Source organism: Polypterus senegalus, chromosome 16, assembly GCF_016835505.1.
Source record: "Polypterus senegalus isolate Bchr_013 chromosome 16, ASM1683550v1, whole genome shotgun sequence".
Taxonomy (NCBI): Eukaryota; Metazoa; Chordata; class Cladistia; order Polypteriformes; family Polypteridae; genus Polypterus; species Polypterus senegalus.
In genome coordinates, this window is record NC_053169.1 from 70,765,145 (window position 1) to 70,837,233 (window position 72,089).

The window sequence follows — 72,089 nt, forward strand, 5'->3', positions numbered from 1 at the left end:
AGCTTCATGATTCTTAATTGGTAAAATGGAAAATGAACTTTAAGAGAAGCTTCACAAAACTGTTTGCAAAATAAAGACTGTTTTTTCACTTATCACTAATTGGTGTCAAAGATAAGGCATAAATTGCATGCTGATTTAGTAAAACTAACATTTAAATCAACCAAGTTCAAAAGTTACAGGACATTGTTTGCCTAATAATAACATCTTTTTTTTTCTGTGTCCAAGGACAGTCACTCTTTTAAGTCACTAGCACCGTTCATTAAGAACTCTATAGGAGAAATGTCTTGTGGTATGAAAGAAAGGCATAGCTAAGCATCATCTGCATACATGAAAATAAATGTTATGGGAACTATGTATTGTGAAAGCAGTAACATTAAATAACTTAACCTAAATTTTATTTAATGTTTTAATTCTTAATTATATACACCAAAAACTTAAAATCCTCATTTTATTTCTTATTTTTCACTACTTTTTTAATTGTATCTTTTTTGACATTTATTTTTATTATTGACAGTATTTTTTTCATATTTATTATATCATTCAATAGGCGTCACAATTTTAGTCTGTTGTCAATTTCCACTCTAGTGGCACTACAACAACAACAACATCATTTATTTCTATAGCACATTTTCATATAAACAATGTAGCTCAAAGTGCTTTACATGATGAAGAAAGAGAAAAAGACAAAATAAATAAGAATTCAAATTAGGATCACTAATTAACATAGAATAAAAGTAAGGTTCGATGGCTAGGGAGGACAGAAAAAACAGAACAAAAAACTCCAGATGGCTGGTGGAAAAAAAAAAAAATCTGCAGGGGTTCCAGACCATGAGACCGCCAAGCCCCCTCTAGGCATTCTACCTAAAATAAATTACTTCAATCAGTCCTCATAGTATTAAGGGTTCTTATGGAAGAATTCGATGATGATGGTCATGTGGATTTCTGACCTTTAATCCATCAATGTAGGGACATCACGGTGCTTTGATTAGGTGGTGGTGGCGCAGATTGCAACCAAAGAAAACCAGAAAAAGAACAGAAGAGAAAGTAGTAGTTAGCATTGATTTTGGAGCCATATGGATTGTGCATGTGTCAAATGATTATGCATCAAACTCAAATTGTAATTTTTTTTAAGTTATAGATTGCCATGCTGTACTTCAGTTCTCATTAAAGATTATGTAATCTGTTGTACCCAATGACAAGCCACACTTGTCTAAGTGCATATAGAGAAATCTGTTCTATAAAGTCTAGCCCTAATATACCTGTCAACAGTGTGCTTTTATAGCTCATATGTTTATTTTGGCATTATTTACTATAGATTGGTTTTTGGATTCAAAAAGCTTAAATTTCCATGTGGAAAGGGTTAATCTGCAATTTCTATAGATACTGGACATTTGCCTGTGTGCTGGGTCGCAGATCAGGGGATTTTTATTAAAGTTACTGTCCCTGTTTTTCTGGAAGTTTGTTTTTTATTAGTTTTACCCAGCACAGATTGATTTGATATATAAATATGATTTAAATTTGTGTAAAAGGAGACATTCTGAGGTTTTGAATGAAATACAACACCTGCATATGCATTCTGGATACTTCCTGCAGCAACAGCATATTGTTGGTGAGGCTCTCACCAACATGGCTTTTTAATCTTATCTTTTTCTGGTACTCAGTTAATAGAATACTTTTGTCTGGATGCCTGAAAAATAAAGTACAACATTGAGGCAATGCCAAGGTCTTCCAAGCCAGGATGGTGCTGTTCCATGTTTTGCCTATATCCTTTTTCTGGGTGATTTAGTGGTAGCAATTTTGTTGTTTTTTGACACAAAATTACTGCAGGAAAACCTTCATAACCACAAACTGCTTTAAGAAAGCATCTTATTTATGGGCATTGTTTCCTTGGCAATTGTGGGCTAAAATCTAAGATGCAGAAGACACATAAATTCCTTGTATGTAAGCTTATCTGTCTTTATACAGTTACTTGCCTACTTTTTGTAGTTTTCATGTACTTTTCCTTTTATTTCTATGTGTGAAAAATATGTACAGCTATGCTTTGGTATTGTGTTCTGCCTAGTCAGTCATCATCTTTTGTTGTGCCCTCAGGTAAATGGAAGTGATGCCTGGTATGATGTAGAATAATGTTAGACATGAATATGGTATGTTGCTTAAAGCACTTTTGTTTATGTCAATCTACAGTAAGGGACAGGAAGTGGGCATATACTGCATACACTAGTAAATAAGTGCAGCATAGACTCACAGTAACTTTTTCAGTTCTAAATGGGCTTTGTTTTTAATTTAAAAAAAAAAAAATTTTTATCATGAGAAACTATCTTGTACACATGAGAAAGTGTAAAATGTCATGAGCACATTAAAGTTTTCCCTGCACACAGAAAACTCTTGTGAACAAACAAAACATTCTCATGCACACTGAAGCTGAAAGTATCATGCACTTGATAGTGTAATCAATCAATGCTTTACTCTCAAATTAAAGGATATGTTCTTGGGGCAAAAAATAGTAAAAACACCAAAGGGAAGGGAGGTACAAAAGTAAATGAGTGGCAAGAAATGAAACTTAAAAAAGAAATAAGCATTTACTCCAATACTTTTGTACTTTCAGGGCATATGCATATCTTTGTGTGATAACCCACTGTACACGTTGAAAACATGCATACTTCACACAGGTCACTCTGTTTGGGATTCAAATTAGTACTAGCCAGTGTCATTTTCAGTTTTCATTATGTTTGCTATTGTTATATATTATTGAAATAAATGGACCATGCAATGTAGTCAGTTCTTCCTTAACTTTATTCACACTTCCTTTCTCCACCCTTCCTTTCTTCTTCCACCCCTTTTCTCACAGCGACCTCTACCTCCTGACTGATTACATCAATATCCCACATATACCCCCTTTTGAAGAAAAAACAAAAACAAAAAAAAAACAATTATTAATAATGTTAAAACACTATAAGAGAAAACTGTAATCTCTAATTTTCATCATTATACTAACCAACCAATTAAACTATCCCATTCCTTTATAACTGTTAAGGTAACACGTGTAGCTTCCAAATGCTATAAATCTTTATCTGACATAGTCCTTTGTCCACACCGGAGCCTGTCGCACTCTACTTCTCCGTATATTTGTAAAAGACTGCCCAGGTGTACCAGTAGAAATAGCAGCCGACTGAATTGGATGGGTTGGAACGTATGAATCCTCTGGTTGTGTGTCTGAAGTCAGACAGGATTGTACAGCTGTAGCTGGAGCGAGGTGAACTGCATTTCAGATCTTGCCATCTGACAACAGGTATGTGGCCGGGCCTTTCTGAGCAATTATCTGGTAAGGGCGACTGAATTTGAAGTGATCCTTTTGGACTATGCCTGGCTTCCTAATACACACAAAACTCCCACAAGTGAAAGAAAGTGATTTTGCTCTGTGACGCATATCTGTATATTTTTTCATTTGTTCTTGTTTCTGTTGTACATGCTGCGCCACAGTAGTATGTTGCTTCAAAGGCAAAGTTGGAAGCAGGTCTCTAATGTTTAATTAGTTATCATTGGGCGACCATGTAAGAGATCAGCAGGTGACTTTTGTGTTACTGCATGTGCAGTAGCACGATATGTCAGTAAAAATTCAGTGACAAATGACTTCCAAGGCTTTCCTTCAATATTTGCTGTTTGCAAACAGTCCTTTAATACCCTGTTAAAACGCTCTATCTCACCATTTGCTTGTGGATAGTAAACAGAACTGCGAGTGTGTATGATGTCCCTATCACTAAGAAATACTTCAAAGTCAGAAGACGTAAACTGAGATCCATTGTCAGTAACAATTTCCAGTGGATTTCCTTCCCTACTGAAAATAGTGCACAAAAAATGTATAATGGTTTCCGAAGTCACAGCAAATGCAAAAGCAACCTCTGGCCACTTACTGAAGTAGTCAATAAGTGTAATGGCATAGCGATAGCCATATGGTGCAGTTTGAAATGGCCCCACAATATCAATGGCAAGTTTGTTCCAAGCTGAATTTGGGATAGGCACTGGTTGTAATGGAGCTGTATTTGTGTTAGCAGTTTTATCATGCTGTATGCAAGTTGTACATAATTTGATAGCATCTTCCACTTGGGAGTCCATGCCAGGCCACCAATATAAATCCCTGAGTCTCTGTTTCGTTCGTACAATCCCTTGATGGGTAGAATGTGCCAGCTGAATCATCTTAAACTGTAATTCTGATGGAACAATGACCCGATGAGTGCCACGAATAATAAGTTCATTTTGTACCGCCAACTCTGTCTGAATTCTAAAATATGGAATAACATCAGGTTCAAGTCCTTTTGAAGTACAAGGCCATCCTTTAGTAATATAAGTCTTGACCTTTTGTAGAATAGGGCACGATGCACAAGCACTTTGAAACTGCTCTGCAGTCACTGCAGCAAAGTCAACAGACACCAGTGCAACAAATTCCAAGTCAGGGTCTTGTTCTGATACTGTCTCAGACAGTGGCAAGCGTGATAAACAGTCAGCAGTGATATTTTCATGCCCAGGTTTATACTCAATACTGTAGTTGAATGACATAAGTTGCGCTGACCACCTTGCAATTCTCATGCCTGCTCGTCCAAGCCCCTTGCTAGTAAGTAGTGTGGTTAATGGACAGTGGTCAGTGCGTAAGGTAAAATGACGCCCCACAAGTAGGTACGCCATTTCTCTGTGGCCCACACGCAAGCAAGAGCCTCTTTTTCAATAGTAGAGTACTGTCTTTCACATCCTGACAATGTACGAGATGCAAAGGCAACAGTTTTCTCAAATCCACCATGATTCTGCGTAAGAACAGCACCAATACCATAATCCGAAGCATCTGTAGTTACAATTGCAGGCAATGAAGGGTCAAAAATTGCAAGCACTGGACTGGTAGCAATAAGTTTCTTAATACAAGCATAGCTTTCTTGTGCCACATTTGTCCAAAGAAAATTCTCCAGAATTCCTAAGCAGTTCACGAAGGGGTTCTACCACAGTGGCATAATTTAGAATGAACTTAGAATACCAAGCAGTCAATCCAAGAAATGAGCGTAAAGAAGATATATCATGAGGTGGTGGAGCTTCAGTTATTGCTCTTATGTGTTCAACATTGGGCTGAAGGCCAGCAGAAGAAATTCTATGGCCTAAAAATGTCAGTTCAGTTTTTCTGAATTGACATTTCTCCATATTAAGCTGCAACCCACTGTCATGCAGACAATGAAGTACTGCTTGTAACCTGTGTTCATGAACTGATGGTGAGTCCCCATATACTATAATGTCATCTAAGTAACACTGCACCCCATCCTGCACTGCTAGTATCAAGGACATCATTCTCTGAAATGCACTTGGAGCTGATGCCAGACCATAAGGTACTCTTTTAAAACGAAAAAGTCCATCATGTGTTATAAATGCAGTAATATCTCTGCTATCCTCATGTAAAGGTACCTGATGGTAAGCATTTCGAAGATCAATGGTGGAGAACATTTTAGCTCCTCGAAGCTGTGTGAACAGTTCTTCAATGTGTGGTAAAGGGTGGCTATCTATCACCACAGCTTTCTTTGGCTCACGAAGGTCTACACATAGTCGTATTGCACCTGATTTTTTTTTAATTACTACTAATGGTGACACCCAAGGAGACGAATCAGTTTTCTCTATAATGTCTTCCTGTTCAAGTCTCTTTAGTTCTTTAGAGACAGCCTCACGGACAGAAAATGGTAGACGACGAAGTTTCTGTTGAACAGGTATTACCTCATGTCGTAGTTTAACCTTATGTATAAATCTATCAGTCACACCTAATATATGAGTATTCTTAATATTCATTACTGTCATCTTGTATACAGGGTCATTGGGCATTTTCTTGGATGCAATTTTTCCATTTCTAATTTCTAAGTTAAGTGCCATAAAAAGGTCCATGCCTAACAAAGCTGCTCCCAATGGCACAACGTAAAATGTAGCTTGTGTATGGTTTGTATCCCTTGTAATGAAAAGAGTAATACATCCCAGTACTGGAATTGGTTTCTGCATATAAGTCTTTAGTTGCACTTTTGACTGAACAAGTGGTACATTACTAAAATGTTGACGATAGAATATTTCTGGTAGAATTGAAACTGCTGAGCCAGTGTCCACAAGTAAGTTTGCTTTAACTGGTTGAGTGCAGGCAGCTTGAAGGGACACTGTGCACCAGAGACCCTTCCTCCGTTGTGCAACTGTAGTGTCATCAATGCTAAGAACAGTAAGGTCAGGCACAGTAACTTCTTGCACAGTAACTTCTTGCACAGCACAAGTGGATGTGGCACCACGACATACTTTAGCAAAATGACCAAATTTACTGCAATGTCTGCATCTTACTGCTTTTGCTGGACAATTGGGGTTATTAGCCAGGTGCATTCGAGATCCACATTGATAACATGTTTTCTGTTGCACCGCAATTGAAACCTGAGCTGTTGCTGCTGTTTGTTTTGCAGATGCACGCGCATTAAAAACAGGTTCCTTCCTCGCTCGTCCCGTACCTTGGGAATTTGTGTGTACAGCATTAACAGACGATTCATTATTAGTAACCATAGCCTTAGCTTCAGTCACTGCACATTCAATTTGCCCAGCAATAGCAATCGCTTTTTGTAATGTAAGGTCCGTCTCTAGCAATAATCGTTCTCGAATGCGAGGCATATTTGTTTTCTCTATGATTTGATCTCTAAGCATGTCATCCGCAAGAACGCCGAAATCACAATTAGCAATGAGCTTGCACAGTGCGGCAACATATTGCAAAGTAGATTCACCAGGCTTCTGCGCTCTTTGGCGAAATTTACTTCTTTCAGCCACAACGTTCAATTTTGGAAGAAAAAACTCTTTTAGTGCAGCAAGAGCAGCAGCGAATGTATCATCAGCAATAGCAAAAGTATAGAAAATACGCTGAGCTTCAGTCCCTAGGCAATGAATCAATAGGGCACGTTTACGTTTATCCGATAGTGGCATGTCAGTAAGAGCTAGCACATAGTTCTCAAACATCCTTAGCCAAGAATTAAACAGTATTGCAGGCTCACCCGGAGTTTCGAGAAACACAGGAGGGGGCGAGAGTCCAAAAGTTGCCATCCTCGTCGCCAATATGTTATATATTATTGAAATAAATGGACCATGCAATGTAGTCAGTCCTTTCTTAACTTTATTCACACTTCCTTTCTTCTTCCACCCCTTTTTTCACAGTGACCTCTACCTCCTGACTGATTACATCAATATCCCACAGCTATGTAACTGATTTACAAGTGAGAACAAAGGTAAACTTTGTCCAGCCTTTGAAGTACCAGGGTTAAATTACACTATATCTATACTAATAAAAGGCAAAGCCCTCACTCACTCACTGACTCACTCACTGACTCACTCACTGACTCATCACTAATTCTCCAACTTCCTGTGTAGGTAGAAGGCTGAAATTTGGCAGGCTTATTCCTTACAGCTTACTTACAAAAGTTGGGCAGGTTTCATTTCGAAATTCTACGCGTAAGGGTCATAACTGGAAGCTATTTTTCCCCATATAATGTAATGGAGTCTTGAGTTGGAGATGGCCGCGGGGGGTGGAGTTTCGTGTGAAATCATCACGCCTCCTACGTAAGTACGTAGAGCACAAGGAAGAACTCCAAACAGCGATCAGCACAAAACGCCATTTCACAATTGAGAAGGCAGAAAAACATTATGAAGCAAATGATGCATACAAGCATATTCATAAGTACAGCTACTGCGGAAACAAAGCACGGCGTGAACCGTAAGTTTATATTAAATTAAGTTCATAGGCTACCACTAGCGTTTGTAATTTAGTGCCTGCCCATATAAGGCCGTCCATCAGCGGCAATCCAATACAAACACTGCCGGTAAATATTCACGTGTGAAGGACTGTGCTTATGCAGAGGAAGATGAGATGGTCAGGGTGGTGTTTGGCACAAACTCATTGAAACTGCGAGAGAAAGTTTTAAGTGCCGGGTCTTAGCTGACATTACACGAGATGGCACCAGTACAGCTGGGAACCTTCGATGCAAGAACACCAAGCGGCTCACGTGAACTGGACGCAGTGCACAGACAAAAGCAACAGTTCCAAAGAGTGCTGAACAAAACCGAATTACACAATTGAGAAGGCAGCAAAAAATATGAAGCGTCTTATACATAGAATCATATTCATAAGTGCAGCTACTGCGAAACAAAGCACACGGTGGAAAAAGTGAATGTCCTGCTAAAGGAAGACAGTGTAAAAAAACCCGTGCATGCAGTTTGTCACATCACAGATAAAAGGAAGACGAGCTGTTTATTGATGCAGTAAGGAACTAATCGATGAATGAAACCTCTTATCTTTACAACGATTGACAAACACGGAATGTAACTTGAACACATCCTACAAATACGAGCCTGATTGAAAGAAATAATGATAATCAAATCCTTGATGACAGCAACATTCAATAACACTCACAAAACAATTACTGTATATTGACAATCATGTTACGTTATTTTTAAAATGTTCCCTTTTCTTTTTCATAACTTCTACTTCTCCACTGCGATACACGGGTATATATATAAATGTATATATATACCCGATCTACAATACATACTTTAGCATAGACAAGCCACACGCTGTGGCAATTGTAGAGTCTTAAGCCTCTAACGCCGACATTCGAGGTTCGATTACCGAGAGGGTGTACTGACTATGTACACGCGCTACCTGATTCATTTTACCTTCGCATCTCCTTGGTTTGGGACGTATGAAAAATATTAGGTTAACGCAGAATCATGTTACGTTATTTTAAAATTTTCCCTTTCTTAGCACAAGCACAGCTGAGAAGCTTCGATGCATGTACTCCATAACTCGTTAAAAATAACATTTAATCACACTTTCAATTCCAAGCAAACGGAACTTTTGTCAATGCATGATTTCCTGGTACATCCATTACACTGATGCACACATCACAGCTACAAAAATGTTAGAGTCGGAATAAAGCGCGTTCCTACGACTGATCATTTCGACTTCCGAGCGAAGCCTTGATAAAAGCATGGTTTTGTGCACACTGAAAAGCAAGCAAAATTAGATGCATTACAGAAAGCGGACTTTGTGGCTCTTACTGGGGATCATTGGACTTCCGTGACCGTTAGTAATTCTAAATACATCTAATTACAAAATGTTCAATGATCACACTGTTTTAGCCTAATGTACAAAATAATTTTGGCTAATGTTACTCAGAGTTTAAAGAGTAAGCTGGTCAAATTACCTTTTATGTTTCTGACTTATTTTTTTAAGAAGAAAAACTGCACTTTATGGTGAAATTTTGGTTATTATTATTTAAAGACAATACTATTCTGCAAATGTACTTAAAGTACTTAAACTACCACTTTATTTTTAAGTCTGCCCAATTTTAACCAGGGATGATATTTTTGTTTCTGTTTTGAATTCAAATGCAGTTTAAAGGCTTTTTTCAGAAATTAAAACAGCTTCAGTTTACAATATTCATGTCCATGTCTATTATTTGATTCTGTAAGCCCACTAAAACCGTTTTAAATAAAAAAAAAAAACATTTGCGATTTGGGGCAAATTTACGATGCGATTACATACGATTAATCAAGATTAATTCTTACACAGCCTCTAATTAATTGGATTAATTTTTTAATCGAGTCCCACCCCTAATATATATATATATGTAGATATATATATGTAGATTTGTATATATATGTGTATATACAGTATATATGTAGATATGTATATGTTGTATATACAGTATGTATATATATATGTGTGTGTATATATACAGTATGTGTATATATATGTATATGTATATATATGTATGTGTGTATATGTGTATATATATATAACTGTATATATATATGTGTATAGATGTGTATATATATATATATATTTATATATATATAGCAACACTCATATCAATGACAAAACAATTACATTAACAATCATCTTACGTTATTTTTAAAATGTTTGCTTTTCTTTTTCATAACTTCTTTAACACACTACTTCTCCGCTGCGAAGCGCGGGTATTCTGCTAGTATACTTATAAGAACAAACAAATGTCAAAATATTTCCAAAACAACCACTTATAATATATGATGGGTGTCCAATAATAAATTTACCTCAGTAGAAGTTTTCAAAAATGTTTTGTTTTATTTTTCAATATAGTCCCCTGATAGTTCCTTACACTCCACCCACTTTTCCTGCAATAACTTTAACCCCTTTGAACAGAAATCTCCTGTTTGACCTTCAAACCAGGATGTCACAACTGCCTTGATGTCTTCATCACCTGAAAACTGCTGTCCAGAGACAGATTTCTTCAAAGCTCGGAACAGGAAATATTCTTAGGGAGCCAGGTCTGGACTGTAGGGTGGACGGTTCAGCTGATGGAACCCACATTCTTGGATGGCAGCCTGTGATTGACATGACATTGCCGTGAAGAAGAAGCACTTCCGCTGTGAGTTTTCCTCATTTTTTCTCCTTGATTGACTCCCGCAAAGCAATCATTTTGTTTGTGTAACTCTCCTCAGTTATGGTTGTCTTGTGGGGCATGAACTCCAATATCCCAGAAGACAGTTGCAATGACTTTGCCTGCAAAGGTTTCTGTCAGGAACTTTTTTGGGGTGGGGGATGATTTGTGCTTCCACTGCATTAACTCCATATTGGACTCAGGATCTCTGTGATAGACCTAAGTCTCATCTCCAGTTACCAAACGATGAAAAAAATGTACCTGGTCTTCATTGGGCGTCTCCAACCTCTCCTGACAGCACTGAAGCCTTCTGACATGGCATCAGCATTCTCGGAACTCATCCTGCACTGACCTTTGACATGCCCATTTTTTCATGAATTATTTTCCAAACTGTACCTCCCAAGATCCCCATTTCTTCAGTTATTCGGGAAACCTAAATTTGTCTTTCTGACAAAATTAAATTCTCAACTTTCTTGCATATTTCTGTAGAAGGACTTCATGTCAAAATTTTGTCATTAGTACTATAACATGAAAAACATTTCTGTTTTAGATAGGTGTTCAGCATTTCTTGCCTACATTTCCTGTCATCCTACATTTACATAGATCATTGTAGACACAGAACACACATGAAATGCATATGTTCCAAATAACGATATATTATTTACCCTATAAAACGCCAGACACCTCACACCCAGATAAACAGACTAGAGCTGGGAGAAATATTTGCCGGAGTTGAGCAGTGGGGGGATGGCATAGCAGGCTGTTTGTTGCTTGTGCTGTTCGACACATTTACAAAACAAAAGACACTACTTGGAGAAATACTAAGGAATTTTAGGTGGCTTGGGGAAATATGAGTTTTTTCATAGGCATCAGAGATTCTAGTGTTGAAATGCTTGCCCCAAAATTTTACTTTGTAGGATGATGTGGCAGACTCACCATAAACTGCAATCATATATTCATGGCTCTCCCTTGGCTTTTTCCCATCTTTTGGGAGAAATTTTGTCACAGAATCTAAATCTAGCATTTTCTTACATGCATGAAGACTTCTCCTGACATCCTGTCTCCTGAAATGTTAGACTTACACTGAGCCACAACTGTGCATGAGTAACCTTGAGACATGTCACAACATGCCCAGACTTTTTTCATCATGCATTCTGCTTTTTTTCATACTCAGGCAAATATATTATTGAACACCCCACTGCTTAGGTAGAAGATATTATATTAATATTATAACCAAGCATGACTAATCAATTCTTTTTTTCCCAGTAATGGCTGGCGATGTTCTTACTACTGTATAGTATATATTAGAAAAGGATAAAATATTACACACTAATATTTTTTAAAGCACAAAATATAAACTTACTTCGGTGGGCTGGCGCCCTGCCTGTGGTTTGTTTCCTGCCTTGTGCCCTGTGTTGGCTGGGATTGGCTCCGGCAGACCCCCGTGACCCTGTAGTTAGGATATAGCGGGTTGGATAATGGATGGATGGAATATAAACTTAATATCATATCAATCATGTTAAAACTATTGCCTAACATTCTATCATCAAGTTAAACCATCTGATGCATAAAATATTTCATAAAATAATAGAATTCAGTTGTGTACATTTTTACTGAATATTTATATATGTGCTTTTCATGGTTTAATCTTGTAATGTGTAATATGAAAGGCTGAAATTAAATAAAGTGTTTTATAATTCCTGTTTTTATTTTCTCTCTATTATAAAAAAAAAGCTTGGAAGGCTTGGAAGGAGATGATACGTGAACTTCTCAGAAGACAATTTGAAGTCCTGCAAGAGACACTTTAACGTCACGCGAGACACGACAGGGAGACGAAAGGATAGCTGCTGTACAGGCTTTTAAATGATCAAAGCGCATTGCGACAAGCAGAACACTCATCTCGGCAGCAGCACCAGAAAGACAGCAGCTGATCAGACTGCATCTCCTTAGTGTGTGTTCAGCCCTCTACCCCCCCTTCACAACGAAAGCGGCAGAGACTTGAAGTGGCTGGAGCTTAGCGCGTCCATTTACTGGGGAGGGTAGTGAGTGAGCAAAACGAGCAGGGGGCAAATGTACAAAAAAATGTACTTTATATTTTTTTCTATTTGGAAGTTTGCCTGAAAAAACTCATCATGTTTACATGCTACAGAATAATAACAGTTTTAAGACAATAAATATCTATATGATCAGGGCTTAAGTGTACATCTTTACTGGAAGCATGCCATGTAAATTTTTTGCTGCTTCACCCATTGGTTTCACAAGCAAATGAAATCACATTACTGAAAATTTCAAATGTGTACAAATGTGTACAGTGTGCTGTAGGCAGCATAATGCAAACTAATGCAGTACTCCTAACCAGAGGTGGGTAGTAACGAGTTACATTTACTCCATTACATTTACTTGAGTAACTTTTTAAAAAAATTGTACTTCTAAGAGTAGTTTTTCTGCACCATACTTTTTACTTTTACTTGAGTACATTTGTGAAGAAGAAATGCTACTCTTACTCCGATACATTGGGCAACACTCGACTCGTTACTTTTTTCCACTTATACATTACACTATATTTATTCCAGAGAAAAGATGTAGTGGATGTACTGCATGACTGTTTCACCAATCAGACGTAGCAACAATAATCACATGACTCCGTTTCACCAATCAGACGTAGCCATGCAGTCACATGACCACACACAAACTTCTTGTGTCTGCATGTGCAGGTGCGACTCGCTCCAACTACCTCATTAACTCCCCATGGTCATGTAATTGCGACTATGGAGAGTGACACGGCTTTATGGATTTGAAACAGGCCTTTTTTTTTGAAGCCACGGACCCGCTACACCACAAAATGAATATACAGTATTATACTGTCAGTGTACACTATATCTTTTCACCGTAAGTAGTTTGCACTATTCAGGCATACATGCTACCTATGGTATTGGCTTCAAAAGCTTTGTTATGAAAAACTGAGATTTGGAACTTTGTGTTATTTGTGCATCTTTATTTTGTAAAGATGTTAATTATTTTTACTCATTTTTTTATTGTATTATTTGGAAATAGCAGAATTCGCACATTATGTTATATTTTTGTCTGTCTTATAACAACATTTCTAAAAAATAAATATTTTATTATGTTCAAACAGTTACACAGTGCTTGAGTAGTCTTTTCACCAAATACTTTTTTACTCTTACTTGAGTAATTTTTTTGGATGACTACTTTTTACTTTTTACCCACATCTGCTCCTAACTCATTTTTTATTGCTGCATCTACATACCAGAGGAAGGAAAAAAGTTCATTACATCCGTGAAGAATGGAGTGAGGAAAGGCAAACAAGCTTTAATTAAGACATTTGTGAAGAAGACATCTAGATGAATATCGATCAGCCAAGATACTAAACTACTGGAGAGAAACTGGGAAAATATTATGTGATAACAGAGTTATTATTCATCCAGGATGAAAATGAAGTACAGTAACTTAGATATTGGTGAATAGCGTCAATTTTAAATTTGAAAAAAATTAAAACAAAACAGCAGACATCTGAAGAAATAACAAAAAGGTTACAGTGAGACTACAAAAGCTTAATAAATGTTGAGAATTTTTTTTTTAAGATTTCCCTGACCAGTACTGTATTTTCACTAAGCTGTGAAACAATAAACTGATCTGGCAGCTGATAATGCTTCCTTGAATTGAAATTGATCAGCATATGCTTGAGAATGTTCTATCAGTCCAACTCCTTTGGATATGCATTCAAAGTGATTCCCTGTAGCTTTCATGAGGCAGACCTCTGAGATGTACAAAAAGTACTGTGATTAGATTAAACTGTATAAGTTTTAACAAGATCAAATGTCTTGAAACAATATGCTAAATATGTATTAATAATATGCAATTTATACACTATATGAAAAATGAAGGTCAAGAAAAGAATTCATTCTAATAATGAAATTTAAAACAGAATAGTTGAAGATTTTTTAAATTATGAACCTAAGAACTTTATGATCAAAAGCACAGAACCTTAAGTGCAATAAAATTAAAAGGCCCTGAACTAGAGGTTTTGAGGTGCCATGCACTACAACAATAATCAGTTTTTGCATGTCTAATAACTGAATCACAAGATTCTTTTTTAATTATTTGGCTGACACGTTTATCCAAGGCGACTTACAATGTTTGTGATACAACTGGCTACGTTTCTTTTGGTTTTTCAAATAGGACCACAAGCAGGTGAAGTGACTTGTCAGTAGTGGGATTTGAATCCACAACCTCAGGGTTTGCAGTCCAAACCCTTAAGACACTACACATAAAAAACTATGTTAAATTTTAAAATCTGTTCTGTGAATTAGAGCAATACCACCACCACATACCGAATCAGGGGACTTACAAACAGATGAAAATCCAGGAAAGGTCATGTTATTCAGATAAAAGTACTTATTAACCTTTTGTCTTTTTATTTATTTTGTGAATGCGTAAGGTTTTCAGACAGGTCATTCAGCCCAACAAAGCTCGCCAGTCCTATCCACTTAATTCTTATAAAAAAACATCAGGTCTAGTTTTGAAAGTCCCTATAGTCTTACTGCTTGGTAACTTATTCCAAGTGTCTATGGTTCTTTGTGCAAAAAAATCTTCCTAATGTTTGTAGGAAATTTACCATTAACAAGTTTTTAACTGTGTCCACATGTTCTTGATGAACTCGTTCTAAAATAACAATCTGGATCCACTGTATTTATGCCCTTCATGATTTAAAACACTTCAATCATGTCACCTCTTAACTTTCTTTTGCTTAAACAGAAAAGGCTCAGCTCTTTTAATCTTTCTTCATAATTCCCCTCTGTAGTTCTGGAATGAGCCTAGTCACTCTTCCTTGGACCTTTTCTAATGCTGCTATATCCTTTTTGTAGCCTGGAGACCAACACTGCACACAATACTCCAGATGAGGCCTCACCAGTGCATTATAAAGCTTGAGCATAACCTCATTGGACTTGTACTCCACACATCATGCTATATAACCTAACATTCTGTTTTCCTTTTTAATGGCTTCTGAACACTGTCTGGAAATTGATAGCACAGAATCTACTACTACTCCTAAATCCTTCTCATTAAGGTGTACTCTCAATTTTCAGACCTTCCATTGTGTATTCAGTTCTAACATTTTTACTTCCTATGTGTAATATCTTACATTTACTGACAATAAATTTAATCTGCCACATACTGTACCTGCCCAAGCCTGTATGCTGTCCAAGTAATGATTTAACAGAGATTATTTGCCAATCCGCCTGTCTTGATATCATCTGCAAACTTAACCAGTGTATTACTTATACAAAATTCCTATCCAAATCATTTATGTATATTAAAAATAGCAGCGTCCCTAGTACTGATACCTGTGGAACACCACTCTTAACATCATCCAATTTTGATAAGATTTCTCGCACCATGACTCTCTGTTTCCTGTGTCTGAGCCAATTTTGGACCCATTTACAAACATCACACTGAACTCCCACTTCTTTCAGTTTGATGCCCAACCTCTCATGTGGCACCTTATCAAATGTTTTCTGAAAGTCAAGATAAATAATATCTTATGCTCCACTTTGGTCATATGCTTTTGTTGCTTCCCCTCAGTATTCCAGCATGTTAGTAAAATATGACCTCCTTTTTCTGAACCCATGCTGACTGTTCAGAACAACTCATGTACTTTCCATGTGCTGCTCAATCTTATTCTTGATAATCCCTTCTATTAATTTTCCTGTGATGCACATTAAGTTTACTGGCCTATACTTGCTTGGATATACCCGGTCACCCTTTTTATGGGATAATATTTGCCATTTTCCAGTCTTTCAGAATCTCTCCAGTGCATGGTGACTTCCTATAAATATGTGTCAGGGGTTTATACATGTATTCGCTAGCCTCCTTAAGAACACAGAGGGTAAATATTCTCTGGTCTGGTGATTTGTTTGATTGCAGCATTTAATCTGAGCAGTACTTCTCCAACTACAATTTGTAAATCACCCAGAATCCCCTTAGTAGACCCATTTACTGCTCTGAGGTTATCCACTTCCTCACTTGTGAAGCCCTCAGAAAAATGCAAGTTTAGCAGGTCTGCTATTTCATTTTCTGTATGTTTTAATTCCCCTTTACTATTCCTGATGCACTTCACCTCCTCCTCCTTGACAGTTATTTTACTACTAAAATACTGAAAAGAATCACTTTGGGTCATCTTTTGCATTATCTGCTATATCGGTATTCCTCTGCAACTGTCTTCTAGCCTCCTAATATCCTTCTTAATGGTTTCCCCTCATGTTCTCATATGCCCTACGATTCACTGTGGAGTATTTACTCTTATACACTTTATACAGCTGTTTTTTACTTTGCAGCTTCTTTTTAAACTCTTTATTAACCCACTGTGGAGATTTTTTTATTTCCTTTTAATTCCAAATTTAGATACAGTATGTACTTATCCTGCATTACATGTAAAACATTTTTAAACCTGTTCCACTGCTCTTCAACTGTATCCACACTTAAAAGTGTATCCCAGTCTATCCTCCTTAAACTTTTCACCTCTGCTCAAAATTTGCCCTACCAAAGTTAAACTTAAAAATTTTAGTCTTTGCATCCACACTTGTATAAAACACTGAGAATTCTATTTTATTATGGTCACTTGACCCTAGTGGTTCAGTCACCTCTACACCATCAATTCTATCCTAATTATTACAATACCATTAACGGTGCACTGCACAATCTCTCTGCTCTTTCGTCAGCATCTTTTCGCGGTAAATCTGATTAAGTCAGTGTTTGTGTTACAATTACTTAGTACGTTTTCTTTACTTTTCACTTAAGCTGGTACTTAAGTCTTCAATCTGCCTCAAGAAGGATTTAAAATATGAAGAGGTAGGGAAAGTGATGTCAAAGGTGGTAGGAATGAGAACGGCGCCCATACTCATGCACCACATGGCCGCCCTGCTGGCCACTGCCGAGAGTTGATTCTAATAAAACAAAAAGAGGAATAACCTTGATGGTCAATCACCCCGATAGTAGACATCATATAGTATGTGTGTACCAAATTTCAGATCAATAAGTCAAATGGTTTGCAAGCGACAGGTGATTTAAAATCCTGGACAGACAAACGAACATCAACTGTAGCGTATTATATATAAAGATACTAAATGCATACAGGCTTGACCCCATGTTGGTGCTTTAACATACTGTGTTAAAAACAGTCACTAATTACTTCTAAAAGCTCCTGCTGTTGTGCTCCGTCATTTGCAAGGTTATCCCACTTAATATTTAAATAAAGTCCCCTAGACTGCAATATCCCACTGTAAACTTGCCTTTTTAATATTACTAAAAAGATGTGTGTTGAAATTACTGTCTGCATTGGGTGGTCTATAACATACTCTTAAAATAAGGCCTCTTTCGTAATGCTTTCCAGGCAAATTCACATGTCCTCACTAAGATGGGCCTCATCGTCCAGCTGAAGAGGACTTGAGTTTAAATTCTGTTTGACATACACAGCATCTCCACTTCCTTTTCTGTTCTGTCTATCCTTCCTAAAAAAACATGTATCCCTGTATGTTCTACTCGTATCATATTTGTTATTTAGCGGGGTTTCCTTTATTGCTATAATGTCACAATTATGATCTGCTAAATACAATTTCAACTCACTTGCCTTATTTTTAATACTTCCGGCATTAAGGCAAGCTATTTTAATGTGTTACTTCTTTTACATTCAAACATTAGGTTACAAATTAGATTACTATACATTTTTACTTTCACACTAATGTTTGTTCCTCCATGTATAATTCTAAATCTGCCCTGCCCCACCATTCCCTAGTTTAAGCAATCCTCAACTAACCTACTCATACTCCTCCCTAATACATTGGTGCCCCTCCAGTTCAGATGTAACCTGTCGCAGCAGAACAGGTTCCATCTATTCCAAAAGGACTATCCTGTCCATTTTTCTCCTCAGTCTCTCTTTGAATTAGGATTGCATAACTGACAGACTACCCTCATGTATATTGTTTGTTCCAACATGGACAATAACAACTGGATCCACCCCCACTCTGGTTAAGAGCCTATCCACCCTTCCAGGGAGGTCTCCCACCTGTGTACCCGGAAGGCAAAACACCATGCAAGACTCTTCGTTTCTGGAGCAAAACTGTGCTTCATTCCTTGTAATGATTGAGTCCCCATCCGTCTCTACCTCTGTCTTTCTGGGACCTGGTTTTGAGATGGCTCGTTGTGGCTCCTCATTCCTGCTTAACACTTCAGAATAATCAGAGACACCGTCCAGCTCTGCAAGGACCTGAAAATGACTTGACACTTCCAATTCTGGGGTTGATGCTCCCGGACAGTGTGCAGCCTTTACCTTGTGCCTTGTGACTGTGACCCACCTATCTCTACCTGTCTGTTCTGGAATCTCCTCCCATACCACTCCACAGCTGCCTAAAGCAGGGGTCGCCAACTCCAGTCCTGGAGGGCCACTGTGGCTGCAGGTTTTCATTCAAACCCTTCTCTCAATGAGTGACCTGTTTTTCCTGCTAATTAACTTCTTTTGAACTAATTTGAATTGACTTGCTCTTGAAGACTCAGACCTCTTAATTGTTTCTTTTTCCTTAATTAGCAGCCAAACAATAATGAGATACAAAATGAGTCAAAACAACTGCTGTCCATCATACAATATCTGAAAATAAAGAACGATGAAGGTCTCAGGTATGTTGGTCTGCTCAGGTCCCTAAAACATTTTAACAGTGTGCTCTTTGAAAAGAGAAACTCAACAATTTCAGAAATGTCTGCTAATGCACCACAAGAGCAGCAACAAGCCACAGAATTAAAGAACGGGTTTAATTAACAACTAGAATTGGCACCTCATCAAACAGCTGGTTGGAGTGAAACTGGTTGGAGTTTAAGGCCATGACTTAGTTGACCTTCTGTTGGCTCCCTCACTTCATGTTTCATTTCTGTTTGGGTGCCATTTAAGGAAAGAAATGAAGCAATTCAGAGGAACGATGAAGAAGTTCAGGGGAACAAATCTTAAAAAAGCAATCATCCAAAAATGCTCAAAAACCGACGAGATTATAAGGCTTAATGTGTGGCTAAAATCTTGGTGTAGGATAGAAGGGTATAGATAATGGGGCATTGGGACTCCTTTTGGAATAGATGGGACCTATTCTGCTGTGATGGGTGACATCTGAACCGGAGGGGCACCAATGTGTTGGAGAGGCGCATGAGTAGGTTATTTGAGGATTGCATAAATGAGGCAATTGTGGGGGCAGGGAGTTTAGGACAGACCAGGTTTAGAATTATACACCGAGGAATAAGCAATAGTGTAAAAGTAGAAATCCACAGTAATGTACATTCTAACCCAACATGTAAATGTAAAAGTAAAAGGAGTAACACCTTAAAGATAGCTTGTTTTAATGCTTCAAAAATAAAACAAGTGAGTTGGAGTTGTATGTAGAGGAGCATAATTATGATTTATAGCAATAACGGAAACCTGGCTAAATAACAATGATGGGGATGAGTATAACATAGAGGGATACACATTTTTAGGAAGGATAGACAGGCCAGGAAAAGAATTTAAGTGCAAGTCCTCTTCAGTTGGACGGTGAGGCCCATCCTAATGAGGTTATGTTGCTTCACCTGGAAAGCATTAGGGAAAGCGGCATTATTTTAGGAGTGTATTAAAGACCACCTAATGCAGACAGTAATTTCAACACATATCTTTTTAGTAATATTATATTAAAAGGCAAGTTTACAGGGAGATATTATAGTTATGGGTGACTTTAACTATCCCAATATTAACTGGGATAACCTTGTAAAAAGCAGAACACAAGAGTTTTTAGAAGTAATTAGTTACTGTTTTTAAGCACAGTATGTTAAAGCACTAACACAGGGTGAAGCCTGTCTAGATTTAGTATTTTGTAATAATCAGGATAGAATTGAGGGTGTACAGCTGATTAAACCACTAGGGTCAAGTGACTATAATATAATAGAATTCTCAATGTTTTGTAAGAGTGTAGATGCAAAGACTAAAACTGTTTAACTTTGGTAGGGCAAATTTTGAGCAACTGTGGCAATGTCTAAGAAGGATAGAACAGGATAAGCTTTTATGTGTGGAGACAGTTGATGAGCAGTGGAACAGGTTTAAAAATATTTTACATTTAATGCACAACTGGTTCATACTTAAATTTGGAATTAATATGACATAAAAAAACTCCCCAGTGGGTTAATAAAGAGTTAAAAAAGAAGTTGAAAAGGATAAAAACAGCTGTATAAGACGTGCAAGATAGGAAGGATATTAGGGAGGCTAAAAGACAGTTGGAGAAGAATATAACATAAAAGGCATGTGAGTAATTAGATAACCTCCCAGTGGTAAATAGGACTACTAAAGAGGTACTGATTGATTTGGAAATTGTAGAGGGGGAAGTACTGCTCAGATTAAATAGGCTGAAATCAAACAAATATCCAGGACCAGATAATATTTACCCCCAAGTTCTTAAGAAGGTTAGCGAGTACACATATTTTAGGAAGTCACTTCACACATTGGGAAATTCCAAAGGAAATGGAAAATATTATCTTGTTTTATAAAAAGGGTGACTGGGCAGATCCAAGCAACTATAGGTCAGTAAGCTTAACGTGCATCACAGGAAAATTGGCAAATATAGGGGTTTTTCAGAACATTTAGTATGAGTTCAGAAGAGGGAGGTTATGTTTTACTAACATGCTGGAATTCTATAAGGAAGCAACAAAAGGGTATGATAAAAGTGTTAGCATATGATATTATTTTTCCAGGCTTTCAGAAAGTATTTGATAAGGTGACACATGAGAGGTTGGGTACTAAGCTAAAAGAAGTGGGAGCTCAGTGTGATGTATTTAAATGGATACCTAATTGGCTCAATCATATGAAGCAGAGTGTGATGGCGCAAGGAACTTTCTCAGAACTGGCTGATGTTAAGAGTGGTGTTCTACAGGGCTCAGTGCTAAGGCTGCTGCTGTTTTTAATAAAAATAATTTGGATAGGAATATAAGTAACAAGCTGGTTTAGTTTGCAAATAATATCAATATAAAGCGGATTGGCAGATAATCTGGAATCCGTTAAATCATTACAGAGGGACATAGACAGCATGCAAGATTGGGCAGATTTGTGGCAGATGAAGTTTAATGTCAGTAAAAGTAAAGTATTACACATAGGAAATAAAAATGTTAGGTTTGAATACACAATGGATTGCCTGAAAATCTAAAGCTCAAGCTTTATAATGTCAATGTCAATTTATTTATAGAGAACATTTAAAACAACATCAGTAATGTTATAGCCAAAGCCATTAAACAGACAATGAACATAAATAAACAGAAATATAGTACAATAAAACAAAATACAGCCATCAGTGAGTTAAAGAAAAAGAAAGAAAATGACTAATAATAGGGACACCATCACTATCAGTGAAGGTCACTGAAAGGTAGAGAATAGAAATGAATCTTCAATCTAGTTTTAAGCAGTTCTTTTGAAGGTGACTCCTTAATGTAATGAGGTTAAGTGTTCCACAGATGAGGTGCAGCAGCTGCAAAAGCCCTGTCCCTCTTAGTTTTACACTTAGTGTGAGGAACCATAAGAGACAACTGATCAGTAGATCTAAGTTTTCTAGATGGCTGGTGTACAACACACAATTCAGATAAATAGGCAGGAGCATCCCCATATAATGATTTAAAAACTAGTAAGAAAATTTTAAAGTCAATACTGAAACTACCAGGAAGCTAGTGCACATAAGCTAATATTGGAGAAACAGAATCTTGCCCAAACCAAAAAACAAGCAGCAGCATTCTGAGCCAACTGCTATCTACGTATCAGGGATTTACTGATCCCAGAGTTCAAAGAGCTGCAGTAATCATGCCGAGAAATGATTCCTAGGAGATAAAAAAGGCTTGACCTTAGCTAAAATACAAAGCTGGAAAAAGCAACTCTTGACTACAGAGTTAATTTGTTTCTCAAAAGAGAGGTTACTTATAAAAATGATACCAAGATTACAGACTAGAAGTCACCGAAAGAGCTGAGAAGTTCAAGACCAATTTCAGCTTTGGCTGAAGTGCCAGCTATCAGCTCTTCAATTTTATTTTGATTGAGATAAAGAAAATTGTCAGCCATCCGCAATCTTAGTTCAAAAAGTTATTTGTTTAGCCATTAATTGCAGAATTACACACAGGAATAGAGACCTGTGTATCATCACCATAACAGTGAAAAGAGACATTAAATTTCCTGAAAATAGTTCCTATAGGATGAAGATATATAGAAAATAGAATAGGACCCAAAGTGGACCCTTGAAAAACATCACATTTAAAATAAGCAAGAATTGAAAGACACTGAAAGGCCCAACCAGATATTCAAGCTGCAACAGCAAGATCTCATGATTAATAGTGTCAAAAGCTGCAGAAAGGTGGACACCACCTGAGTCAATAAAGAGACAGATGTCCTTAAATACTTTCAGAAGGGTTGTCTCAACACCATGAAAACTCTGAAAGCCAAATTCAGTAGGTCTTCAATAAATGATTGGAGTTAAGATGATCAACCAATAAATACCAATAAATAATTCTAATATTTTAGCCAGAAATGAGAATTGTGAAATTGGGCAAAAATTAGCTAACACTCCAGGATCTAAATCTGCTTTTTTTAGACAAGGTCACACAACCGCATGCTTAGAAAATGAGGGCACAACCCCCTCACTAATTTATAATTTTTTTTAGAAAAATTTATAATAACTAACAAAAATGGACCCATAATATCAAAAGCTTCAACTAAGAAGCGTGATGGAATAGCATCAAGAGGACTGAAAGTAAGTTTAAGTGTGTCAATAGTCATTTTTAGCTGTGAAAGTGAAACAACATCAAAAGATTCCAAGACAATGCCATGATTAATAAAAGAAAGTACATAACCAGTAGCAACAATGCCAGAGTGGATAGTATCAATTTTGCTGACAAAGGATAAAAGAAACTGCTCACATGAAAAAACACTATTTAATCCCATCTCAGAATGGGGGTAAATAGTCACATTAACTGCATTAAATAAGACCCTAAGTTTATTAGAATGAGAGGATACCAAAACTGAGAAGTAATCATGTTTAGATGTCTTAACTGCATCCTGGAAGTTAAACAGAAAAGTCTTAAAAATCTGCTTAAATTCAGTCAACCTATCTTTCTTCTGATGCCATTCAGCAAGCTGCTGGTTGGTGATTGGGCCACAGAGCAGGTCTTCCCTTTTTGCAGCGTAACTTGATAGGTACAATTGAGTCTAAAGTTGTTTTACATGATAAATTTAAAGCTAACACAGAATCATCAATACTATCACAGTGGCCTTGTACATCAAGACTGGAGAATATGATTTTAAATCAGGTATAATAGAAGAATTTAAAAAACAAGAATAGCATCGGACACAGCTTGTAGTAGCAACATCAACAGTAATATTCAAATCCATTATTAGAGAAAAATGATCAGTAAAAGGGGGATTGCATATATCAATATTATTAACTGAAATACCACGTGTAAGAACAAGATCAAGGGTGTGACTAAGATAATGAGTTAGAGTGTTAATATACTGGATAAAATCAAATGAGTCCAATAATGATAAAAAGTCATTAACTAAAGGCTTAGATTGACGACAAACATCCATCCATCCATCCATCCATTATCCAACCCACTATATCCTAACTACAGGGTCACAGGGGTCTGCTGGAGCCAATCCCAGCCAACATAGGGCACAAGGCAGGAAACAAACCCTGGGCAGGGCGCCAGCCCACCGCAGGGCACACACACACCAAGCACACACTAGAGACAATTTAGAATCACCAATGCACCTAACCTGCATGTCTGCGGACTGTGGGGGAAAACCGGAGTACCCGGAGGAAACCCAGGCAGACATGGGGAGAACATGCAAACTCCATGCAGGGAGGACCTGGGAAGCAAACCCAGGTCACCTAACTGCGAGGCAGCAGCACTACTCACTGCACCACCGTGCCGCCCCGACAACAAACATGTATGTTAAAATCGACAACAATGAGTACTTTAACATAGGAGAATGTAATATCAGCTAGGAGATCACTGAATTCAGAAATTAATGAATAATTAATTACAGGAGATCTATAAACCACAGCACACAGCAAAGAGGAAAAGCTACACACTTTGAAAAGTTGCAGTTCAAAGATAATAAGCAGACCCCTGGTAAGGCTCCAACAAAAGAACATAATATTAAAAACAGTGTCAATGCCTCTCCTGACGAAAAAGCCGAAGAGAGTTAAAAAATGAATAACCTGGTAGTACCAAGTCAGCAAAACTTAAAGAGTCACCGTTAATAATCCAAGTCTCAATGATGAAAAAGAAGTCCAGTTTCTTTAATGTAATAAAGTCTTGCAGGATAAGAGTTTTATTAGACACTGATCTCATGTTCAGGAAAGCAGCCTTGATAGATGTGGAAAAGCTTGCTGCAGGATGGGCTCCAGTGAGCTTGCGAAGATTAGCAACAGTTACTTCCCTAGAACACACGGGGAAAGAATGATTCCATCTTGAAATGGAGAGATTAAATCCAGTATCCGGCACCCGAGGGCCAGAGTCAGCATCCTGTACAGGAGAAGATGGGTCAAAGACAGCTCTCAGGCATTGAGCATCCTAGCTCAGCGATGAAAAATTGAGCCAGAATTGTTTAATGGCCAGCTCACCTTCCACGTCAGCATTGGGAGCATCTGTGTCTGTGATGGGCAATCAGGAATTAGTACAGTGGACCAATGGACCAAGAATGTTATTTTAAAATGGGTTCATCAAGAACAAGGAGACACAGTTGGAAACTTGTTAAAGGTAAATTTCACACAAACATTAGGATGTTTTTCTTTACACAGAGAACCATAGACACTTGGAATAAGCTACCATGTAGTGTGGTGGAATGTTCTAATGTTCAAACAGTTTAGAGCTGCGAGACAGCCACACTAACCCTGGCACCGTTAACAATGTCCTAGGTATAACATTAAACTGTATCCAGTCCACTTGCAGGGAAAACATAGGGGTTGCTGGCAGAATTGGCACTTCAGCTACTGTAAAAACTTCATGCTGCTCCAAAACAGAAGACAGGACTCCTTTCTTTTCTCTGTGGCAGTAGCTCTACTGCTGCCGCCCATAGGAAGGCTGTTCATATTATGAAGGGGATGGGGGAAAGCCCTCAAGAGCCTTGAACCCCACAGTTTCGAAACTGCCGGAGAGCCAATGCAGGTCCTAATTTGAGGAGGTCCATCTAGGTACACGTGTGAAACATCTTGTCTCTTTGCCATGATGAGATCATCTTCCTCTGCTGTTGGAGGAGCTTCGTAAACTCTGCATTTGAGTGACAGCACTTCCCTGAGGCTGGCAGACCTGGGACTCACCAGATCTCTGTAGGTGATGTTGGTCTGGTCGCTCTGATGGCTGTCATACTCAGGGAGTACATATTGTTGTGACAGATCAGCTCCTTCCAGTGTGCGTATTATGATACTCGGGGTAAGACACTCTCTGAGTGGCTTGTCTGTTGTCTCAGTGTGGTGAGTGAGGTCATGGTGAGGGATACATTTTTTTCACAACTTAAATCAGTGGTTGATGGTGGCCCTAATTAGGTGACACTCCTCTGGTCATGGGTTACTTCAATGCGACCACTGGCACTGATAGGGCTGGCTATGAGGACAGTGTCAGTCCCCATGAGTTTGGCGACTGTAGTGAAAGTGACTTCATTTCCCTGACTTTGCAAAAGGTCAAGGAATGTGGATTGCTGGATCCTTGTTTCATCACCCTGAGCTGCATTGTTGGGATTGGTACTCCAATACTGATGGTGCAGTGAAGGAGATCGATTACGTCCTTGTGGGCAGACACTGGAGGTTCCTACAGAACTGTAGGGTCTATGGAAGTGTCCAGTTTGTGAATTCTGACTACAGACTTGTTATTGATAAGAGTAAACCAATAGGTGTCTTCCAGAAAAACAATCATTATTGCTTGCAGTTGCGCATGCCACATCAACCGACTCCATGGTTCATCCCCTAATAATAAACAAGGGGCCAAAGTTACGCCTTTTTACAAAACCTCCAAAAATGGGGATTGATAATATAGGCATGTGTAGTTTCATTTTATGCAGTTTTAAGGTTTAATATGATAAGGTCACGAATATCATATTTTTATATCTGTTTCTTTATCAGTGGTCCTAGCCCTTTTAGAGCCAACCAGGAAGATTAAAAATGAAATAAGTCTTGAGAATAGAGAATTTGTGGTCAATCCTCAAGAGGCGGGTGGACAAACAAAAACCCACAAATTCTGACAAACTCCAAGCATTGATTATGCATGAATGGGCTGCCATCAGTCAGGATTTGGCCCAGAAGTTGATTGACAGCATATCAGGGCAAATTGCAGAGGTCTTGAAAAAGAAGGGCCAATACTACAAATATTGACTCTTAATTTATTTGACAATAAAAGCCTTTGAAACTTATGAAATGATTGTAATTATACTTCAGTATACCATAGAAAAATCTGACAAAAAGATCTAAAAACAATGAAGCAGTAAAATGTTGAACCCTCATCCTCATCTGAGTTCACCTCTGTTATAGCATATATTTATATGAAAACAGCAGTGTCAGATTGGGGGCAGCAAGAACGTGACTGATAGAATAAAACTGAATTTAAAAAAAAGATAACTTTTACAGGTATCATAAATTTACACCCGCTGTTAGAGACTCAAATCAAATGTTTAGTTTTATTCTATAATAGTAACAATAAGAGCAGCTCACTACTCAAAACGGTCGCGCTCGGAATTGAACTGATTTGAGTCAGCAGTTCCTACCGCTGCACCACCCAAGCGGTCACATCAGCGTTGTACCATAACCCGATTTCTTTTTCTACGGTTATATTCTTGAATAAAAGTACACTTGTTCTGTTTCATTTGTACCTTTTGTGAAAGTGTTTATATGATATTTGGACTTCAGTATTCACACATTACATACTTTATGTTTATATTTTGTCAATTATTACTAAAATATGAAAAATGTTTTTTTTAGTTATGTGTTCAACAATTCCTGCGTCGTATTTCATCCTACATTTACACAGATCATTGTAGACATGGAACACACATAATATGTATGTATTCCAAATAATGATATATTATTTACACTATATAACTCCAGGCACGTCTTACGCAGATAAGAAGCCTTGGCTTGAGTTGGGAGAACTTTTTGCCCGAGTTGAGCTCTGTCGAGAGGGAATGGGGTGGGATAGCAGGCTGCTTGCTGCTTGTGCTGTTCAACACATTTACAAAACAAAAGATGCTGATGGAGAGGTGCAAAGGAATTTAAGGTGGGCCGGGATTATACGTTTTTTTTTGTAGGCTTCAGGAATTCTAGTGTTAAGCAGAACTTCAGAGGTAAGTACTACAGTCTTATAAGGCTTCCAGCCTACAAAATTTATACCAACCCTTTTAAATCCCCATTAATAGGTACCAGGCCCAGAGTTCTGGAATTTCAGAGTGAAACATAGGGCCCTGAAATCAATATTGTTTCCTGATCTCTCCCGCTTTTACCTAGGAAACGGAAATGGATAACTTAGGTGTGCCCCCTCAACCCCGGTGTAGGCTGTAGACAAGCACTGAATTGTTTATGACCTGTACAGGTTAGTTAATATAGGGTAATGTCCAGACTTACTGTGCAGGGTCATGGAGTGAAGCAAGCTGTTGTAAATTCTGCAGAATGTAGAATAGTCATTTATCTTCCAGTTTTGTAGATTTAAAGGTTTTTTAGGTTTGTAAGGTCATCGTTGTAGCTGTACAGAGTATATTGAAATTTCTACATAAATTTCAATATGCAACATGTCAGCACTTTCTTTTGGTGCCATGATTAGCAAGTATAACTACCTCACCTTAAAATGTCTGTCATCTTTTCCTGGAAAAACTAAGAACACATTTGTCATTACAAATGCAAGTTAAACCCAACAAGACACAGATATATTGGGTATACAATAGTCACTCAATTTTCAGATAGTGATAAATATACTGCACATTTTCCCTCTCTGTTTGTGCTATAATTTTGTTAAGCTTGAGTGTTGTGAAATGGGAGCAGAGCTGAGTAAGTTTATTGCAGGTATAAAGGTCTAGACATGCATCAAGACATTGACCCAAACACACTGACAATTCATTCAGAAAAAGACTTCCTTTTACTTGCTAAAAAGGAAATTAACACTAGAATTACCAGAGCCTACGAAAAAACTCATAGATCCATCCCAACTTAAATCACTTTGCACCTCTCCATCAGCGTCTTTTGTCCTGTAAATCTGTTGATAAGCAGCAAACAGCCTACTATCACATCCCCCTACCCGCACAGTTTTCTCAGCTCAAGTCTGTTTACCTGCGTGCCAGTTGCTTAGAGTTGTATAGAGTGAGATGTCAAGCAAAATGACACCTTTTATAAATACTATATCGTTATTTGGAACACATGCATTTCATGTGTGTTCCGTGTCTACAATGATCTATGTAAACACATCATTAAAGCAGAAACATTTTTCATGTTTTAGTAATAATTGACAAAATGTAAACATGAATTGTATAATGTGTGAAGCCTGAAGTCCAAGTATCAAATAAACACTTTAACAATAGGTACAAATATAATAGAACAAGTGTGCTTCTATTCAAGAATAGAACTGCAGAAAAAGAACCCGCGTTAGGGTGCAACATTGATACGTATTTGCTACAACCGCTTTGGTGGCGCAACGGTATCAAATGTTGGCTGGTAATAAAAACTTTGTGGGTTCGACCTTGGACAAGTCCGTTTTGAGAAGTGAGCTGCTCTTATTCTTACTATTTTAGAATAAAAACATACATTTGATACCAGTCTGTAACAGCCGCTGTAAATTTATGATACTTGTAAAGGTTAGCTTTGTTTTTTTTTTTTTTATTCAGTTTTATTCCCTCAGTTGTGTTCATAATACCAACATCCACCCCATTTGACACTGCTGTCTCCGCCTAAATGCGCTATAACTGAGGTGAACTGATAGGAGGAGATCATGATGACGGTTCTACATCGGAGTAAGAATGCACGTTGCACTTTTGACATCACTGTACTTTGTACACTAATAATAGTGGAGCTAACTTATTTGAGATGTTTCTTAAATTCCACTGGGTAGCCATCAGGACCTGCTGCTTTCCCACATTGAAGTGAGTTTATAACATTGAGTAATTCTGAAAGTGTTAGAGTTTTATCCAGTTCTGCAACATTAAGAGTATCTGGCTGTGGTATCTCTAATGAATCAAGAAACTCATTAGATGCTGTCTTATCTTCTTTAAACTGAGTACAATATAAAGACTTATAGTACTAAATGTGTCAGTTATATTTTTATGGTCAATAATTTTGCAATTAATCTCTGCATTGCTAATTGCTGTTATTGCATTACGAACTTCCTGCTTGTGGATTTGTTGAGCTAAGATTTTATTGGCCTTTTCTTCATGTTCATAATAATGATGTCATGATTTACAGATACGCTGTTCTGTTTCTTTAGTAGTCAAGAGTTTAAATTGTAATTGCAAAACCTGTCTTTTCCTATAGAGTTCATTTGGAGACCTGGGGTCTCATGTATAAACGGTGCGTACGCACAGAAAAAGCATATATTCTCATATTCTTATATTATTATTACTTACTTATTACTTATCATTACTTAGTATTACTAGGGCGCTAAACGCTTATGTTTTATTGTGCTTAGTTACGTTTTCCTCCTTTTTTTTTTTTTTTTTTCTTTTCTAATTATTTCATGTGTACCCTAAATGAGACTGTTCAATATCATACCCTTGGTTTGCTGTTATTACTATTACTGCATTAAGACTTGTTATGCTTGTTTTGGACACATCTTTAACACCATCACCTGGGTTTATTATCTGGGGATATCATCTTAATGCACTAAAATTGATGAAGATTATATGTATATGTGTATGTGTATGTATATATATATATGTATGGATTTGTTGAGCTAAGATTTTATTGGCCTTTTCTTCATGTTCATAATAATGATGTCATGATTTACAGATACGCTGTTCTGTTTCTTTAGTAGTCAAGAGTTTAAATTGTAATTGCAAAACCTGTCTTTTCCTATAGAGTTCATTTGGAGACCTGGGGTCTCATGTATAAACGGTGCGTACGCACAGAAATGTTGCGTAAGAACTTTTCCACGTTCAAATCATGATGTATAAAACCTACACTTGGCGTAAAGCCACGCACTTTTCCACGGTACCTCATACCTTGTCATACGCAAGTTCTCCTCTCGGTTTTGCAGACTGGCGGCACCCAGCGTCAAAGCAGTGCTACTGATCCTGTGTGGTTACTCTTAATTTTCCTGACACGGCTTTAAAAATACACTGAAACTTTTGGTCTCGTCCGATGCGAGAGATGGACGTCTGAAGTGGAGCTCCGCTAGCAGTGGTGCTATTTTTCATATTATTTGCTTATTATTCAGAGATATCCTGTATTTATTCAACCCGAGAGGGACCGCTACAGTATATGTAAACACATATAAACATGGCCAACAAGAAGGGGGGTCGAAAGAATCGAAGACTAAAGCTACATCCAAGCTGCGATCAGCAAGCCCTAGTTCGAGATCGGCCTCTCAGAGACAGACCTGGATCAGATGGGAAAGTACAGACTCCTCGGGACCACGGTCCGCTACATCGTCGCCGGCTGAGAGCGAAAAGGGGAGCGAAGGTGCGATCGTGAGTGCAGATGTGGATAGCTCGCCGATTGGAGAGGATTACCTGAAACTGGAAAAGGCCGGGAGGTCCGCGGCTTCAGTTACGCAATACGCGGGACTGGAGCAGCGGGACACCGCTTCAGCAGAGTCTGCTGCTTCATCTACGGCACAAGAAGGCACATTTCAGCTATCTGAACTGAAAGTGTTGCTCGCTGAGCTCAGGCAAGATATAAAGAAAAGCGAGAAGGCTAATGAGAAAGCAACGGCAAAGGCACATGAGAGACTGAAACAGGAATTAAAACAGGAAATCCAACAGGCAAATGAAAGGCTGCGCAAGAGGTACAACTTGAACTTCGACAGGTGCTGGGTAAAATTGAAGAGCGCATTGAGAAAAACTCAGTAAACTGAGCACGCTTGCTGATCGATTGGAGCATCTTAGTGAGACATTCACGAATCGGATCGAAATAGCGAACATCTAGCTGCCAGTGCCGAGGAAAGAGCAGTAAATGTCAGTTGAATGTAAAAACTCGGAGAAAAACTTGGAGACAGACTGGCTGCTTTAGAAGATGGGAATAGAAGGTATAATGTCAGAATTGAAGGCTGCGGAGAATCGAGAAAGTTTAAACCCGTGAAATTCGCAACTGAACTTTTTCTAAAATAATGGGGCGACTTTAAAGCAGAATCTGAGATAGCAGCGGCTTACAGCGTCGCGATCAAACACCGTCAGACCCGACCAAGATCTTTTATAGTCCGTTTTGAGCGATTATCATTTAAGTTAGAGGTGATGGAACTCCTCAGGAAAAAAGGAAGATATTATATATGAAGATTGCCACATTCGCGTCTTCCCTGACTTCTCTCCAGCAACAGCTATCAAAGCGCCGCCTTCTATAATATTAAACAGCGGCTACGGCAAGCCAATGTCAAATCGGCCTCCTGTATCCGGCAAAACTGAAAGTGGAATGGCAGGGTCATTTCTATGTTTTCGCTAGCAAGGAGGAGGCAGAAAATGAGTTAAGAAAGCTGATCCGGGACTATTCTGATACATAATTGTGAGTCATGGCGGTAAATGATAAAGCTAGGATTAATAATCTACTGTCTGATCTATTTGTTTTAAAATACGGGTTTTTATCAGCATATATTCTCATATTCTTATATTATTATTACTTACTTATTACTTATCATTACTTAGTATTACTAGGGCTAAATGTTTATGTTTTATTGTGCTTAATTACGTTTTCCTCCTCTTTTTTTTCTTTTCTAATTATTTCATGTGTACCCTAAATGAGACTGTTCAATATCATACCCTTGGTTTGCTGTTATTGCTATTACTGCATTAAGACTTGTTATGCTTGTTTTGGACACATCTTTAACACCATCACCTGGGTTTATTATCTGGGGATATCATCTTAATGCACTAAAATTGATGAAGATTATATGTATATGTGTATATGTATGTATATATATATATGTATATATGTATGTATATATGTGTATATATATATATATATATATATATTAAGTGCAAAATTCTTTTCTTTTTTTTTTTTTCCTCTTTTAAAGACTATATTGGTAACAGATATCTCTATCTTTTAACCTTAAAGCGCCACTGCATGGGGGCTTGATGTGCTTTGGGCGTGCTCTGTCTCTGGGTATGTCAGAGGACTGGGACTGCATGAAGTGGGTTTTAGCCTCACCTGGGGAGGCAAAAAGGGAGGGTGGGGGTTAAGGGGAAGAGAAAGAGAGCAGGCTTGATCTATATCTAATCTATCATCTCAATCTTTATAATTATAACTATCAACGTAATAATAAGCTGCATGGCAACAACTCTTGGGGGAATAGGAAATTAAGACCTAAACTATTTCACTTCCAGTTAAGACTATAATATGACACCAAAAACTCAGAATCAGTGTCTCCATGATGGGACAGTTAACCGTAAGCTGGAATGTTAAAGGCCTGAATCACGAATTAAAGAGAAAGAAAGTACTTTCTCACCTAACAGGTCTAAATGCTAAAATAGTATTTTTACAGGAAACCCACTTACTAAGTAAGGATCAGTTCCGGCTGCAAAAGACTGGACTGGCCAAATGTTCCATTCTAGTTTTACAAAGAAAACTAGAGGGGTGGGAATTCTCATACATAGAACAGTACCATTTGTAGCATCAGATGTAGTATTGGATCCTGAAGGGAGATATGTGATGGTCATGGGAGACTTATCTAACTGTAAAATGATTTTGATAAATGTTTATGCACCTAATGTTGATGATAAGGAATTTATACAAAATTTATTTGCATCCATTCCCAATCTGAACACTCATAAACTTATAATGGCTGGGGACTTTAATTGTGTTCTAAATCCACTTTTAGATAAGACTTCCTCCACAGGGGGAACGGCAACTAACACCGCAAAGATAATTACAAAGTTTATAACTGATCACAACTTATCAGATCCCTGGAGGTTTTTAAACCCAAATTCAAGAACATATTCTTTCTACTCACCAGTACATCATTGCTACTCAAGGATTGATTACTTCTTTATAGATAATAACTTCTTGCCTAAGATTAAATCTTGTAAATACGATGCTATTGTTATTTCAGACCATGCTCCGATGATCTTGGAGCTGAAATTACTAAGCCCCATACACTCACCCGCAGATGGCGTCTCAATCCGCTTCTATTAGCTGACGAGAATTGTACTGAATTTATATCCAAACAAATTGAATTCTTTCTAGAGACAAATACATCCCCTGAGATCTCTGCAGGAATACTCTGGGAAACTCTTAAGGCCTTCTTAAGAGGACAGATTATCTCATATCTTTCCCACAGAAATAAATCCGAAGCGAAGAAAGTAGCAGAGATAAAAGCGAAATTACTAAAATAGATGAAGAACATGCCAGACTACCAAGCGAGACTCTACATAAGAGGAGGCAGGCTCTACATTCAGAATTAAACCTCTTGACAACTAAAGAAACCGAACAACTAATTTACAAATCCAGACATCATTATTATGAACATGGAGAAAGCTAATAAGCTTTTAGCGCAACAAATTCACAAGCAAGATGTATAGCGCAATCTCGTAATTACTAACACGAATGGAGATAAAATCATCGAACACAAAAATATAATGTACACTTTTAGAGACTACTATAAATCCCTATATACTACTGAGTTTAAAGAAGACAATATACAATCTAATGCATTTCTGGATAAATTACAGATACCACAAATTGGCGCTATTAGTGTGGAGGAGCTCGATAAACCTCTGTCATTATCAGAATTACTGGATGCTATAAAGTCACTCCAAGGTGGAAAAGCAGCAGGCCCTGATGGCTACCCTGCAGAGGTTTACAAGAAATTCTCCGCTCAGCTAGCTCCCTCCTATTAGCAACATTTACAGAAGCCAGAGATAACCAATCTCTTCCACAAACCTTTCGCCAAGCACTAATCACTGTCTTTCCAAAACAAAATAAGGACTTATTACAATGTGCATCATACAGACCAATTTCACTTCTGAATAACGACGTTAAAATACTCTCTAAAATCATAGCTAGAAGGATGGAGAAAGTGCTCCCCTCAGTAATATCACAAGACCAAACTGGATTTATTAGGGGCCGACACTTATCTTCAAATCTTCGACGCCTGTTTAATGTAATATACTCACCAACTAAATCAAACACCCCAGAAATATTATTATCATTGGATGCAGAAAAAGCATTCGACATGATTGAATGGAAATACCTTTTACTATTTTGGAGAAGTTTGGGTTTGGCCCGAACATTTGTGCATGGATTAAATTACTGTATACTAACCCAGAAGCTTCAGTTTGCATCAATAACATTTGCTCAGACTACTTTAAACTAGAACGTGGCACAAGACAAGGATGCCCTTTGTCACCACTGCTGTTTGCAATTGCCATTGAACCACTGGCAATACATTGTCGAAATACTGATCAGATAAAGGGGATTAGCAGAGAAGGACTGGAACAGAAAATCTCATTATATGCAGATGACATGGTACTGTATATATCGGACCCAGAAAATTCTGTGCCTGCAGTCTTAGCAGCACTCACAGAATTTCAAAAGCTCTCTGGTCTCAGAATTAATCTGAATAAAAGTGTACTCTTTCCGGTGAATTCGCAAGCATATAATATTAGATTAGACACCCTTCCTTTTATCATTGCAGAACAGTTTAAATACCTCGGGTAAACATCACAAGTAAACATAAAGCTCTTTATCAACAAAATTTCGTCGTCTGTATGGAAAAAATTAAACAAGACTTGCATAGATGGTCAACCCTTCATCTCACACTAGCTGGAAGAATTAACACTGTTAAGATGAATATTCTTCCTAAGCTCCTTTTTATTTCAAAACATACCAATATACATTAATAAATCGTTCTTTAAGCAATTAGATTCAACAATAACCTCATTTATTTGGAATTCTAAACATCCACGCATCAAAAGAGCGACCTACAAAGACAAAAGGCAGAAGGCGGCATGGCTCTACCTAACTTCCAGTTTTATTACTGGGCAAATATACAGTCGATAAGAACCTGGACACAAATAGAAGAACATACACAGGCATGGACCGCAATAGAAGTAAAATCCTGCAGTACTTCTTTGTATTCCTTGCTTTGTGCTCCAATAAACACACGTTATCGGCAATACACTAATAACCCAATTGTGCTCCACTCACTTAGAATCTGGAACCAATGTAGAAAGCATTTTAAGACGGAGAAGCTTCTTTCTGTGGCACCCTGCAAAAGAACCACCTCTTTCAACCCTCACAAACATATGCAGTTTTAATATCTGGAAAAATTTGGAATTAACTTGCTTAGAGATCTTTATATAGACAACGTCTTTGCATCCTATGAACAATTACATTCCAAATTTAACATTCCAGCTACAAATTTCTTTCACTATCTTCAAATCAGGAACTTTGTTAAACAGAACCTTCCAGATTTTCCTCATCTTGCACCCTCATCCACGCTGGAAAAATTATTGCTCAATTTCAAGGAGTTAGACTCCATCTCTACAATATATAAAATCCTTTTACAATCCCTTCCTTTCAAAGATCCAAGAGGACACTGGGAAAATGACCTCTCAATTAATATATCAGAAAAGGAGTGGAAAGTAGCAATGCAGAGAATTCACTCAAGCTCCATATGCAAAGCATACAATTATACAACTCAAAATTATATATCGAGCACATCTGTCTCGACTAAAACTCTCAAAATGTTTCCAGGGCATGATCCAACCTGTGAACGCTGCAAAAGCCCCAGCCTCACTAGGTCACATGTTCTGGGCCTGCTCCAAATTAACATTATTCTGGACAAAAATTTTTAATTACCTCTCAGACAGTCTTGGACTCACAATCCCTCCTAACCCATTAACAGCTGTGTTTGGGGTTCTTCCAGAGGGTCTTAAAGTGGAGAAAGACAAACAAATTGTGATTGCATTCACTACACTGTTGGCACGCAGACTTATTCTGATAAACTGGAAGAACCCAAACTCTCCTCTTTAAGTCAGTGGGAAACTGATGTGTTATATTATTTAAAATTGGAAAAAATCAAATACTCAGTTAGAGGATCTGTGCAGACTTTTTTCAAAACATGGCAGGATCTAATCAGTAATATTTTGAAATGATTTATAAAGCACAGAGAATTTGTTGATTTAGGTATTTTTAAAAGCCTTAAATTTTACACCGTTTGGCTTGCTCTCTCTCAAGGGTGGGGATCGATCTGTTCTTAGCATAATTTTTTTTTTTTTTTTTTGTAAAAATTGATTGCTATGTATTGATTGTAATAAAATTAATAAAAAAAAAAAAAAAAAAATACACTGAAACTAACCGCATATTGTTTATTAGTGTAATGCATCTGATTGTAATTAACTTGTAACAATATAATGGTCCAGGGAATAGCCATAGTATTCCAAATACCATAACCGCTTTAGCATTGTTAGTCTCACTGCACCTTCTTCTTCTTCTTTCAGCTCCTCCCGTTAGGAGTTGCCACAGCGGATCATCTTTTTCCATATTACTCTCACTGCACCACTCGGTGTATTTATATCACTGTATCTGAGTGTGAATCACAGCAGCAGCTGATCGGTAAGAGAATTATCGGTATACAGCTTCAAGAACATGCTTTCTCAGCCATGGAAAAACGTTTCAAAGCCCTACCTGTACGTACCTCGTTGTTCAGAAACAGTTTCATCCGAAGAACTTTAAATGCACTTAATCAATTGCTCCTTGTAGAACTGTTTGTACTTATAAGTACAATTACCCCACTGTAAACTTGCACTACAGTTATAATATTGCACAACCTGAGCCACTTTATAAAGCGCGTATTTACATATCATGTCGATATCATTTTTAAGGTGAAATGCAGCAAAATATGTTTATTATATTATACAGATAAAACTTTAACTTCATTTAAATAATCTATATTCTTCACTGGGAGTGTCGTGAAGGATAGAATAATTAAACATGTACTACGAAGATCTTTCAATGTTCCTTAAACGTTTTGAAGAATCGGCGCTCTAAGCTTACTGATGGCTTAACTTCTATTACAGAGCTGATTGTGTGGTGATTGGGTATTTGGGGAAAGAAAAGCAAGGACTGCAGTGGCGGCTACGCCAATATATATTGAATATAAAACAGAAAAAGAAAATAACAACACAGCTAAAAATGCAGCGACAAATTTCGGCAAAAGTTAAATGCCTATGTCATGAGCACGAGGCGGCTATGCTGTGTCTGCAAAGGTCGTGGCCATCCACCGTGCATAAGCTACCTTACTGACATTGGCGGGCAAAGGAGCCACCGATTCTTCCTCTGCCCAGTGCCACCACAAGCCTAGAACCGCCCCTGGGTACTGCTGCAATAAATTATTTCATCGAAGGTCGCACACAATCACTGCACCGTAAAACGCATGTTTAATAACGTGCTTTAACTCCTATCATCATAAAAATGATATCACGTGTACATCTCAGTATTTTAGTTATTCAGAGTACTGTAATATCACAAATGTAATGGATTCTGTGTCCAGTTGGAGGAAGAGAGCCGGTTTAAGAAGCAAGTAGTGATTCACACATATAGAGCACATAGAAGATCAAATACAAAACAAAGCATTTAACGTGCTACTTTAATTACGATGTGATTTGAGGAACTGGTTAATTAAACGATTTTAAGATGAAGTTTATGATGTTCTACTTTAATGACAAAATAAACTATGTGATTAAAGTGGAAATGTCAAGATTGAAGTTGACATTTCGTGCTTTTTCCCCACTGTGTGCCTTTTTTTTCTCTGTACCCTAATAAGCTTTCATATGACACTCAGACAGTGGGCTAAAACTCGCCTTTTCACGGCGACTTTGATTTTGTGAACGTGAGCTTTCAAGTTTCTCCAACACACTATGTCACTCAATCAACTTCCTTTTGTTGATTATACCACAGTTTATTTGAACAAAAAGTATGTTTTTCCTTTGCCTCCACTTGGTATTCGCTGAAATTCTTATATTTTCCCCCGTGCTTTTCCCATTGCCTTTTCACTGAAGGCTGAGCTTAAGGGCGATTTATATTCATTTGCATATTCAAAGGGGCGTAATTGGAGTTGGGGCGTTACATAAAGCGCGTGCACGAGTGTTACTTTTCACACTGATCGGGATTTATGTAGCAGAAGAACGTAGAAGTTGGAGTACGCAGAGATTCCTGCATCTGGATTTTTCTGTGCGTAAGCACATTTCGGTTTTTGTGCTTACGCCATGTTATAATGCGAGTTCTACGCACGGCGTTATACATGAGGCCCCTGGCGTATTCTAGATTTATTCTGGTAATTCTGCTAATTAACTCAGACACCTTCTTGGTTTTCAGTTTATTTCTGTGAGAAAGATATTACAAAAAGTCCTCTTAAAAATGCCTGCAGAGTTTTCCAGAGTATAACTTCTGAGACCTCTGAGGATGCATTGGTCTCAGGATCAGTTTGCTTGTATATGAATTCTGTACAGTTCTCATCAGTTAATGACAAGGATTTAAGATGCCAGCTATGAGATTACTGTGTAGGACGTAGTAATTTAAACTCAATGATCAAAGGTGCATTGTCAGAGATAACAATAGCGTCATACTTACTAGATTTGATAGTGGGCAAAAAATTATTGTTTATGAGGAAATAATCGATTCTTGAGTAATGATGTATGGGTGAGAAGAAAACATTATTGTTTATGAGGAAATAATCAATTCTTGAGTAACGATGTATGGGTGAGAAGAAGGAGCATGCCTTCAGGTTATGATCCTTTACAAACTGTGCAATTACCTTTGGTGTCTGGCCATTATAAATTTGTGCGTTCACTGTAGGGATAGATGCAAATACATTTTGGAAGAAAGCTCTATCATCCACATATATATTAATCAAAATCATTTTAGTATTAAGATACATTGCCCGTCACCATAACATATCACTCTTCAGAATGAGGTATTGTATTTCACACTACAAATGGGATAGTTCTGAGTATTAAGATTCCCATGCCCCTGTTTTTTTTGTATAGCTAGAGTGAAAAATGTGGCCAGACCACTCTCTCTGCAACCAAAACTGGTCCTTGCTTAATAAGTGAGTCTTCTGTAAAAATACAATCTTGGCATTTAGACTTGTTAAGTGTGAGAGTACTTTCTTTCTGTTTAATTCATGATTGAGACCCTTGAGATTCCAGTTCAAAAAGTTCATTATTTGGTCATGGAAATATTTAATCTGAACTTTTGTTGATATTTTGTAGTCTTAGGTGAATGTAGTACATTGTACATTCAATAATTTTTACTGCAAAGTGATACAGCTATGATGCATTTTGTTATGTTGTCACTAATGGTTATAGGGGTATAAGGGATAAAACCGAAATAGCATTGCTCTCTTTCTCTCAGCGACTTGGGCTGAAATTGAAGAAATGAATGTTTCTGATTCTAACATTTCATGATCTGAGCAAATGGCATATAATGAATCACCCTGAACAGTGGACAGGTAAGAACAGGATCAGCCTATGCATAATGTCATATCTACAATAGGTATGGGAGTAGAACCCGTTAAGGTTTAGTGAATAAGTCACTAACTCACAATCCATCTAAAGGTATGAGTAATAAGGTGGCACTGTTTAGTACCCCATATTTTTGAATTGTCAGATTGGGTCTAGCAGTGAAATCTCACAATTTGTCAGTTTGGAAGTTGTCAGGTATTGAGTTGCTCTGATGATCAAGACAACAACAATAACAACAATTTAATACTTATGTATTCCAAAATCACACAAGGAATGCTTCAATGGGCTTTAACAGGTCGTGTTTTTTACTGCCGCCCAGCCTTGACACTCTAAGAAGACAATAAAAAAATGGAAGAAATCTTTGGAAGGGCAATTCAGAGAGAGGCCCTTTTCCAGGTGGGTTGAGCGTGCAACGGGTATCAAACAGTGTGGTAAATACAACACACAAAGCAGAATGCAAATAATCCTCTTCACCAGAGTTAGATATCCAATCTATTATTGCCACCTCAGAAATATAAGACAACAGTACAAAATACTTTATCCTTGCACAGCACCCTTCACAAGTAGAGGCACACAGCGTCGCGACAAATCTCAAGGCAAAGTGCAAGATTAGACTATACCATTCACTAAATACAAAACTATCAAATATACGGATTTGTTAAAATGGACCGTAAACAAAGCATAAATGAATTAACATAAAAAAACAACAATATCTGTCTATCAGTTAAATTTAGAACAACACCCAGATTGTACATAAGGAGTCAGATAAGCCAGACACTGTCACAGTCCTGGAGACCTAAGTCCTGGAGAATATCATTTAAAAGACATATTACAAAACTATCTAAAAATGTTTTTTCCATCTTAAAAATGTTGGAAAATGAAGACATTTTCTAAAAATGCAGGACACTGAGAAATTAATCCATGCATTTATTTCTAGTAGACTTCACCACTACAATACTATTCACATGCTGTCCAAATTGTTCATTTTGCAGCTTTGAATTAATTCAAAATGCTGCTGCAAGAATCATTACAATAACTGAAAAGTAAAAACACAAAACTCTGATTTTCAAGTCCTTACACTGGCCTCTAGTTAAGCTTAGAGCTAATTTCAAAATACTCCTTTTAACATATAAAACCTTAAATGACCAAAACCCTGTTTATCTGTATGAGCTTATAATTAAAAACTAGAGCACTCATTAAGATTTTAAGATGTTGACCTATTTAAGATTCCCAGGATTAATAAAATAACAGTTTGAGGTAGAGTTTAGTTACAGAGCCCCAGAACTGTGGAATGATCTGCCTGCTTACATAAGAGATGTTGCTTCAGTCTCAGCTGTTAAATCCAGGCCGAAGATTCATTACTTTAGTCTAACATACCTTGGCCAGAGCAGCTGATTAAGTGAATACTGCATCTTTATTTAGCCAACTGTACCAAAATATAAGTGATACTTCTTCTTCTTTTGGCTATTCCTGTTAGGGGTTGCCAAAGCGGATCATCTTTTCTCATATCTTTCTGTCCTCTGCATCTTGCTCTGTTACACCCACTACCTTCATGTCCTCACTCATCACATCCAGAAACCTTCTCTTAAGCCTTCCTCTTTTCCTCTAACCTGGCAGCTCTATCTTTAGCATCCTTTTCCCAATATACCCAGCATCTCTCCCCTGCACATGAACAAACCAATGCAATCTCGTCTCTCTACCTTCGTCTCCAAACCATCCAACCCGAGCTGACCCTCCAATGTACTAATTTCTAGTACTGTCCATCCTTGTCACACCCAATGCAAATCTTAACATCTTTAACTCTGCCACCTCTAGCTCTGTCTCCTGTTTTTCGGTTAGTACCAACATCTCCAACCCATATAACATTGTTGGTTTTACTACCATCCTATAGACCTTCCTTTTCACTCTTGCCGATACCCGTCTATCACAAATTGCTCCCTATACTCTTCTCCACCCATTCCACCTTGTCCGTACTCTCTTTTTCACCTCTCTTCCACAATCCCCCTTACTCTGTGCTGTTGATCCCAAGTATTTAAACTCATCCACCTTCGCCAGCTCTACTCCCTGTATCCTCACCATTGCACTGACATCCTGCTCATTTACACACATGTATTCTGTCTTGATCCTACTGATCTTCATTCTTCTCCTCACTAGAGCATACAAGTATCTCCACCTCTCCAGGGTCTCCTCAACCTGCTTACTACTCTTGCTACAGATCACAATGTCGTCAGCAAACGGGGACTCCTGTCTAATCTCGTCTGTCAACCTGTCCATCACCATTGCAAATAAAGGGCTCAGAGGCAATCCCTGATGTAATTCCACCTCCACGCTGAATGCATCTGTCACTCCTACCGCAGACCTGTCACTGTCACACTTCCATCGTACATATCCTGTACAACTTGTACATACTTCTTTGCCACTCCCGACTTCCTCATACAATGCCACAACTCCTCTTGAGGCACCCTGTCATATGCTTTCTCCAGGTCCACAAAGACGCAATGCAACTCCTTCTGGCCTTCTCTATACTTCTCCATCAACACCCTAACAGCAAACATCGTATCTAGATAGATAGATACTTTATTAATCCCAAGGGGAAATTCACATAATCCAGCAGCAGTATACTGATACAAAGAAACAATATTAAATTAAATAGTAATAAAAATGAAAAGAATTAAAATAAAATTAATGTTCGCATTTACTCCCCCGGGTGGAATTGAAGAGTCGCATAGTGTGGGGGAGGAACGATCTCTTTAGTCTGTCAGTGGAACAGGACAGTGACAAAAGTTTGTCACTGAAGGTACTCCTCTGTCTGGAGATGACACTGTTCAGTGGATGCAGTGGATTATTCATGATTGACAGGAGTTTGCTTAATGCCCGTCGCTCTGCCACAGATGTTAAACTGTCCAACTTTAATCCTACAATGGAGCCTGCCTTCTTAACAAGTTTGTCCAGGCGTGAGGCGTCTTTCATCTTTATGCTGCCACCCCAGCACACCACCGCGTAGAAGAGGGCACTCGCCACAACCGTCTGGTAGAACATCTGCAGCATCTTACTGCAGATGTTGAAGGATGCCAACCTTCTCAGAAAGTATATTCTGCTCTGAGCTTTCTTACATAGAGCATCAGTATTGGCAGTCCAGTCCAATTTGTCATCCAGCTGCACTCCCAGATATTTATAGGTCTGCACCCTCTGCACACAGTCACCTCTGATGATCACAGGGTCCATGAGGGGCCTGGGCCTCCTAAAATCCACCACCAGCTCCTTGGTCTTGCTGGTGTTAAGGTGTAAGTGGTTTGAGTCGCACCATTTAACAAAGTCTTTGATTAACTTTCTGTACTCCTCCTCCTGCCCACTCCTGATGCAGCCCACAATAGCAGTGTCATCAGCGAACTTTTGCACGTGTTACTCTTTCCTGGCATGAAACAATACTGCTGTTCACTAATCACCTCCCCCCTTCTTAACCTAGCTTCCACTACTCTTTCCCATAACTTCGTGCTATGGCTCATCAATTTTACTCCCCTGTAGTTATGTAGTTACTACAGCTCTGCACATCTCCCTTATTCTTTAAAACTGGCACTTTACACTTCCTCTCCACTCCTCAAGCATCCTCTCACTTTCCAATATTACATTAAACAATCTGGATAAAAACTCCTCTGCCATCTCTCCTAAACACCACCATGCTTCCACAGGTATGCCATCTGGACCAACAGCCTTTTCATTCTTCATTTTTTACATAGCTGTCCTTACTATGCTTCCTCCTTTGCTAATCTGTTGCACTTCCTGATTCTCTATTGCCACATCATCCAACCTTTCTCTCTATCTCTTTCTCTCTCTCATTCTGTTCATCCATCAGCCTCTCAAAGTACTCTTTCCATCTGCTCAACACAGTCTCCTCTCTTATGAGTACATTTCCATCTTTATACTTTATCACCTTAATTTGCTGCACATCTTTCCCAGCTCGGACCCTCTGTCTGCCCAGTCGGTACAGGTCCTTCCCATCCTCTTTAGTGTCCAACCTCTCACACAACACATCATACACCTTTTCTTTAGCCTTTGCTACCTCTCTCTTCACTTTATGCCTTATGTCCTTGTACTCTTGTCTACTTTCTGCATTTCTGTGACTATCCAAAATGTAAGTAATACAATAGTTATAAATCATTACTATGTCTCCTCTATTCTGTTTCTCTTCTAAGTATCTTGTTATGGCACTTAGTGCCAATGTTCTTCTGCCAAGTTGTTCTCCTGCCCATGGAAAGTCATCTGAGACACTGAAGACTTGGAGTTATCAGATGGAAAGATTCTGCTATCAGATTGGATGGTGCAGCACAGACTCTACTATAGAAGGTCAAGGAAGGTGTAGATGGCTAGTTGACCAAGGTCTCCAATAGTCTGTGTCCGACTTTGTCTTTGACGTACTTTTACAGTGGACAGTTGAACCCTCAGTGATTTATTTTCTCCAGGGATGTCTGGATTTTTTGTTTGTGTCTCTTCTACAGTCAACTGGCTTTAATTCACCTATTAATTAATGAACAGATGTTCCTGGTTTCCATCTGGGTAATAAGTTTCAAACTACCTTATTTTACATGTGTTTAAACAAATCTCTGTCTTTTTGTGTACTGATTCTGTGCATAGTAATTTGTAAAATTAATTCTTGCATTTTACCTTAGAATTTGTCACAGCACACGCTGCACATGTAGTCAGTGAAGAGTGCTATGAAAAGAATACTGAATTGAATTAAACAAAATTTGGAAATCAATATTCATTAACAATTATATGTATGACCACAGGGTATCCTGAAGTTATTATTTTAAAATATTACCTCCTCAGCTATTGTTAAGACTTTAGTGGAGTTTTTTTTTTAATATATTTGGTCTGCTAAAGGTCCTCCAGTCAGATTAAGTGTCTAATTTTATCTGTAATTCATTGTTGAAAGTCTTACAGCAGCTGACTGTAAAGCATAATATCTCTTGTGCTTAACCCATATTCTCAAAGATTTCCAGAAAGATTCCACCAAACTCTAAAATCTGTACTGTGTAGTTATTATTGTTATTATTATTTTTTTTTTAATTTGAGAAAGGCTGAAAAATGGGTATTCCCTAGTGATATTTGTTGTGATAGAAGATGCTCAAGACTCACTCTGTCAGTTGCAGTGCACCTGAAATAGTACCATACTAGCTGTGGATCTGAGTTATTTTGGTAACCAGTCTCTTCTCAATATTATGACATATGGAGGCTTCGGGAGCACCACCATGCACTTTCGTGCCAAATGTCCACGGACTAGAAACCAACAGATCGCGGTGGGGTACTCCTTAATCTCACCATGAATACAGGTAAGGCTGGTCCCTTTGTTATCATACTGTCCCAAGCAGACATAGAGGGCAGCAACGACAGTTACACTGCTTCCTGTATCATAGAGTGCTTGGACTAGGTGTCCGTTCAGTCTGGCCGGGCCTGTGAAAGGAGAAGCGAGAGGGTTAGATGCGGCCACGTAACAGTACCTGCCTGCTTCAGTCCAAGCACAGTCCATATGGTCGTCTGCCTTGGGGCAAATGGCCACCATATGCCCTGGTTCGCCGCAGTGGTAACAACGTAGTGGAAGGGGGACTCTTTCTAGGTGGGTTCCCTGGGTCCCGTGCTGGATTCTTCCTGCGGTTTTTTCGGATGGAGCACATTCGGCGCCATTCCCCTGGTCGCTCGGTTTGACTAGCAGATTGGTGGTGTTCAATTATTTCCATAAGAGTTTCCATATCAGCCCAGGGTAATCTTCGTGCCGGCCTCATCAGGTTTTCAGGAAGGGCGTGTACGAGGAAGTTGACCGTGACTGCCTCGACTACGTGCTTCGGCGAGTTCTCGCTGGGATGTAGCCAACGGGTCATACTTCCCTATATGTCGAAGGCCTGGGCCCGTGTTGGTCTTTCCGGTTGAAACTTCCATTCCCTGCAGCACTGTTCTTGACACGTAGGGGTTAATCCATAGCGAGGAAGGATTTCTGTTTTTAAAGTGGGATAATCTGCGGCTATGTCTTCTTCCAAATCATAATAGGCACGTTGCACTTTACCTGCAAGAAAAGGCGCTAGTATGTGACTCCACTCCCAGTGTGGCCAATGTTGTCTACTAGCGTTGGGCTCGAAAATGGTCAAATACACCTCCACGTCTTCTTGTGGTCTCATTGGAACGAGCAGGCAAGCAGGACTTTGTGATCTTGGGTGTTGTAATCCGTCTTGGTATGCACGGTGCCCATCAGCGCCTACGAACTCTGAGTGGTGGGCTTGCAGTTGGACGAGTTGATTGGCCAGCTGTTGCACGACCTCCGCAAGGCCTATGGGTTCAGCCATCCTATTAACTTTACTTGACCTTGATCTTGCCGACTACGCCACTTGTGGTTGGGCAGTGGAAGGACAGACTGGAAACAGTCAGAATGTTGGGACACCAACCATGTCGTACCTTTTAATCGTCGCGAGATGAACAAACAAAATAAACAAAAAGTAAAGAAACTAAGAGCTTCAGCGCTGTCCCGTACAGGGACCTCTTTCAGAACAATCACTCCTTTCAAGAGTCACATGCTACGGCATGTGGCTAGTGCCGGTCTCCTGGCAGAAGCCATCTTTCTCTTTGCCAGCGTTTCCTTTATAACGGTATTTCCGGAAGGGGTGGGGTTAAATGCCCTTGCTGGGTGGCTTCTCTGAGCTGTGAGGGAAGAGGAAGAACAGCACAAGGTCAGCGGTAGCCCCCCCTCTCGTCTTGGTGGGCTATTGTGTACCTTTCCCCGGACCTTAGAGAAGTCATCCGACTCGAATGCATGACATGCTATACTTCAGTCCAAATATAAAATAAGGTTTTGATATTTTTTAATGTTGTGAATTTTCATGTTCTTAAGTCTGTCTGATATATGTGGAATTATTTTGTAACAATACTTACTGCACTGCCTACTGCACTAAGTCCGTTAAACCTGCTCACAAGGTGGTCTAAATTATTATGCAACTTTGTTCTGCATTTCCGACTCCAAAAGGCATACTGCAAGTGACCTTACTCTTTGTCAGCAGCTCTGAGGTACACACTGCATCTGCACTAAACCCTACTGAAGGTAGTCTTGTTGCCCTGAATATGTTCTAAGACCAGACCAGCTCAGGATTATCCCCAGTTCAAAGCACATTGCAACTGACCCTCTAGGGTTTAAGAAAAGATAAAAATAAAGCAAAAAACAGGTAAATCCATAAAGGATTTTTATCACAGTCTGAGTGGTGCTTGTATTAAATGAGTAACAGGGGTATTTTTGCAGCACCTATAATAAAGAGTTACTAAAACAAAATGAAATTAAGAAATATTCTGACAAGAAATCTGTAAATCTGCATTTTTTGTTATGATTTGGAGTCATGAATATGGCAAAAAGGCTATGAAGTCTCTGAAAGAAGCCACAAAAGTAGGGCTGGAATTCCACTAGCCTGTCTAAAAATAGCTGCTCCCCAAATTAGCCAGTCCTCAACTACTAACTGCATACTTTGGTCTTTACAGGACCAAAAATGGGGAGCTATCTTTAAAAGTTTAAAAATAGCGAAGAGAGTTTGAGATACCCCAGAAATGTCTCGCAAGGAGGATAAACCAGAAAAACTCTGGTTTGTAAAGCAATTCAAATATCATTATAAATGAAAACAATTATTACAAGATAAAAAAAATTAAAATGCTCAAAAGAGGAGAAGGGGATTTGCCCAATGCCAAGGCAAGCAAGTCCCAATACACAATCCATTAGCAAAAATCCAAAGACGAAGCAGATAAAAATCAGAAAAGCCACCAAATTCAAGTGAAATGCAACACATTTGTAAAAAGACCCTAACCACACTGAATGAATCTCTGTTGCATCCCTTTTTCTGGTGGACTTATAAACTCAGAGGGAGGATCCAGAAGCAGTGATGTCAGGGAGGACTCACGTCTTGGAGTGCCGCTCAAAAAATATATGGAATGGCCTCACATTTAAAGCCATAGCACATCATTTACAAATAAAATAATAACAAAATGAGTAGAAATAACACAAAAAAATGAATAACAAAAATTGACAAAAACAATAATAAAACATAAAATAAACCTAGGGAATAAACCCTGACTGTGATATAACAGCTTTAAGCCAGAAGACAAACGGTTGGTCCTTTTGCCTATTCTTAGGTCTACTTTGTAAGCTCACTTTTCTAGATCCTATGTCATTGACAGATGGGTGAGTGATTTGAATTATTCTATTCGCAGTCCTGACTATAAACATACAGCTCAATTATATCACATTATTACACTCTTTTGAAGTTGGAAAGAAAGTGTTTGCCAAGAGAATAAACAGAGTCTTAAGCTGGGTAGTCATCAAACTTCAGTGGCTTTGACTGTGCCACTAATTTCTGAAGAATGTTTGTTTGATTTGTATATGTAATGAGCAGCAGGCTACCTAAGATACTGGCTAATCTCAAAAAACTTCTATTTTATTTATTTGAATCTGAGTGTGTTGATGTTGTGAATGGTTTTTTTTTTGTTCAGGTTGGACTGCCCTCAGATGTACCCACCCACAGATATGTACAGGTAGTTAAACAGAATGTATTCATAGTTATTCCTGTCAAACACACACTTAAGACTAAAGCAGTAGCATATTTATTAGTAAACTGCTTTGCTGTTCAGAGTGGTAGTTCATGACATTCACCATATACATTAGCACTTAAGCCAGATGGGAATTATTAGTTTAATACTATTACAGGACGGTAAAGGCAGTTATTAACCAAGATTCATTCCCTTTACCAAGAATTGTTAATTGAATTGATTGCGTTGGCTCAGCACATTATGTGTGTAAAATTGATTTGCTAAAAGGATATTGACAAGTACATTTGACTCCATGTGCTTCAGAAATTTTTGCATTTGTTACATCTGTTTTATCTAACATACAGTAATTGCTCTTTGTAAGAAGAATGCCCCTGCCACATTCTAGTAATTAATGACTGTACTATTAGCAGTATTAAACAACTGTAAGGTTTACCTGGATGATCTGATGGTTTATTCTAAAAGTTGTCAAGAACATATTGAGCTAAGTGTGAATTTGGACAAGCTACTGTTACCCATCTTGGAAGGCAAGTGGACATTGGAAATTTATGCATTTTGATATAAAGATCACAACCATTACAGAGTTTCCATTGGGTACAAAAAACTGCAAGGCTTATTGAAAAGAGTTGGATATTCTCATTTGGTGTAAAGACCACCAAAATGATATGACAATGCAAAATCTTTATTAATGCTATGCTTGCTATTGCTGGTACTAACTTTATGCTGCTATTTAAATTGGATTGTACATGCAAGCACATGTGGAGTAGATGCTGTTTTATCAGGGGATGATGAGAATGGAGTGAAACACCCGGTATGTTATTTCTCCAAGAAGCTCAAAAAATTTTACCTAAAATATCAAAGTGCTGACAAGAACACCTTGGCTCTACTGCTGGCTTTGCAACATTTTGAAGTTAATGTTTCTTAATGTTTCGGGCTCACGGGCATCTCACATGTGAACAGCTCTAGAACAACCAACACTTATTTTTAACAAATCTACTGCAATATGTTGACACCAATAAAAGACTAACCTTATCTACAAGCAGTTCATGCTGTCATATAAGTACACGTATCTAGTTAGTTGCGGTAATAAGAGCGTAGAAAGCACAACGTGTCCAGCGTGCCGTCATCCAGACGACAGCGCACTTTCGTGCAGAGTACGCCAGCCACCGAGAAAGCACGCTCTGCCTCCACTGAAGTAGGCGGCACAGTCATCAGATACTGATACACTTGTTCTCAACAACGCCCGTGCTTGCCGTTGCTCTGAAACACGGTCATTTCAGCTTTTACTGATGCATCCAGTTTCTTGTCATTATTCTGTGATGGCACGTTTCTTGGCACAGATAATGCGGATGCAACAGACTGACGCATTGCAATTTCAAGTTGCTGTTCAAAGCTGTTTTCTGACAGACGTCAATGAAGTCTGCCCAGTCCCAGCATTCATGAGCTGCAGAGTGCAGACTCCTCCCAGTCCACTGTGCTCAGTCTTAGTCGGAGCCGGGAGACTGACTGCTGCTGGTCTGTTGTTGACTGAATTAATCGGCAACACACTACACTGTGGGTTAAAAAATCGTGGCACTTAATTATTTTCATCTATAACTCTGTTATTTCTTGATTGACTTTTACATTTTTACACAATATATATGTGAGCTTGGCCATTCCCGGTTTCCCGGGAAATACAGCAGTTTCATTCCTGGGAATGCGGGAATGAAAAATGTCCGGGAATCCCTAATTTGGAGTGTAAGGTAAGAGGCATTCCAAAATATAGGATGGAGCGAGATCATTTAAGGCTTTGTAAACCGTAAGGTAAACCATAAGCAGTATTTTAAAGTCAATTCTAAATGGCATAGGTAACCAGTGTAGTGACATCAAAGCTGGAGGAATGTGCTCAGATTTTATTTTCTTAGTTAAGATTCTGACAGCTGCATTATGCACTAGTTGCAATCAATTGATGTATTTTTTGGGTAGTCCTGAGAGGAGTGCATCTAGTCGACTACAAACAAAAGCGCAAACACATTTTTCAGCATCTTGCAAAGTTATAAGGGATCTATTTTTTTCTATATTTCCTAAGTGAAAAAATGCTGTCCTAGTGATCTGATTAATATGTGATTTGAAATTTAGGTCAGAGTCAATAATTATCCCTAAATTCTTTACCTCTGTCTTGACTTTTAAGCTTAATGGATCAAGTTTATTTCTAATATCCTTATTATATCCATTTTTACTAATCACTACGATTTCTGTTTTCTCCTTATTTAGTTTGAGAAAATTACTATTCATCCATCCAGAAACACAAGAAAGACATTGGGTCATTGAACCAAAAGAGTCGGGATCATCAGGCGCTATTGATAAATACAGCTGGGTGTCGTCAACATAGCTGTAGTAGCTCACATTATGCCTTGAAATAATCTGACCTAATGGAAGCATGTAGATCGAAAAGAGCTTTATTCGATTCAGGCAGTAACATTTCTGTTGTTATTTGCCACTTGGTATTGCTGTGACAATGGCTTAAAATCAAGACCAGTTTAACCTGTGTGCACGGGGACATCCATCATTATAAGTCCACCTCCTGCTTTATCAGCTATGAGGGGACTGTTATTAAAAAACCTCCATTCCCAGTGATACCGGGTAGATAATAATAGCAGCATAATCTTAACCTCTCCGAAAGAATCATTGGGCCTAATAATGGACGCTGACACCAGGCCGAGTCCGGCTTCCAACGATGATGTGGAAACTCCAGGGACGTTATGCGGTGATATGTCATCTCACGCCGTCTCAACAACCCTGAAGGAAACCAAGCACCTTGAGGTTGCCTCCGATCCTCTCACACAGCTGCAATTCCAATTTAAGCAGACTCTGGCTTCTTTTAAAAGGGAGCAATGGAATGATGACTTCCTTAAACTTGTGAAGAATGAAGTTGTTCTGGTAGATGGCCAATGCACTCACCATCCCTTGCCACAGGGCCCTTACTTTGTGTTAAACAATAACTTTCTTTATCGGGTAGCTGAACATGAGGGGGAGGTAAGGTCTCTGTTGTTGATTCCACAGACTTCCCGGCGAAAAGTCTGTGAATTGGCCCATACCCACCTCCTCCTTATTAAGCTCCAATTTTTTTGGCTGAGAATCTCCTGTCCAGAATGTCAACTGTGGCAGATTCCTAGGAGGGACTGATTTCTTCCAGTTCCCCTTCAACTTATTGATATTCCCTTTGAAGAAATCAGGGTCAACCTGTTGGGACCCCTAGAACCCTTAGCCAGGGGACATTAATACATAATGGTCCTGGTTGATTATGCAACCCGATATCCCAAAGCTGTTTGGTTGCACACAGCAATATCCAAAGGTATCGTACGGGAATTAGTAGGGGTCTTCTCGCAAGTCGGTATCTCCAAAGAAATCTTAACGGATCAGGGGATGCCATTTACCTCGGAGATGTTCAGGGAGACAGCCCAGTTACTGAAGGTAAAACATTTAAAGACCTCAGTATATCATCCTCTAACCGAAGGTCTCGTCAAGCAGTTTAACCAGACCCTCAAACAGATGCTTTGCCAGGTGGTCAGTGAGGATGGAAGGAACTGGGATCAGCTCCTCCCCCTCGTCCTTTTTGCATATTGGGGAGTCACACACGTCTCCACGGGGTTCTCACCCTTTGAGTTATTGTATGGACAACAACCCAGAGGCATATTACATATTCTAAAAGAAGGCTGGGAGAAAGAGGCCTTCCCCTCAACAAATATATTAGAATCTATTGTGCAATTAAGCGATAGATTCACAAAAATTCTACTCTCTTCGAAGTTAAGGAGTGGAAGGGGCTTGTCAATTATTTGTTAAAACAACAAAATTGTTGAATGAGCAAATAGGTTTTTCATGTGAATCTGCTGAAACCTTGAAAGGGTAGGGATCCTGAACCCTCTTCCAGACAGCCCCGTTCACTTTTTGCTGATAAATTAGACCTTTACTTCGATCCTAATTTCACCATTCATCAATGACGGGAGCCGGAAACAGTTATCCTGTTTGTCCCAGAGGTAGTAAGTGAAAAACCAGGAAGAACGTCCCTGATTGCGCCCAACATAATGACACAACCCAGAGTACTAGTACAAGAATGCCCATTTTGGCTTCCCGAAGCAAAAAGGGCAGAAGTGGAGCTGGAGATCAAGTGGATGCTGGAACTTGGTGTGACAGAGGAGAGCCATAGTCATTGGTCCAGTCCCTGTCGTGGATGGAAAGCTTGATGGTAGTTGGAGGTTTTCTAAAAATTAGGGTTAACCAGGTCTCCAAATTTGACGTATATCCGATGCTGCGAGTGGGTGACCTCCTTGAGTGGCTAGGACAAGCCAAATTCTTGACCACACTTTAAATGACAAAGGGGTACTGGCAGGTTTCCTTAATGGACTCCACAAAAGAGAAGATGGTGTTTAGCACCCCTAGTGGACACTGGCAGTATTGTGTCCTTCCATTTGGGTTACATGGGGCATCTACGACTTTCCAGCGTCTGGTGGATAAAGTGCTCCGTCTCCATAATTCATATAGTGCTGCCTACCTGGATGATGTTATTATCTATTCCAGCATGTGGAATGAACCCTTTCAGCAGGTACAAGCTGTATTGCGGACATTAGGAGAAGCCGGTCTGCGAATTAACCCAAACAAATGTTTCTTTGGATAAATCAAGACCAAATATTTAGGTTACCTGGTAAGCTGGGGTACCGAGAGACCAAAATGTTCTAAAGTTGATGCCATACTGAAATGGCCCCGTCCAAAGACTAAGAGGCAGATCTAAGCCTTTCTCGGATTAGTGAGCTACTATTGCTGGTTTGTGCCCCATTTCTATGAGACAGTGGCACCCTTGATGCCCTTACAAAGAAGAGGGGTCTGAAACATGCGGTATGGGATGCTAAATCAGAAGCTGCATTTAGTGACTTAAAGCAAGCCCTTACGTCAGCTCCAGTATTGAAAGCTCCTAACTTTTCCTTGCCTTTCATCCTCCAGACGGACACTTCGGACACAGGTCTTGAAGCCATACTGAGCCAAAGTGTTGATAGAGTTGAACACTCCGTCATGTTCCTAAGTTGGAAACTGTTGGACCGAGAAACCAGGTATGCGGCCATGGAGTGGAAGGACCTAGCGATTAAATTGGTGATCACTCCGTTGAGGTACTACCTCTTAGGCTGTGAGTTCACCCTGGTAACAGACCATGCATCTTTACAGCGGGTGGCTCTACACAAAGAGTCAAACCCACAAGTCTTTACAAGTTTTCAGTCATTTACTGCCAGGGTGTCCTGCAAGCCAAAGCCAATGCTAATGCCCCTTCTCTGTGTTACGAACACTCGCCCAGATATGCCTGACACAATGGGTCTGGGCTGGGGGGGTGGGGGCCATGTCACACATTTGCGCATAGGAAGCAGTTAGAAGGACCAAAACAAGTTAACGCCATGCCAGGCCAGGTGGTGGTGTGGTGCAGTAAACCTTTCTCTTTTATCTCTGCAGAGCAGACACAGGAAATTATGTCTGATTCCAACAATGTCATTTCCGTTTCCACCAAAATAATATCACTTCCGGTTCCAGGCCTGAAGACATCACTTCTGGTTCCGTTCCCAAAGCCGTCACTTCTGATTCCTGCCCCAAGAACTCACTTCTGGTTCTGGCCACCCAATGATGTCACTTTCCCCAACCCACTTTAAAAGCAAGATAACCTCCATTTCTATTGAGTTCTCTTTTGGACTCAAATCTGTACACATCTGTGCAACATGGTTGCCTTTTGCAGCCAGGATTAAGCATACTGGTGGATGCCCCAAACCTCTCTGTGTGTCAAGATTATTCATTTTCACAACTTTCAGGTGGTTTTAAATCCAGGGTAGCGGTGACCTTAGTATTATCCATAGCTAAACCAGTATGTGAAATTTCATATGCTTAAGAACCAAATTTTTTCCTGGTATAACTCATATTTCCTTTTTACAAATAGGTTATTTTCATGAAGGTAGTGAAGGACTTCCTTAACATGCATAGTTAAGTCCTCAGAAAAAAAATAAAAATATCATCAATGTATACTAATAAACACTTACTTAATAAATCTCTTAAAATGCCACTAATAAAGGACTGGAAAACCGCCAAAGCATTAAGTAAACCATTTGGTATTACTCTGCATTTATAATATCCAGTCATTGTATTTAAGGAAGTTTTCCATTCTTGAATTTGAATAAGGTTATATGCACTTTTCTAATTGTGTAAAAACTATAGAGCCAGTAACTTGATTCAGAATCAAGGATATAAGTGGCAAGGGGTAATTTCTTTTAAGGGTAATTTTACTTAATTCTTTGTAATCAATACAGGGTTGAACACTCCCGTCTTTTTTCTCAAGGAAAAAGAAGCCAGCCCCTGTTGAACTACTGGGTGGGGTTATAAAACAATTCTGCAAATTTTCAATGATATATTATTCCATATCCTCCAGTTCAGGCTATGACAAGGCAGAACTTACCCTTTAGTCATTGGGGCTCCAGTATTAAGTCAATAGTACAATCATAGTCCTGGTGTGGTCATAACACTAGGGCTTGTTGCCTATTAAACAAATCTACATATTCAGGATATTGAGAATGCATGACTGATGTTGTATTACAAAGGACTGGCTTAGGTACAGCCCTCAAGCAATGCTGAACACAATATGAGTTCCACTGTATGATATCTTTGGACTTCCAGTTAAGCACAGGATTGTGCTTGTGTAACCAGGGGTATGTGAGACAAAGGAGACTGAATAACAAAAAAGAACAATGTTCCTTAATGAAAGATTGCTATCTTGACTGAGAGCAGAGTTGTTGCATAATCTAAATGCCCAGAGCCATTGGACTAACTATCCACAGAAAGGGCTCAAGGTTTATGTTGAAGATGTATTGAAGTGATATGTAAACACTTAATCATGGAGGAGCTAATAAAATTCTCAGCTGAATCAATGGAAGCATTTGTGACAGTACAATATTTACTGACTACACAATCCCACCCTTCCAAACCAGACAGAGAGTTTTTCCTTTAATCAGTGCTGCTACTAACTAACGCCAATTGCCTTTTTGCCCAAATCCATAGGCTCTGGAGCAGCCATGGACTCACTCGGTCTAAAGGAAGATTGCCTTTCCCGTCTTCATTCTAATTTTCTTTCTGATAAGCGTGTAGCCACGAATGAACAGGTCTATCAAACATTCCGAAATTCGTTAATAAAGAAAGACATTGAAAAGCAGCACCGTTTGTTAGTGTCATACTTTACGGAACCTCACTGAAGATGTTTTCAATCAAGCAAAGAAATTATAAACAATATACATGTCTAATCATTCAGATACATTTTAGGTTGGGCTTCAAAAATCATGTGACACTGATTTAGGAAACGCAAACACTCATTAGGATCCCCTGAAAAACTAATCGGATGTGGAATCTGAGGCTCATAATGATGGCTGAAAGATGGAGCAGGAGCCGGATTTTCTGAGGTACTGTATAAACAGCAAGTGTTAACTGATTCACTTCCCACACCATTTTTTCCACATATGCCAGCAACTCTCCTACTTGTTCCTTTAGAGTTTTTGTTTCCTCCTGCATAATTTAAAACTCCTTGAAAATACACTACATCTTGGGGTAATTCATTTTGATCCAATCTTTTGTCCTGACTCAGCAGGAAAACAGATAACTGATGTCTTGAAAAAAAAGTAAATAACCTGGGGCCTCATGTATAACGCCATGCGTAGAACTCGCACTATAACATGGCGTAAGCACAAAAGCCGAAATGTGCTTACGCACAGAAAAATCCAGATGCAGGAATCTGTGCGTACTCCAACTTCCACGTTCTTCCGCTACATAAATCCCGATTAGCGTGAAAACTAACGCTCGTGCACGCGCTTTATGTAACGCCCCAACTCCTCCCAGAATTACGCCTCTTTGAATGTGCAAATCAATATAAATCGCCCTTAAGCTCAGCCTTCTGTGAAAAGACAATGGGAAAAGCACGGGGGAAATATAAGAATTTCAGCGAATACCAAGTGGAGGCAAAGGAAAAACATACTATTTGTTCAAATAAACCGTGGTATAATCAACAAAAGGAAGCTGATCGAGTGATATAGCGTGTTGGAGAAACTTAAAAGCTCGCGTTCACAAAATCGCACAGTGCCGGAAATAAAAAAGAAGTCACATATCAAAGTCGCCGTGAAAAGCCGAGTTGTAGCCCACTGTCTGAGTGTCATATGAAAGCTTATTAGGGTACAGAGAAAAAAGGCACACAGTGGGGAAAAAGCATGAAATGTCAACTTCAATCTCGACATTTCCACTTTAATCACGTAGTTTATTTTGTCATTAAAGTAGAACATCATAAACTTCATCTTAAAATCGTTTAATTAACCAGTTTCTCAAACAACATCGTAATTAAAGTAGCATGTTAAATGCCTTGTTTTGTATTTGATCTTCTATGTGCCTATGTGTGTGAATCACTACTTGCTCCTTAAACCGGCTCTCTTCCTCCAACTGGACACAGAATCCATTACATTCATGATATTACAGCTCTCTGAATAACTAAAATACTGAGATGTATACGTGATATCATTTTCATGATGATAGGAGTTAAAGCACGTTATTAAACATGTGTTTCACTTCGATGAAATAATTTATTGCAGCAGTACTCGGGGGCTCTAGGCTTGTGGTGGCACTGGGCAGAGGAAGAATCAGTGGCTCCTTCGCCCGCCAATGTCAGTAAAGTAGCTTATGCACGGTGGATGGCCTCATCCATTGCAGACACTGCATAGCCGCCTCGTGCTCATGACACAAGCATTTAACTTTTGCCGAAATTTGTCGCTATGTTCTTAGCTGTGTTGTTATTTTCTGTTTCTGTGTTACAGTAATCCCTTCTCGATTGCGGGGGTTGCATTCCAGAACCCCCCGCGATAGATGAAAATCCGCGAAGTAGAAACCATATGTTTGTGTAGTTATTTTTATATATTTTAAGCCCTTATAAACTCTCCCACTCTGTTAACATTATAAGAGCCCTCTAGACATGAAATAACACCCTTTAGTCAAAAGTTTAAACTGTGCTCCATGACAAGACAGAGATGACAGTTCTTTCTCACAATTAAAAGAATGCAAATAGATCTTCTCTTCAGGAGCAGAGAATTTCAGAGAGAGAGAGAGAGCGCTCGCAAAGAAAAGCAAACAATCAAAAAATCAAAACGTGTGCTTTTAAGTTTGCCGAGGCATTTTTTAGAGGAGCGTCAGTATCTTCTGAGCAAACAGCCTCTGTGCAAACAGCCCCTCTTGCTGACATCTCCTCCATCAGGCACAGAGAACGTCAGAGAAAGAGAGAGAGCGAGATTAAAGCAAACCATCAAAAAATCAATAAGTGTGCTTTTGGAAGCGGCATTTCTTAGAGGTGTGTCTGTTTCCACTAGGCAAACAGCTTCTGTGCAAACAGCACCTCTGCTCACAGCCCCTCCGTCAGGCGCAGAGAATGTCAGAGAGGGTGAGATAGAGGCAGAGACAAGCAAACAATCAACCTCCACACGGGACGCATATCTTATAGCATTGAGGAGTTTTAGTTAATATGTAATACATGCTTTGATTGGGTAGCTTCTAAGCCATCCGCCAATAGCGTCCCTTGTATGAAATCAACAGGGCAAACAAACTGAGGAAGCGTGTAGCATAAATTAAAAGACCCATTGTCCGCAGAAATCCGCGAACCAGCGAAAAATCCGTGATATATATTTAGATGTGCTTACATTTAAAATCCGCGATAGAGTGAAGCCGCGAAAGTCGAAGCGATATAGCGAGGGATTACTGTATATTCAATATATATTGGCGTAGCCGTCACTGCAGTCAGTGCTTTTCTTTCCCCAAGTAACCGATCGCTACACAATCAGCTCTGTAATAGAAGTTAAGCCATCTGTAAGCTTAGCGCCGATTCTTCAAAATGTTTAAGGAACATTGAAATATCTTCGTAGTACATGTTTAATTATTTTATCCTTAACGAAACTCCCAGTGAAGAATATAGATTATTTAAACAAAGTTAAAGTTTTATCTGTATAATTTAATAAACATATTTTGCTGTATTTTACCTTAAAAATGATATCGTCATCATATGTAAATACACGCTTTATAAAGTGGCTGAGGTTGTGCGATATTATAACTGTAGTGCAAGTTTACAGTGGGGTGATTGTACTTATAAGTAGGCCTACAAACAGTTCTACAAGGTGCAATTGATTGAGTGCATTTAAAGTTCTTGGGATGAAACTGTTTCTGAACTGCGATGTCTGTACAGGAAAGGCTATAAAATGTTTTGCAGTGGCTGAGACAGCGTGACAGCTGTATACCGATAATTCTCTTTCCGATCAGCTGCTGCTATGATTCACACTCAGATACAGTGATATAAATACTCCGAGTCGTGCCGTGAGAGTAATATGGAAAAAGATGATCCGCTGTGGCAAATCCTAATGGGAGGAGCTGAAAGAAGAAGAAGAAGAAGTGAGAGTAACAACACTAAAGCAGTTATGGTATTTGGAATACTATGGCTGTTCCCTGGACCATTATATTGTTACAAGTTAATTACAATCAGATGCGTTACACTAATAAACAATATGCGGTTAGTTTCAGTGTATTTATAAAGCCGCGTCAGGAAAATAATGAGTAACCACACAGGAACAGTAGCACTGCTTTGACACTGGGTGCTGCCAGTCTGCAAAACCGAGCGGAGAACTTGCGTACGACAAGGCATAAGGTACCGTGGAAAAGTGCGTGGCTTTACGCCAAGTGTAGGTTTTATACATCGCAATTTGAACGTGGAAAAGTTCTTATGCAAAATTTCTGTGCATACGCACCGTTTATACATGAGGCCCCTGAACAGACTGAAACCCAGACGAGATGCAAAATGCAAAGTCAAATATAATGAAATAAGTCGAAAACCAGGCAAGAGATGAAAAAGCACATTTATAAGCAGATCAGATAAGGCTCAAAGAAACAGGCTGACCTTTTATGGCATTTGCTAATTAAGTCAAGGTCATGACCCCAAAGACCATGCCCCTACAAATGTGAGATGTGACTCGGACAATGGTACACAATATGGCTTCTCTTAAAGGAAAAGGCCACAAAACATCAATATTCAGCCTAAATCATGACACATTCTTTTCTGGTGTTGTGACCCATATTTTCCCATATAATTTTCTTCACATGATTCACCATACTGGGGAGGGTCAAGTGTGATCATCAGTCCCACTGTGACCCACTTCACGACTCACCCCAACAAAGTACCATTATAAACAGTTGCAATTCACGACCCACCAGTGACAGCCCACAACCCAAAAGTGGGTCATAACCCAGTGATTGAGAAATATTGGTCTAGATAGCTAGTATTGTTGTTCGACCTTGTTTCTGTTTTGCATAACCACTTCCATTTTTTCTTTGAACATTTCTGTTAATAAAATGAAGTTAGTTTGTCATTTTAATAATGTTTTAATATGTGTTTAAGTGGTCCTCATCAGTAGCCTGTAAAGTGTGATATGAAAATAAGCCTGCTCAATTTCCTACATTTATTACTTAGTCTTTCTCACTGTTTTCCTCTAAATACCATACATGGAATTCATATGAAAAACCTGAATCATGCAATAACTGATCTCAAGATGGAAAAGGTTTTCAGGAGATTGTGCAGCTAGACAATCTAGATTTTCAGAAGCAGCATCTATACTCATTTAGCTCTGTCACTACGTTATTTTTGTCACCATATTGTGTTGAGGTCTAGCAATAAACGAAATGCAGCATCTATAGAAAATATTATTTGATAATAAAGTCCAAGCAGTTAACAAGTGAAAGGTTAAAAAAATAATGAACAGAACCATCATATAAGATTATAAAGGAAAGTGGTGACAAGGATCACCAGACATTTGTCTCTTGGTAAACTACATCATAAACTACAAGTTAACAATGTTAAGGCATTATAGAGTATTGCTTTGAGGAGAATTAGTGTAGCTAAACAAATAAAAAAAAAGTCTACCCCCACAGAGAAGAAAATAGCATAAGTTCGACCATGCACAAGAGAAGAATTAGTAAGGGTTGTATTTTTTACTGTGTTAATTTAGGAAACTTATACAGTAATCCCTCCTTTATCGCAGGGGTTGCGTTCCAGAACCCCCCGCGAAAGATGAAAATCCGCGAAGTAAAAACCATATGTTCATATGGTTATCTATACTAATAAAAGGCAAAGCCCTCACTCACTCACTCACTCACTGACTCACTCACTGACTCATCACTAATTCTCCAACTTCCCGTGTAGGTAGAAGGCTGAAATTTGGCAGGCTCATTCCTTACACCTTACTTACAAAAGTTGGACAGGTTTCATTTCGAAATTCTATGCCTAATGGTCATAACTGGAAGGTATTTTTCTCCATTAACTGTAATGGAGTTGAGCTGGAATGACGTGGGGGGGCGGAGTTTGTGACATCATCACGCCTCCCACGTAATCACGTGAACTGATTGTCAACGCAGTGCGTAGAAAACCAGGAAGACCTCCAAAAAGCGCTTACGAAAACATGCATTATATAATTGAGAAGACAGCGAAAAACAATAAGAAGCGAGCGAGTGACATATACTACCATATTCATGACTGCTGCTACCTCGGAAAGAAAGCAAGGTGTAAACCTAAACTTTACATTAAGTTCATAGACAGGCTACCGCTGGCGTTTCACATGCCCACAGGTAATGCGGGATACAAGTTTAATGAGAGGACGCAGGATATATAACGAGAGTTTTGATCACTTTGTAACTAAGTTAAAATTGTAGGTGAAGGGGTGTGCTTATGCAAATTCCGAGAGACTGTGTTTGTGGGGGATTGACGGATAAGGCGGGTGGGGGAGTCACGTCATCATCTCCCCTCCCATTCATCTAATTTCGGTCTGAGCTGAGCTCCGCGCCGCCGTCTTCCGAAGCAACTTTGTCACACTGCCACCAAATACTCACAGAAAAATCCACAAGTTAATACACACGCTGTCTCAGAGTTTCTACACACTGAATCCTCCAGGCACTACTTACAAAAGGTTACATTGACAATCGTGTTACGTTATTTTTAAAATCTTTCCTTTTCTTAGCACAAGCACAGCTGAGAAGCTTCGATGCATGTGCTCCATACGCGTTAAAAATAATGCATTTAATCACACTTTGCATTACAAGCAAAGGGAGCTTTTGTCAATGCATGATTTCCTGGTACACGATTACATTGATCAGCGCATCCCGATTCATTTTACCCTCGCACCACCTTAGTTTGAGAAGAAGTATGAAAAAATATGAGGTTAACACAGAAAAACAGATCACCAATTCAAGCTTTATGAATAATCGATTCGCCATCAATAATTGTTTTGGTAAAGCCATCCTCCTTCCATTTTATAATTTTTCCGCCATTAGCCATGATTAAATGAACGGTAAATAAAGTAAGAGCAAAGCGAGGGTGACTTATTTAGGCAGGCATATATATGACAGCAACACTCATGACAATGTCAATCATGTTACGTTATTATTAAAATGTTTCCTTTTCTTTTTCATTACTTCTTTAACACACTACTTCTCCGCTGCGGCGGGTATTTTGCTATATATATAATATATGAATGACCTCCAAAGAGCGCTGAGACTTTTGATATCATGAACGTGTCTGCAAAACTGTAGTCTCCTGCCCTGCAAAAGTCGAGCAGCCAGCGCGCATAGCTGTGCCGCCTTTGAGACGCTGACTGCGCTTCTGCCTTAAATCAAAGTGAGCACTTTTAATTTTTTTCATCCTCCCCCTGCGCTATAGCCCAGACAAGTGCAAACACGGGACCCCTTTTCTACACCGCGGCAAATAATATTAAGGCGATTCACACTTTCTTTGCACGTTTACGATTATGAGGTTGTCAGCTCGGATTATGAAGACACGCATACGAGTGGAGGACTGACAGTGCCATCACAGCCGATTAATGGTGGGGGCGTCTCACCAGTCTACACAAGACCCACCCAAGACTGTCCCCAAAAGGCGATCATAACGCCAGCGAACACATCTCTCTATACTATATAAAAGAAAAGGCAACTTTCCTTTCTTTACACCTTTTTTTCCTTTTATCCCAAACCAAAGCCTTTCTCTCTTAACACTGCAGAAGACACAAAACTAATTTTCTTTAAATGCCGGTAAGGCACATTACCAGAGGCACAAATTTGAGCGTTCACATAGAAAATGTAATTTCTATACCACAGCCGTCGTGTAGCGCCTTTCAAAAGGGATCTACTACCGAGAGATGATCCATATACATTTTAGCTGCTGTTAGTTACTTACCTGTTGTGTTACACAGTCTTTAAAATGTAGTTTACCTGAAACCACTCCAGTAGTGCTCAATGTACCTGTACTTCTTAAAACGTTAATGTTTTACTGTTTAATAACTTATAGACTATATTTTATTATTTTTCCCTTGCACTCAGTGACCAAAGCTATACACACACATATAGACACATACAAACATACACACAAGTATATGTATGTGTATATATATGTATGTATATATATATATATATATATATATATATATATATATATATATATACACAAACACACACCCCATCTACATTTTATATATATATATACATATACACACACACACACACACACACACACACATACATACACACATATATATAATTTGTGTGTGTATGTATGTGTGTGTATATATGATGTAGATAGGTATGTATATATATAAGTGTATATGTAGATATGTATATAGATATGAAGATATGTATGTGTATATATATGTATATATATATGTATATGTGTGTGTGTGTGTGTGTGTGTGTGTGTGTATATATAACAGCAGCAATCCAAGCTGTGAGAAAACGGTAAAAAGGAGGCGTGTCAGACGTCGTGGTACATTTTCTGATGCAGCTAGATGAAAAAAACTTTGTGACGCTGCCAAATACACAAAACAATTACTTTGACAATCATGTTACGTTATTTTCAAAATGTTTCCTTTTCTTTCTCTTTCCTTCTTTAACACACTACTTCTCCGCTGCCAATATATATATATATATGTATATATAGATATAGATAGATAGATAGATAGATAGATAGATAGATAGATAGATAGATATATATATATATATATAGATAGATAGATAGATAGATAGAGATATATAGATAGATAGATATGAGAACAACACTCATATCAATGACAAAACAATTACATTAACAATCATGTTACGTTATTTTTAAAATTTTTCCTTTTCTTTTTCGTACCTTCTTTAACACACTACTTCTCCGCTGCGAAGCGCGGGTATTCTGCTAGTTTTTATATATTTTAAGCCCTTATAAACTCTCTCACACTATTATAAACATTTCCTGCACAGTTATACAGCATAAACCCTTTGTATTCTCTTAGATATTAGGTAAGATTCATTGAAATTATGCATATAAACACAGTTTATATACAGTAAAACCTAAATAGTATTTTAAAGATATTGAGCATCTCCGATATCACATATGTTTCAGCCATTACGACAGACAGGCCACCAGCAATAAATACGTACAATGCAAGAAAAATGTATACAGTAAAATGTGTGTATAGTGACACTAAACGTATGTACATGTAATAAGTACTGTACGTAGAAAATTAATTATGGTTACTCACCAACAACGACATGACGACTTGTCCGATAACGATGAGTTTAATTTTACTGTACAACAAAGGAGAGCGTTACAGTTCTTCTAAAGAAGCCTCTTCAGGCGATGCTGTAGCAATGCCGTTGTTCTTCTTCTGGCAGTCTTCAATCCAAATCCCTAAACCAAATTCCATCCGGACTATCACCTTATTACATCCACTTACAACTCATTTGCACCCTGGTTAAAGGACACTGCGGCCGTAGATCTTAGATTCTTTTCCTCCTTTTTAAATAAAAAGAATTGTGGACTCATTGATGCCGTAATAGCGTCCTGCAGCGGTGTAGCTGTTGCCTTCCTTCAACATGTCCAAAACTTTTACCTTTTCAGCAATCGTTAGTATCTTCCGTTGGTGCTTGGGCACGGCCCCTGAAGCAGTGGCAGGAGCAGATCGTTTTGGAGCCATAATGAAGTGCTTGACAATGCACAAAGATAAACACAAAAGAGCACAAAAGTTAACTCTTTACACAGCAAAACATGTTGATGCTGAATGAGCGAGACAAGACTTCCTGGTTAACGCAGCGGAATCGAATTTGGCACTCCATTGCTGAGCCAATCAGCACACAGGAACTTAACTCCGTGCTCTGATTGGGTAGCTTCTCTGCCATCTGCCAATAGCATCCCTTGTATGAAATCAACGAGGCAAACCAACTGAGGAAGCATGTACCAGAAGTAAAAAGACCCATTGTCCGCAGAAACCCACAAACCAGAGAAAAATCTACATTATATATTTAGATATGCTTACATATATAATTTGTGATAGAGTGATGCTGCGAAAGTCGAAGCGCGATATAGCGAGGGATTACTGTATTACTAAGTGCCCTAACTACAAAGAAACCTGTAAACATACAAACCATTCCACAGGTTCAGAAACCTATAACTAAAAGATCAACCTCCCACTGATATTTAATTAATATTTGGAATCTTAAGCAGACCAGCATCTTGAGATCTTAATGTGCACTCAGGTTTGTAAGTAATAAGTTCATATAAGTAAGCAGGACCTTAGCCATTTAAGGTTTTATGTTAAAAGGAGGATTTTGAAATCTGTCTTAAACTTAAGTGGGACCCAATGTAAGGATTTAAGTACTGGAGTTATGTGTTTGTATTCTCTTGTTCTTATAATACTTCTTGCAGCGGCATTTTGAATTAAGTGAAAATTGTATAAATGTAATATGTTCACACACAAAATCTAACATGCCAGAGATATTATTATTGTTGGATGCAGAAAAAACATTTGATATGGTTGAATGGGACTACCTTTTCACAAATTTGAGTTTGGTCTGAACATCTGTGCGTGAATTAAACTACTGTATACCAGTCCAGAAGCTTCAGTTTGTATTAACAACATTGTTTTAGACTACTTTAAACTAGAATGTGGTACTAGTTATTTGCAAATGCCATTAAGCCATTAGAAGTTCACTTTCAAAATGCTTCTGAGATAAAAGGGATTATCACAGAAGGACTTGAAAAGAAAATATCATTATATGCAGACAGTATGGTACTATATATATATCAGATCCACAAAATACTGTTCCATGCAGTCCTGAAAGCATCAGCAGAATTTAAAAAGATTTCTGGACTCAAAATGAATCTGAATAAAAGTGTGCTCTTTCCAGTGAACTCTCTAGCACATAATATTAGATTGGACACCTTCCCTTTTATCATCGTAGATGAGTTTAAATACTTAGGAGTAAACATCACAAGTAAACATAAAGCTCTTTATCAACAAAATTGTGCTGTCTGCAGGGAAAAACTTAAACAAGACTTGCATAGATGGTCTACCCTCCATCTCACTTTAGCTGGAGGAATTAACACTGTCAAGATGAATTTCCCTCCTAAGCTTCTTTTTCAATTTCAGAGCATTCCCATATACAATAAAAATCATTTTTTAAGAAGTTAGATTCAATCATAACCTCATTTATTTGGAATTCAAAACATCCACGCATCCAAAGGGTGACCCTACAATGACCTAAAGCAGAAGGTGGCATGGCACGACCAAACTTTCAATTTTATTTTGGCAAATATGCAAGCTTTAAAAACCTGGAGCCTCATGTATAGAACTCGCACTATAACATGGCGTAAGCACAAAAGCCGAAATGTGCTTACGCACAGAAAAATCCAGATGCAGGAATCTGTGCATACTCCAACTTCCACGTTCTTCCGCTACATTAATCCAGATCAGCGTGAAAAGTAATGCTCATGCACGTGCTTTATGTAACGCCCAACTCCTCCCAGAATTAAGCCTCTTTGAATATGGAAATGAATATAAATCGCCCTTGAGCTCAGCCTTCAGTGAAAAGACAATGGGAAAAGCACGGGGGAAAATATAAGAATTTCAGCGAATACCAAGTGGAGGCAAAGGAAAAACATACTTTTTGTTCAAATAAACCGTGGTATAATCAACCAAAGGAAGTTGATCGAGTGACATAGCGTGTTGGTGAAACTTGAAAGCTCACGTTCACAAAATCGCACAGTACCAGAAATAAAAAAGAAGTCACATATCAAAGTCGCCGTGAAAAGGCGAGTTGTAGCCCACTGTCTTAGTGTCATATGAAAGCTTATTATGGTACAGAGAAAAAAAAAAGTCACACAGTGGGGAAAAAGCACGAAATGTCAACTTCAATCTCGACATTTCCACTTTAATCACGTAGTTTATTTTGTCATTAAAGTAGAACATCATAAACTTCATCTTAAAATCGTTTAATTAACCAGTTTCTCAAATCACATCGTAATAAAAGTAGCACGTTAAATGCTTTGTTTTGTATTTGATCTTCTATGTGCTCTATGTGTGTGAATCACTACTTGCTTCTTAAACCTGCTCTCTTCCTCCAACTGGACACAGAATCCATTACATTCGTGATATTAAAGTTCTCTGAATAACTAAAATACTGAGATGTATATGTGATATCTTTTTCATGATGATAGGAGTTAAAGCACGTTATTAAACATGAGTTTCAGGGCGTAGTGATTGTGTGTGACCTTCGATGAAATAATTTATTGCAGCAGTACTCAGGGGCGGCTCTAGGCTTGTGGTGGCCCTGGGCAGAGGAAGAATCGGTGGCTCCTTCACCCGCCAATGTCAGTAAGGTAGCTTATGCACGGTGGATGGCCACGTCCGTTGCAGACATTGCATAGCCACCTCGTGCTCATGACACAAGCATTTAACTTTTGCCGAAATTTCTCACTGCGTTTTTAGCTGTGTTGTTATTTTCTCTTTCTGTTTTATATTCAATATATATTGGTGTAGCCGCCACTGCAGTCCTTGCTTTTCTTTCCCCAAATATCAGAATTGGGGAGCGCCGATTCTTCAAAACGTTTAAGGAACATTGAAATATCTTCGTAGTACATGTTTAATTACTCTATCCTTCACGACACTCCCAGTGAAGAATATACAGTGGAACCTCTAGATACGATCACCTCTGTATACGACAAATTCAAGATAAGAGGAAAGTATGAGCGAAAAATTCGGATCTAAATACGAGCATTGGCTCGCGTAACGAGCCATGAGCCAGGCTGTGGTTATGCGTGACGCGTTTCCCGATCCGCCTCGACTCGGGGATTCACCCAAGCTGAAGCTGCCAGCCCGTTAGCTCACTCAGTGTTCCTTGTTCTCCCGTAGCGTGAGGATCTACATGTTTGTGCGCTTGTGATTTTATTGTTTCGCTGTAGCAGTTCGCTGTATAAGCTTATCCAAAAATATCGCGGACATGCAGACGGAGAATAGGAGACTATTGCCCTCAAGAGGAAAGAGAGAGAGAGAGGCGCGCGAGCAAGATAAGGAGAGAGAGTGACGCGAGCGAGAGAGATAAGGAGAGAGAGAGGTGCGTGCGAGCGAGAGAGAGAGAGATAAGGAGAGAGAGAGGCGCGCGCGAGAGAGAGATAAGGAGAGAGAGAGACGCGCGCGAGTGAGAGAGATAAGGAGAGAGAGATGCGCACGAGAGAAGAACCATCAGCTCAGTTATGCTCACATGACGCTCAGCAGACAAAGTGTATCCATACTACTTGTATTGCAAGACATTGCTCGTTTTATCAAGTCAAAATTAATTTAAAAATTTAGCTTGTCTTGCAAAACACTTGTAAACCAAGTTACTGTACTTGCAAACCAAGGTTCCACTTGTATATATTATTTATCAGTGTTATTTGTTAGGAAAATTGATTTTTATGTTGATATTTTTGGGGGTGCGGAACGGATTAACTGGATTTCCATTATTTTCAATGGGGAAGTTTGTTCTAGATACGAGAAATTTGCTATACAAGCTCAGTGCTGGAACAAATTAAACTCGTATCTCAAGATTCCACTGTAGATTATTTAAATGAAGTTAAAGTTTTATCTGTATAATATAATAAACATATTTTGCTGCATTTCATCTTAAAAATGATATTGTCATCATATGTAAATACACGCTTTATAAAGTGGCTCAGGTTGTGTAATATTATAACTGTAGTGCAAGTTTACAGTGAGGCAATTGTACTTATAAGTACTAACAATTCTACAAGGAGCAATTGATTGAGTGCGTTTATAGTTCTTTGGATGAAACTGTTTCTGAACTGCGAGGTCCGTACAAGAAAGGCATTAAAACGTTTTGCCGTGGCTGAGACAGCGTGTACTTGAAGCTGTATACCGATACTGTAATTCTCTTTCCGATCAGCTGCTGCTGTGATTCACAATCAGATACAGTGTTATACAGTAAATACTCCGAGTGGTGCAGTGAGAGTAGTATGGAAAAAGATGATCCACTGTGGGCAACTCCTAACGGGAGCAGCTGAAAGAAGAAGGTGCAGTTAGAGTAACAACTATGGCTATTCCCTGGACCATTATATTGTTACAAGTTAATTACAATCAAATGGGTTACACTAATAAACAATATGCGTTAGTTTCAGTGTATTTATAAAGCTGCATCAGGAAAATAAGGTGTAACCACACAGGAACAGTAGCACTGCTTTGACGCTGGGTGCCGCCAATCTGCAAAACCAAGCGGAGAACTTGCATACGACAAGGTATGAGGTACCGTGGAAAAGTGCGTGGCTTTATACCAAGTGTAGGTTTTATACATTGCGATTTGAATGTGGAAAAGTTCTTACGCAACATTTCTGTGCGTACGCACCGTTTATACATGAGGCCCCTGGACATTCACACAAATAGATGAATACACACAGGCTTGGTCCACAATAGAAAGTAGTACTAGGTTGTTGTACCGTGTTAGCTTTTCTCTACATCCACAATAGAAATAAAGTTCTGCAGTACTTCTTTATATTCCTTGCTTTGTGCACCAGTAAATACAAATTATCGTCAATATACTAACAACCCAATTATGCTTCATTCATTTAGAATATGGAACCAATGTAGGAAGTACTTCAAGATAGAGAAGCTTTATCTATGGCACCTCCACACAATAACCACATTTTTCCACCCTCTCAAATGTACACAGTTTTTAATGTTTGGAAAACATATGGGTTTAAATCAATTATAGATTTGTACATCTTTGCATCCTACAAACAATTACACTCCAAATTTAATTTTCATCAACACAATTTTTCCATTATTTCCAAATCAGAAACTTTGCTAAACAAAATCTGCCCAATTTTCCTTATCTACCACCTACTTCTATTCTGGAAGAAATATTGATCAGTTTTGAGGACTCATACAACATTTCTGTAATATATAAAAACATTTTAAAGTCCCTTCCTTTTAAAGATCCCAGGGTACAGTGGGAAAAGGATCTTTTACTCAACATTTCAGAAAAAGAGTGTAAGGTAGCCATACAGAATATTAACTCTAACTCCATATGCGCAAAGCATTCAATTATTCAACTTAAAATCTTTAATCAAACACAGCTATCTCATTTAAAATTGTCCAAAATGTTTACAGGGCAAGATCCAACCTGCGAACATTGCAATCAAGCTCCAGCCTCGCTAGGGCACATGTTTTGGGCATGCACCAAATTAACATCATGCTGGACCAAAATCTTTAAATGCCTTTCAGACTGCCTTGGTGTCACAATCTCTCCTAATCCAATAACAACTGTGTTTGGTGTATTCCCAGATGGGTTTAAAGTGGAGAAGGACAAACAAATTGTAATTGCCTTTACTTCGCTATTGGCATGTAGACTTATCTTACTCAACTGGAAGAATCCTAGCCCACCTCTTTTAAGTCAGTGGGTAGCTGAAGTTATATACTATTTGAAACTGGAAAAATTATTCTCACTTAGAGGATCTGTTCAAAACCTTTTTAAAACCTTGCAGGATCTAATCAATAACATTTTAGAATAAGCGTTTAAATTCCCTTATTTATTTTAATTACTTTTATTTATTTATGTATGTATTTATTTGCTTATTTTTCCTGCAATTAAAGTTTTACTCTGTTGGCCTAGCTCTCTTTCTTATGGACGGGAGTTGATGTGATTGGAACTTAGTTTTGTAAAATTTGACTTGCTTGTATGGAATGTTTAATAAATTCAATAACTCCTTGAAACACACTTTTTTTATTTTGGCTTTTTAATAGCTACATTTTAGTTCTTTATATTTTAGTTCTTCATATTCTTTAATGAACCTGCAATCTTTATTAATCTTAACTTTTTCATTTTTCTTTTGTGGTTCTTCTGTACCACCACCAACTGATCAAAGTGCTGTGAAGCCGCCCACAATGATTGAATGATTAAATGAAAGCAGATACCCCAACCTGCCATGAAACCCCCTGTGTTGTATCCTCCAATACAAAGCCTCAAAAAAAAACAGTAAGAACATTTATGTTAGGCAGAATGTTCAGCGAGGGCTGGGTGAACCTCTCCTGATTTTTTTTCCAGCTAACTGTAGTTTTTTTTTCTCTCTCTACTCTGGCCAACTGACCTTAGAATTGGACTGACATTCACGGAATTAAAAAACAATATATATCTAAGGACTATATTTCTTCAAATTATATACAGTATAGGGTGGTCCAGATCTAATTATGCAATTTTTATTACGTTATAACTTATTTATTACATAGAAAATCACCCAAAAAAATCCCGGACCATCAAGAAGTGTGTGAACTGACGACATGAAGAATTGTCTTCCCACCGAACTGGAATCGTCCCCGCATAAATCAAAGTCATCCAAATGATCTGGATCTGCATAATTAGATCTGGACCACCCTGTATGTAGTTTATATAAATAAGCTTTATTTACTGTATACTATTTATGCATTATTATTATTTTTATCAACCTTTAAACATGTCTTTTTTGCAGGTAACTACTTCCTTGATATGTTGTAAATCACTTTGAACTACATTGTTTGTTTGCTACTCAAGAAATCTGAAGAATGGCACCAATCCAAAAATTTTCTCCAAGCATGTTCAGGCCAAGAAAACATCAGGCAAATTCTTAGGAAGGAATGACAAATATAGTGTTTGTTTCTGAGGGAGTTGTACATGTTCCAAGTGAACTACAGTTATGGTTTCGAAAAATTTCTCCTTTACTATGACATTATTGAATTGTTGCAGAGTAATCTGGTTTATATTTCCATGACATTTCATTTTCTTTCAAGTATGGACAACAGCTCAATGTAAGTGACCACCTGGTCTGACAGGCATTCAACATTATTACTTATTTTAAATATATAAGATTACTGTGATCTATAAAAATAACAAAGGGACAGGTAACCTCCTTATTTCTTATTCTGTCCTTTTTTGTAATTCCACACATCCATCTCAACATTCTCATTTCT